This window comes from Aquarana catesbeiana, linkage group LG04 (genome assembly GCF_042186555.1).
Source record: "Aquarana catesbeiana isolate 2022-GZ linkage group LG04, ASM4218655v1, whole genome shotgun sequence".
NCBI classification, from domain to species: Eukaryota; Metazoa; Chordata; class Amphibia; order Anura; family Ranidae; genus Aquarana; species Aquarana catesbeiana.
This window is the reverse complement of record NC_133327.1, coordinates 195,247,011-195,319,099: the sequence shown is the minus strand read 5'-3', so window position 1 is coordinate 195,319,099 and position 72,089 is coordinate 195,247,011. Positions and strand designations below refer to the sequence as shown.

The window sequence follows — 72,089 nt, the reverse complement described above, 5'->3', positions numbered from 1 at the left end:
CCTGACACTGGGGCCACTAATGCAGCAGAGAGGGGTTAATGATCCCTGACACTGGGGCCATTATTGCAGCAGAGAGGGGTTAATGAACCCTGACACTGGGGCCACTAATGCAGCATACAAGGGGTTAATGAACCCTGACACTGGGGCCACTAATGCAGCATACAGGGGTTAATGAACCCTGTCACTGGGGCCACTAATGCAGCACAGAGGGGTTAATGAACCCTGACACTGGGGCCACTAATGCAGCACAGAGGGATTAATGAACCCTGACACTGGGGCCACTAATGCAGCATACAGGGGTTAATGAAACCTGACACTGGGCCACTAATGCAGCATACAGGGGTTAATGAACCCTGACACTGGGGCCACTAATGCAGCATACAGGGGTTAATGAACCCTAACACTGGGGCCACTAATGCAGCATACAGGGGTTAATGAACCCTGACACTGGGGCCACTAATGCAGCACAGAGGGGTTAATGAACCCTGACACTGGGGCCACTAATGCAGCATACAGTGGGTTAATGAACCCTGACACTGGGGCCACTAATGCAGCATACAGGAGTTAATGATCTGACACTGGGGCCACTAATGCAGCACAGAGGGGTTAATGAACCCTGACACTGGGGTCACTAATGCAGCACAGAGTGCTTAATGAACCCTAACACTGGGGCCTCTAATGCAGCATACAGGGGTTAATGAACCCTGACACTGGGGCCACTAATGCAGCACAGAGGGGTTAATTAACCCTAACATTTGAGCCACTAATGCAGCATACAGGGGGTTGATGAACCCTGACACTGGGGCCACTAATGCAGCATACAGGGGGTTAATGAACCCTGACACTGGGGCCACTAATGCAGCATACAGGGGATAATGAACCCTGACACTGGGGCCACTAATGCAGCATAGAGGGGTTAATGAACCCGGACACTGGGGCCACTAATGCAGCATACAGGGGTTAATGAACCCTGACACTGGGGCCACTAATGCAGCATACAGGGGTTAATGAACCTGACACTGGGGCCACTAATGCAGCACAGAGGGGTTAATGAACCTGACACTGTGGCCACTAATGCAGCACAGAGAGGTTAATGAACCCTGACACTGGGGCCACTAATGCAGCAAACAGGGGTTAATGAACCCTGACACTGGGGCCACTAATGCAGCATACAGGGGTTAATGAACCTGACACTGGGGCCACTAATGAAGCACAGAGTGGTTAATGAACCCTGACAGTGGGGCCACTAATGCAGCATACAGGGGTTAATGAACCCTGACACTGGGGCCACTAATGCAGCATACAGGGGTTAATGAACCCTGACACTGGGGGCACTAATGCAGCACAGAGGGGTTAATGAACCCTGACACTGGGGCCTCTAATGCAGCCTAGAGGGGTTAATGAACCCTGACACTGGGGCCACTAATGCAGCATACAGGGGATAATGAACCTGACACTAGGGCCACTAATGCAGCACAGAGACGTTAATGAACCCTGTCACTGGGGCCACTAATGCAGCATAGAGGGGTTAATGAACCCTGACACTGGGGCCACTAATGCAGCATACAGGGGGTTAATGAACCCTGACACTGGGGACAATAATGCAGTATAGAGGGGTTAATGAACCTGGCACTGGGGCCACTAATGCAGCACAGAGGGGTTAATGAACCCTGTCACTGGGGCCACTAATGCAGCACAGAGGGGTTAATGAACCCTGACACTGGGGCCACTAATGCAGCATACAGGGGTTAATGATCCCTGACACTGGGGCCACTAATGCAGCACAGAGGGGTTAATGATCCCTGACACTGGGGCCACTAATGCAGCATGCAGGGGTTAATGAACCCTGACACTGGGGCCTCTAATGCAGCATACAGGGGTTAATGAACCCTGAGAATGGGGCCACTAATGCAGCATACAGGGGTTAATGAACCCTGACACTGGGGCCACTAATGCAGCACAGAGGGGTTAATGAACCCTGTCACTGGGGACACTAATGCAGCATACAGGGGTTAATGAACCCTGACACTGGGGCCACTAATGCAGCATACAGGGGTTAATGAACCCTAACACTGTGGCCTCTAATGCAGCATACAGGGGTTAATGAACCCTGACACTGGGGCCACTAATGCAGCATACAAGGGTTAATGAACCCTGACACTGGGGCCACTAATGCAGCACAGAGGGGTTAATGAACCCTGACACTGGGGCCACTAATGCAGCATACAAGGGTTAATGAACCCTGACACTGGGGCCACTAATGCAGCACAGAGGGATTAATGAACCCTGACACTGGGGCCACTAATGCAGCATACAGGGGTTAATGAACCCTGACACTGGGGCCACTAATGCAGCACAGAGGGTTTAATGATCCCTGACACTGGGGCCACTAATGCAGCATGCAGGGGTTAATGAACCCTGACACTGGGGCCTCTAATGCAGCATACAGGGGTTAATGAACCCTGAGAATGGGGCCACTAATGCAGCATACAGGGGTTAATGAACCCTGACACTGGGGCCACTAATGCAGCACAGAGGGGTTAATGAACCCTGTCACTGGGGACACTAATGCAGCATACAGGGGTTAATGAACCCTGACACTGGGGCCACTAATGCAGCATACAGGGGTTAATGAACCCTAACACTGTGGCCTCTAATGCAGCATACAGGGGTTAATGAACCCTGACACTGGGGCCACTAATGCAGCACAGAGGGGTTAATGAACCCTGACACTGGGGCCACTGATGCAGCATACAGGGGGTTAATGAACCCTGACACTGGGGCCACTAATGCAGCATACAGGGGGTTAATGAACCCTGACACTGGGGCCACTAATGCAGCATACAGGGGTTAATGAACCCTGACACTGGGGCCACTAATGCAGCATACAGGGGTTAATGAACCCTGACACTGGGGCCACTAATGCAGCATACAGGGGTTAATGAACCCTGACACTGGGGCCACTAATGCAGCACAGAGGGGTTAATGAACCCTGACACTGGGGCCACTAATGCAGCATACAGGGGTTAATGAACCCTGACACTGGGGCCACTAATGCAGCATACAGGGGTTATTGATCCCTAACACTGGGGCCACTAATGCAGCATACAGAGGTTAATGAACCCTGACACTGGGGCCACTAATGCAGCACAGAGGGGTTAATGAACCCTGACACTGGGGCCACTAATGCAGCATACAGGGGGTTAATGAACCCTGACACTGGGGCCACTAATGCAGCATACAGGGGGTTAATGAACCCTGACACTGGGGCCACTAATGCAGCATACAGGGGGTTAATGAACCCTGACACTGTGGCCACTAATGCAGCATACAGGGGTTAATGATCTGACACTGGGGCCACTAATGCAGCACAGAGGGGTTAATGAACCTGACACTGGGGCCACTAATGCAGCACAGAGGGGTTAATGAACCCTGACACTGGGGCCACTAATGCAGTATACAGGGGTTAATGAACCCTAACACTGGGGCCTCTAATGCAGCATACAGGGGTTAATGAACCCTGACACTGGGGCCACTAATGCAGCATATAGGGGTTAATGAATCCTGACACTGGGGTCACTAATGCAGCATACAGGGGTTAATGACCTGACACTGGGGCCACTAATGCAGCACAGAGGGCTTAATGAACCCTGACACTGGGGCCACTAATGCAGCACAGAGGGGTTAATGAACCCTGACGCTGGGGCCATTAATGCAGCATACAGGGGTTAATGAACCATGGCACTGGGGCCACTAATGCAGCATACAGGGGTTAATGAACCGTGGCACTGGGGCCACTAATGCAGCATACAGGGGTTAATGAACCCTGACACTGGGCCACTAATGCAGCACAGAGGGGTTAATGAACCCTGACACTGGGGCCACTAATGCTGCATACAGGGGTTAATGAACCCTGACACTAGGGACACTAATGCAGCATACAGGGGTTATTGAACCCTAACACTGGGGCCACTAATGCAGCATACAGAGTTTAATGAACCCTGACACTGGGGCCACTAATGCAGCACAGAGGGGTTAATGAAACCTGACACTGGGGCCACTAATGCAGCATACAGGGGGTTAATGAACCCTGACACTGCGGCCACTAATGCAGCATACAATGGGTTAATGAACACTGACACTGGGGCCACTAATGCAGCATACAGGGGGTTAATGAACCCTGACACTGGGGCCACTAATGCAGCATACAGGGGTTAATGATCTGACACTGGGGCCACTAATGCAGCACAGAGGGGTTAATCAACAATGACACTGGGGCCACTAATGCAGCACAGAGGGCTTAATTAATCCTGACACTGGGGCCACTAATTCAGCACAGAGGGGTTAATGAACCCTGACACTGGGGCCAGTAATGCAGCATACAAGGGGTTAATGAACCCTGACATTGGGGCCACTAATGCAGCATAAAGGGGGTTAATGAAACCTGACACTGGGGCCACTAATGCAGCATACAGGGGTTAATGAACCCTGACACTGGGGCCACTAATGCAGCATATAGGGGTTAATGAACCTGACACTGGGGCCACTAATGCAGCATTCAGGGGTTAATGAACCCTGACACTGGGGCCACTAATGCAGCACAGAGGGGTTAATAAACCCTGACACTGGGACCACTAATGCAGTATGCAGGGGTTAATGAACCCTGACACTGGGCCCTCTAATGCAGCATACAGGGTTTAATGAACCCTGACACTGGGGCCACTAATGCAGCATACAGGGGTTAATGAACCCTGTCAGTGGGGCCACTAATGCAGCACAGAGGGGTTAATGAATCCTGTCACTGAGGCCACTAATGCAGCATACAGGGGTTAATGAACCCTGACACTGGGGCCACTAATGCAGCATACAGGGGTTAATGAACCCTAACACTGGGGCCTCTAATGCAGCATACAGGGGTTAATGAACCCTGACACTGGGGCCACTAATGCAGCAAAAAGGGCTTAATGAACCCTGACACTGGGGCCACTAATGCAGCACAGAGGGGTTAATGAACCCTGACACTGGGGCCACTAATGCAGCATACAGGGGTTTAATGAACCCTGACACTGGGGCCACTAATGTAGCATTTAGGGGTTCATGAACCCTGACACTGGGGCCACTAATGCAGCATACAGGGGTTAATGAACCTGACACTGGGGCCACTAATGCAGCATACAGGGGTTAATGACCTGGCACTGGGGCCACTAATGCAGCACAGAGGGCTTAATGAACCCTGACACTGGGGCCACTAATGCAGCACACAGGGGTTAATGAACCCTGACACTGGGGCCTCTAATGCAGCATACAGGGGGTTAATGAACCCTGACACTGGGGCCACTAATGCAGCATACAGGGGTTAATGAACCCTGACACTGAGGCCACTAATTCAGCATACAGGGGTTTATGAACCCTGACACTGGGGCCACTAATGCAGCACGGAGGGGTTAATGAACCCTGACACTGGGGCCACTAATGCAGCATACAGGGGGTTAATGAACCCTGACACTGGGGCCACTAATGCAGTATATAGGGGTTAATGAACCCTGACACTGGGGCCACCACTGCAGCATAAAGGGGTTAATGAACCTGACACTGGGGCCACTAATGCAGCACAGAGGGGTTAATGAACCCTGACACTGGGGCCACTAATGCAGCATTCAGGGGTGAATGAACCCTGACACTGGGGCCACTAATGCAGCACAGAGGGGTTAATGATCCCTGACACTGGGGCCACTAATGCAGCACAGAGGGGTTAATGATCCCTGACACTGGGGCCACTAATGCAGCACAGAGGGGTTAATAAACCCTGACACTGGGTCCACTAATGCAGCATACAGGGGTTAATGAACCCTGACACTGGGGCCACTAATGCAGCATAAAGTGGTTAATGAACCCTGACACTGGGGCCACTAATGCAGTACAGAGGGGTTAATGAACCCTGACACTGGGGCCACTAATGCAGCATACAGGGGTTAATGAACCCTGACACTGGGGCCACTAATGCAGCATACAGGGGTTAATGAACCCTGACACTGGGGCCACTAATGCAGCATACAGGGGTTAATGAATCCTGACACTGGGGCCACTAATGCAGCACAGAGGGGTTAATGAACCCTGACACTGGGGCCACTAATGCAGCACAGATGGGTTAATGAACCCTGACACTGGGGCCACTAATGCAGCATACAGGGGTTAATGAACCCTGACACTGGGGCCACTAATGCAGCATACAGGGGTTAATGAACCCTAACACTGGGGCCACTAATGCAGCATACAGGGGTTAATGAACCCTGACACTGTGGCCACTAATGCAGCACAGAGGGGTTAATGAACCCTGACACTGGGGCCACTAATGCAGCATACAGGGGGTTAATGAACCCTGACACTGGGGACACTAATGCAGCATACAGGGGGTTAATGAACCCTGACACTGGGGCCACTAATGCAGCATACAGGGGTTAATGATCTGACACTGGGACCACTAATGCAGCACAGAGGGGTTAATGAACCCTGACACTGGGGTCACTAATGCAGCACAGAGGGCTTAATGAACCCTGACACTGGGGCCACTAATGCAGCACAGAGGGGTTAATGAACCCTGACACTGGGGCCACTAATGCAGCATACAGGGGGTTAATGAACCCTGACACTGGGGTCACTAATGCAGCATACAGGGATTAATGAACACTGACACTGGGGCCACTAATGCAGCACAGAGGGGTTAATGAACCCTGACACTGGGGCCACTAATGCAGCATACAGGGGTTAATGAACCCTGACACTGGGGCCACTAATGCAGCATACAGGGGTTAATGAACCCTGACACTGGGGCCACTAATGCAGCATACAGGGGTTAATGAATCCTGACACTGGGGCCACTAATGCAGCACAGAGGGGTTAATGAACCCTGACACTGGGGCCACTAATGCAGCACAGATGGGTTAATGAACCCTGACACTGGGGCCACTAATGCAGCATACAGGGGTTAATGAACCCTGACACTGGGGCCACTAATGCAGCATACAGGGGTTAATGAACCCTAACACTGGGGCCACTAATGCAGCATACAGGGGTTAATGAACCCTGACACTGTGGCCACTAATGCAGCACAGACGGGTTAATGAACCCTGACACTGGGGCCACTAATGCAGCATACAGGGGGTTAATGAACCCTGACACTGGGGACACTAATGCAGCATACAGGGGGTTAATGAACCCTGACACTGGGGCCACTAATGCAGCATACAGGGGTTAATGATCTGACACTGGGACCACTAATGCAGCACAGAGGGGTTAATGAACCCTGACACTGGGGTCACTAATGCAGCACAGAGGGCTTAATGAACCCTGACACTGGGGCCACTAATGCAGCACAGAGGGGTTAATGAACCCTGACACTGGGGCCACTAATGCAGCATACAGGGGGTTAATGAACCCTGACACTGGGGTCACTAATGCAGCATACAGGGGTTAATGAACCCTGACACTGGGGCCACTAATGCAGCATACAGGTGTTAATGAATCTGACACTGGGGCCACTAATGCAGCATACAGGGGTTAATGAACCCTGACAATGGGGCCACTAATGCAGCATACAGGGGTTAATGAACCCTGACACTGGGGCCACTAATGCAGCACAGAGGGGTTAATGAACCCTGACACTGGGGCCACTAATGCAGCATACAGTGATTAATGAACCCTGACACTGGGGCCACTAATGCAGCATACAGGGGTTAATGAACCCTAACACTGGGGCCACTAATGCAGCATACAGGGGGTTAATGAACCCTGACACTGGGGCCACTAATGCAGCATATAGGGGTTAATGAACCTGACACTGGGGTCACTAATGCAGCACAGAGTGGTTAATGAACCCTGACACTGGGGCCACTAATGCAGCACAGAGGGGTTAATGAACCCTGACACTGGGGCCACTAATGCAGCATACAGGGGTGAATGAACTCTGACACTGGGGCCTCTAATGCAGCATACAGGGGTTAATGAACCCTGACACTGGGTCCACTAATGCAGCATACAGGGGTTAATGATCCCTGACACTGGGGCCACTAATGCAGCACAGAGGGGTTAATGAACCCTGACACTGGGGCCACTAATGCAGCATACAGTGATTAATGAACCCTGACACTGGGGCCACTAATGCAGCATACAGGGGTTAATGAACCCTAACACTGGGGCCACTAATGCAGCATACAGGGGGTTAATGAACCCTGACACTGGGGCCACTAATGCAGCATATAGGGGTTAATGAACCCTGATATTGGGGCCACTAATGCAGCATTCAGGGGTTAATGAACCTGACAATGGGGTCACTAATGCAGCACAGAGGGTTTAATGAACCCTGACACTGGGGCCACTAATGCAGCACAGAGGGGTTAATGAACCCTGACACTGGGGCCACTAATGCAGCATACAGGGGTGAATGAACTCTGACACTGGGGCCTCTAATGCAGCATACAGGGGTTAATGAACCCTGACACTGGGTCCACTAATGCAGCATACAGGGGTTAATGATCCCTGACACTGGGGCCACTAATGCAGCACAGAGGGTTTAATGGTCCCTGACACTGGGGCCACTAATGCAGCACAGAGGGGTTAATGATCCCTGAGACTGGGGCCACTAATGCAGCATACAGGGGTTAATGAACCCTGACACTGGGGCCACTAATGCAGCATACAGGGGTTAATGAACCCTGACACTGGGGCCACTAATGCAGCATACAGGGGTTAATGAACCCTGACACTGGGGCCACTAATGCAGCATACAGGGGTTAATGAACCCTAATACTGGGGCCACTAATGCAGCATACAGGGGTTAATGAACCCTGACACTGGGGCCACTAATGCAGTACAGAGGAGTTAATGAACCCTGACACTGGGGCCACTAATGCAGCATACAGGGGTTAATGAACCCTGACACTGGGGCCACTAATGCAGAATACAGGGGTTAATGAACCCTGACACTGGGGCCACTAATGCAGCACAGAGGGGTTAATGAACCCTGACACCGGGGCCACTAATGCAGCATACAGGGGGTTAATGAACCCTGACACTGGCGCCACTAATGCAGCATACAGGGGGTTAATGAACCCTGACACTGTGGCCACTAATGCAGCATACAGGGGTTAATGAACCCTGACACTGGGGCCACTATGCAGCACAGAGGCGTTAATGAACCTGACACTGGGGCCACTAATGCAGCACAGAGGGGTTAATGAACCCTGACACTGGGGCCACTAATGCAGCATACAGGGGTTAATGAACCCTGACACTAGGGCCACTAATGCAGCATACAGGGGTTAATGAACCCTGACACTGGGGCCACTTATGCAGCATACAGGGGTTAATGAATCCTGACACTGGGGCCACTAATGCAGCACAGAGGGGTTAATGAACCCTGACACTGGGGCCACTAATGCAGCACAGAGGGGTTAATGAACCCTGACACTGGGGCCACTAATGCAGCATACAGGGGTTAATGAACCCTGACACTGGGGCCACTAATGCAGCATACAGGGGTTAATGAACCCTAACACTGGGGCCACTAATGCAGCATGCAGGGGTTAATGAACCCTGACACTGGGGCCACTAATGCAGCACAGAGAGTTAATGAACCCTGACACTGGGGCCACTAATGCAGCATACAGGGTGTTAATGAACCCTGACACTGGGGACACTAATGCAGCATAGAGGGGTTAATGAACCCTGACACTGGGGCCACTAATGCAGCACAGAGGGCTTAATGAACCCTGACACTGGGGCCACTAATGCAGCACAGAGGGGTTAATGAACCCTGACACTGGGGCCACTAATGCAGCATACAGGGGGTTAATGAACCCTGACACTGGGGTCACTAATGCAGCATACAGGGGTTAATGAACCCTGACACTGGGGCCACTAATGCAGCATACAGGGGTTAATGAATCTGACACTGGGGCCACTAATGCAGCATACAGGGGTTAATGAACCCTGACACTGGGGCCACTAATGCAGCACAGAGGGGTTAATGAACCCTGACACTGGGGCCACTAATGCAGCATACAGGGGTTAATGAACCCTGACACTGGGGCTACTAATGCAGCATACCGGGGTTAATGAACCCTAACACTGGGGTCACTAATGCAGCATACAGGGGTTAATGAACCCTGACACTGGGGCCACTAATGCAGCACAGAGGGGTTAATGAACCCTGACACTGGGGCCACTAATGCAGCATACAGGGGTTAATGAACCCTGACACTGGGGCCACTAATGCAGCACAGAGGGGTTAATGAACCCTGACACTGGGGCCACTAATGCAGCACAGAGGGCTTAATGAACCCTGACACTGGGGCCACTAATGCAGCACAGAGGGGTTAATGAACCCTGACACTGGGGCCACTAATGCAGCACAGAGGGCTTAATGAACCCTGACACTGGGGCCACTAATGCAGCACAGAGGGGTTAATGAACCCTGACACTGGGGCCACTAATGCAGCATACAGGGGGTTAATGAACCCTGACACTGGGGTCACTAATGCAGCATACAGGGGTTAATGAACCCTGACACTGGGGTCACTAATGCAGCATACAGGGGTTAATGAATCTGACACTGGGGCCACTAATGCAGCATACAGGGGTTAATGAACCCTGACACTGGGGCCACTAATGCAGCATACAGGGGTTAATGAACCCTGACACTGGGGCCACTAATGCAGCACAGAGGGGTTAATGAACCCTGACACTGGGGCCACTAATGCAGCATACAGGGGTTAATGAACCCTGACACTGGGGCCACTAATGCAGCATACAGGGGTTACTGAACCCTGACACTGGGGCCACTAATGCAGCATAAAGGGGTTAATGAACCCTGACACTGGGGCCACTAATGCAGCACAGAGGAGTTAATGAACCCTGACACTGGGGCCACTAATGCAGCATACAGGGGTTAATGAACCCTGACACTGGGGCCACTAATGCAGCATACAGGGGTTAATGAACCCTAATACTGGGGCCACTAATGCAGCATACAGGGGTTAATGAACCCTGACACTGGGGCCACTAATGCAGCACAAAGGGGTTAATGAACCCTGACACTGGGGCCACTAATGCAGCATACAGGGGGTTAATGAACCCTGACACTGGGGCCACTAATGCAGCATACAGGGGGTTAATGAACCCTGACACTGTGGCCACTAATGCAGCATACAGGGGTTAATGATCTGACACTGGGGCCACTAATGCAGCATACAGGGTGTTAATGAACCCTGACACTGGGGACACTAATTCAGCATACAGGGGGTTAATGAACCCTGACACTGGGGCCACTAATGCAGCACAGAGGGATTAATGAACCTGACACTGGGGCCACTAATGCAGCACAGAGGGGTTAATGAACCCTGACACTGGGGCCACTAATGCAGCATACAGGGGTTAATGAACCCTGACACTGGGGCCACTAATGCAGCATACAGGGGTTAATGAATCCTGACACTGGGGCCACTAATGCAGCACAGAGGGGTTAATGAACCCTGACACTGGGGCCACTAATGCAGCACAGAGGGGTTAATGAACTCTGACACTGGGGCCACTAATGCAGCATACAGGGGTTAATGAACCCTGACACTGGGGCCACTAATGCAGCATACAGGGGTTAATGAACCCTGACACTGGGGCCACTAATGCAGCATACAGGGTGTTAATGAACCCTGACACTGGGGACACTAATTCAGCATACAGGGGGTTAATGAACCCTGACACTGGGGCCACTAATGCAGCATACAGGGGTTAATGATCTGACACTGGGACCACTAATGCAGTACAGAGGGGTTAATGAACCCTGACACTGGGACCACTAATGCAGCACAGAGGGCTTAATGAACCCTGACACTGGGGCCACTAATGCAGCACAGAGGGGTTAATGAACCCTGACACTGGGGCCACTAATGCAGCACAGAGGGGTTAATGAACCCTGACACTGGGTTCACTAATGCAGCATACAGGGTTTAATGAACCCTGACACTGGGGCCACTAATGCAGCATACATGGGTTAATGAATCTGACACTGGGGCCACTAATGCAGCATACAGGGGTTAATGAACCCTCACACTGGGGCCACTAATGCAGCACAGAGGGGTTAATGAACCCTGACACTGGGGCCATTAATGCAGCATACAGGGGTTAATGATCCCTGTCACTGGGGCCACTAATGCAGCACAGAGGGTTTAATGATCCCTGACACTGGGGCCACTAATGCAGCACAGAGGGGTTAATGAACCCTGACACTGGGGCCACTAATGCAGCATACAGGGGTTAATGAACCCTGACACTGGGGCCACTAATGCAGCATACAGGGGTTAATGAACCCTGACACTGGGGCCACTAATGCAGCATACAGGGGTTAATGAACCCTGACACTGGGGCCACTAATGCAGCACAGAGGGGTTAATGAACCCTGACACTGTTGCCACTAATGCGGCATACAGGGGTTAATGAACCCTGACACTGGGGCCACTAATGCAGCATACAGGGGTTAATGAACCCTGACACTGGGGCCACTAATGCAGCATACAGGGGTTAATGAACCCTGACACTGGGGCCACTAATGCAGCACAGAGGAGTTAATGAACCCTGACACTGGGGCCACTAATGCAGCATACAGGGGTTAATGAACCCTAATACTGGGGCCACTAGTGCAGCATACAGGGGTTAATGAACCCTGACACTGGGGCCACTAATGCAGCACAGAGGGGTTAATGAACCCTGACACTGGGGCCACTAATGAAGCCTACAGGGGTTAATGAACCCTGACACTGGGGCCACTAATGCAGCACAGAGGGGTTAATGAACCCTGACACTGGGGCCACTAATGCAGCATACAGGGGTTAATGATCCCTGACACTGGGGCCACTAATGCAGCACAGAGGGTTTAATGATCCCTGACACTGGGGCCACTAATGCAGCACAGAGGGTTTAATGATCCCTGACACTGTGGCCACTAATGCAGCATACAGGGGTTAATGATCTGACACTGGGGCCACTAATGCAGCACAGAGGGGTTAATGAACCCTGACACTGGGGCCACTAATGAAGCCTACAGGGGTTAATGAACCCTGACACTGGGGCCACTAATGCAGCACAGAGGGGTTAATGAACCCTGACACTGGGGCCACTAATGCAGCATACAGGGGTTAATGATCCCTGACACTGGGGCCACTAATGCAGCACAGAGGGTTTAATGATCCCTGACACTGGGGTCACTAATGCAGCACAGAGGGGTTAATGATCCCTGACACTGGGGCCACTAATGCAGCATAGAGGGGTTAATGAACCCTGACACTGGGGCCACTAATGCAGCATACAGGGGTTAATGAACCCTGACACTGGGGCCACTAATGCAGCATACAGGGGTTAATGAACCCTGACACTGGGGCCACTAATGCAGCATACAGGGGTTAATGAACCCTGACACTGGGGCCACTAATGCAGCACAGAGGGGTTAATGAACCCTGACACTGGGGCCACTAATGCGGCATACAGGGGTTAATGAACCCTGACACTGGGGCCACTAATGCAGCATACAGGGTTTAATGAACCCTGACACTGGGGCCACTAATGCAGCATACAGGGGTTAATGAACCCTGACACTGGGGCCACTAATGCAGCACAGAGGAGTTAATGAACCCTGACACTGGGGCCACTAATGCAGCATACAGGGGTTAATGAACCCTAATACTGGGGCCACTAATGCAGCATACAGGGGTTAATGAACCCTGACACTGGGGCCACTAATGCAGCACAGAGGGGTTAATGAACCCTGACACGGTGGCCACTAATGCAGCATACAGGGGTTAATGATCTGACACTGGGGCCACTAATGCAGCACAGAGGGGTTAATGAACCCTGACACTGGGGCCACTAATGAAGCACAGGGGTTAATGAACCCTGACACTGGGGCCACTAATGCAGCACAGAGGGGTTAATGAACCCTGACACTCGGGCCACTAATGCAGCATACAGGGGTTAATGAACCCCCCCACTCCTGTGTTTGTCATCTCTGACCCCCCCCCACTTCTGTGTGTGTCATCTCTGACCCCCCCCCACTTCTGTGTGTGTCATCTCTGACCCCCCCCACTTCTGTGTGTGTCATCTCTGTCCCCCCCACTCGTGTGTGTGTGTGTGTCTCATCTCTGTCCCCCCCACTCGTCTGTGTGTGTCTCATCTCTGTTCCCCCTCCTCCTGTGTGTTTGTCATCTCTGTCCCCTCCCTCCTGTGTGTGTCTCATCTCTGTTCCCCCTCCTCCTGTGTGTTTGTCATCTCTGTCCACTCCCTCCTGTGTGTGTCTCAGCTCTGTCCCCCCTCCTGTGTGTGTCTCATCTCTGCCCACCCCACAGTGCTATGGCTTCATCAGGAAATGTACAGACTTCACTTATTTTATATAAAAACAAAATGAATTAGAATGCCCAGACAGAGTGCCTATGTACAATTCCTTGCACTCTCATGCTTGGCGTATAAGAAATGTTGAAGCCCCCCAGGGGTCTGCTCAGACTGGATAGAGGGATAGACTCTATCCAGTCTGAGCAGCCCCCTGGGGGGCTTCAACATTTCTTATACGCCAAGCATGAGAGTGCAAGCAATTTTCATCTGAAACTGCTTTCCAGTAGCCCACTTCCATCACGGGGTCTGGATCAAGTGTGCCCCCGGCGTTCTCCTTGGAATACATCTTTGAGGTCTATTGGCAGATATCCAGTTGGCGGTCCTTCCTGATGTTTCTCCATCCCACCAGAGAGATCGAGAAGTGAGACAGAGGTTCCATCGTTCTGGATATCGCTTTTCAGCCTAAGTTTGGCTCCATGAACCATTGACTCCATGTCATACAACAGTGGAGTCCACGTCATCTGGTAAGAGTGTCCACCCTACCTTACTTCCTGATGTTTCCACTTTGATGTCCCATATCGTGATGTTGGTTTACAGCTACGGAAGTTCTGTACTCTGTTGTTGATCCACATTCACAGATCCATATCGTGCACTATTGACTTTAATTTTTCAAGTTTCACATTACTTTTATTGGTTTATACTAGTTCCTCTTATTAATTTGAGTTTGGAATTGTCTATTCACTATATGTGGACACTTTATATATATTTGTTTATTTTATTCTACTTATGTTTTTTTCGAATATATGCTTTACTGTTTAGTACAGCATCTCCCACTTAATTGCTTCACTACATTTCAATGTTTTATTATTTTTTAGTGCTGCATTTTTTCTCTCATTTACCAGTTATTGTTTGTCACAATGTATGCAGCTGCTGGCTCACGTATATTTTATTTCCTATATTAGAGTGCAGTGTTTTTGTAATTTCCCTATTTTGTAGACGCTATAACTTTTGTGCGAACCAATCAGTATACGCTTATTGCGATTTTTTTTTTTTCCCAAAAACATGTAGAAGAATACATATTGGCCTAAACTGAGAAAAAATTAGCTTTTTAAAATAAAAATAGGGATATTTATTACAGCAAAAAGTACAAAATATTGTGGGTTTTTTTTTTTTTTTGCACAATTGTCGCTCTTTTTTTTGTTGTTTATAGCGCAAAAAATAAAAACCGCCGAGGCGATCAAATACCACCAAAAGAAAGCTCTATTTGTGGGAAAGCAAGGACATCAATTTTGTCTGGGTACAACGTCGCACGACCGCGCAATTGTCAGTTAACGTGACGCAGTGCCGAATCGCAAAAAGTGCTCTGGTCAGAAGGGGGTAAATTCTTCCGGGGCTGAAATGGTTAATGATGTACACTTGTAAACATTTGTACTTACATTTACATGCATACAGTAGTGAGTGTAAATATACGCTATCAGCCCTGAATGCACTTGCAAGTGGCCTGAATGAAAGTCTAGCTTGTATAAATGCTGTGCGGCGGGGGCTACTTGTGTCCTAACAGTCAAGGAGGTTAGGTGGCTTCCTAGCAAATCGGGTACATTTGCACTTCATGTAACATTACAGATGTTGCATAGGGTATTACTGCCAGCAAGATCACACACACACACACACCCTATAAGCATGAGCCCAGAGTTAGACTTGCTAAGCATTTCCTTGTTCCCATATGCTTGTTATGCCATTCTGGTTTGTGAGGTGTAATGAGGAGTCCTAGCAGTACTGAGAACCTACACCCAGGGGGGAATGTATTCCTTACCTCTTGCTGCTCATCTTATACACAAGATTTAGTACTTGTGGTGTGGAAGAGGAAGGGGCATCCATGAGATATCTGGGACACTCTTTCCCAAAGGAAACCGTGAACCTGAATCTGCCTGCAGCACCACCTTCAAGAGAATGGAGTGAAGTATATTCTTGTGCTGTGTACTTGTGTGTGGAACTTTTTGGCTCTATACACTGTTTCACCCCTGGTATTTGTTGGGTGACCGGGTCAGTGGGACTTCAGCTTTACCTCCTGAATGCATTCTTGAAGCAATAATTGTGCTCTACTGCTTTGTTTCACAATGCAAGTATGGGAGTATGTGGGTAATAATTTATCTCAGAAGTTAAGGCAAAGTAATATCACAGAGCCACTGAGGGCTCCCCCTAGTGTCTAAACTGCAAAAGGCACTAAGATGTGTTGGGCCCCTTCCACATGGAGCGGCTCCATTGGAGTCTGTCTGCACAGCAGGGAATCTGTCAGCTAATCACCACTGATCAGGCAGGCTGAGATTTCCCCCTCAGAAGGATGAGAAATGCTGTTTCTGCTAATGGAGAGAGTCTCCATCTCTTCTCTACCCCTCTAATGCCCTCTCACTAAGACAGGAAGGGAAGTTCTAATCTTTTCTCACAATGTCAGAGGCTAAAAAAAAAAAAAAAAAAAGTCTGAACTTGGGCTTTAAAAGCTGTAGTTTAATCTGCTTGTATTTTACCTTCCCCGATTCCTCCTTTCCGCCTTCCTCAACACGCTAAGGAAATGTATAAAGAAAACCTTTCTATTTTCATGACATACGTCATTTTAGACTGTGACATCATCACTAGGTCTCTGTGCTTCTCTATGGCAGATCACAGCTGGTGGGAGGGGCTGGCAGGAGGCTGTCCATAGAATCTTGAATACAATGACCACAAGTAATGCTGAACCTCTTTTATTGAAAGAACTGAAACCAATGGATGAAAGGGGCGAGCCAGAGACAGACGTGGGGGAGAAGAAGAATTACACAATGGATGTCCTCCAGCCAGGAAATCGGACTGCTCTGTGTGACTTGCTGCAGCTTCTGATGTGAACTGTAAGAAGCTCACAGTGTGCAATGAAATCAGAATAAGCAATTTCAATAGGGGAGAGAAGCTTTTCTTTCACTATCCAGTCACAGGTATGACTGGGGTCAGGACAATTTGGTTGTACGATGCTGGAAATCATTTAATCGAGCAAAACTAACATCGCTCCGGATTACAGAAGCTGATATATATATTTTATTTTTTTATGTATCTTTTAATAATGAAATATTTTTTTTTGACTGGTGTTCTGCCTTAAAGTGATTGCAAAGTTATAATTTATTTATTTTTTTTTCAATTAGAAAAACAAACATGTTATACTTACCTGCTCTGTGCAAGTATTACACAGAGTGGTCCCGTACCTACCTCTTCTGGAGTTCCTTGCACTTTTGGCTCCTCCTGATCTCTGAGGACACTCGTGCGGGGTTGATCCGGAGCCAGGCTGTGTGCATCCATTGACGTGCACGGCTCCGCCCCACCCCCTACTTCATTCAATTTGACTCTCAGCAGCGGGAACCAATAGCTTCCACTGCTCTCAGCCAGGCCCATGAATGCAGGAAGAGAGAGCAGAGTCAGGCTGCAGGTGGGGACAGCGCTGGATGGAGAGCGGTGTCAGGTAAGTGTTTAGGGTGGGATGGAAAGGCACACACAGTGAAAGGTTTTTTTACATTTAATGCAGAGAATATATTCCGGTAGAAAACCTGCCTTTAGAACCACTTCAAGTAGTCCACACTCCTCTGATCTAGTTTATTAATCTGTAGAAATGATATTTTATTCTTGTATAATGTCACTTGGTTTAATACAACACAACTCAGTACAGGGAGATTGTATACTGTACATTCCCAGGCAGAAGGCAGGCTCGGCAGCAGTCATTTGCATGTGATCTGGCCTTGGGAGTGAATCCATTAGGATGTGCTTGTCTTTGGTTGTACTCAGCATTTTCCTTGTTGCAGCACAGCAAACTAGACAATGCAAACCTTGCTGAGGGAGCCACAGAAGCTTTTAAGGGATGTACAGTAAAATGAATTCATAATTAACCTAAGATAAGGAAGAAGAGTAAAGAAGTCAGACATCAGACTTGCATGGTGGAACATATGCTGGAGGAAGGAGTATGTTAGTCTCTGTGGCAGCCAGGCAGATTCTTGCATTTTTCAAACTTTACAGAGAACAGGCTGCTGTGGTTGTCAAATGTTTGTCATCGGTACATTTGGGTTTAGTGTGGTTTTAGAAAAGGAATTCTATTGACATATTTATTATTATTACATTTATTGATTTATTGTGCATTTCTGCAGCCTACTCACTTCGAATGGGCCCCAGCATAAAAATATTCTCTTTATTCCTTGATCACACATCTTCATCACAGCCAAAGTGGAGGATGAGAGTTCAGATTGGCTTATCCTTCATTTTAGCAGATGCCGGTGATGGTCCTTTAGGCCCTTTTCACACTGGGGCAGTGGGGGCGTCGGCAGTAAATATAGCGGCGCTTTACCGTCATTTTAGCAGCGCTATTTGGCCGCTAGTGGGGTGGATTTAACCCCCGCTAGCGGCCGACAAAGGGTTAAAACCACCCGCAAATCGCTGCTGCAGCAGTGCTATGCCGGCGGTATAACCGCGCTGCCCTATTGATTTCGATACAAATCATACACCGCTCCTTTACCGCTCCAAAGATGCTGCTAGCAGGACTTTTTTCCTGCTGCTTTTTTCAGCGTCCTGCCAGCGCACCGCTCCAGTGTGAAAGCCATCGGGGCTTTCACATTGGAGATATTGCAGCGGCTGTTTCAGTGTGCTATGCAGGCGCTATTTTTAGCGATGTAGCGCCTGCAAAGCGCCCCAGTGTGAAAGGGGTCTTAGAGAAACGTATAGTGAAATGTGAGGTCTCCCGTTGCCTATCTTTTTTCCTTTTTTAATCCCTTCTTTTTCATGGACCTGGAAAAATCCTGCAGAAAAGCATCATCATAACCCTTATGCCCCGTACACACGGTCGGATTTTCCGATGGACAATGTCCGATCGGAGCGTGTTGTCGGAAATTCCGACCGTGTGTGGGCGCCATCGGACATTTTCCATCGGATTTTCCGACACACAAAGTTGGACAGCAGGAGATAAAATTTTCCAACAACAAAATCCGATCGCATCAATTCCGACCGTGTGTGGCCTGTTCCGACGCACAAAGTGCCACGCATGCTCAGAAGAAATTCCAACACGGGACAGCTCGTTCTGGTAAACTTAGCGTTCGCAATGGATACAGCACTTTCGTCACGCTGCAATGTTAAAAATGGTTTAATACAGCGCACTCTCTTCTTCTTTATAATGTGACAAGAATTAAGTAGTTTTGCTGCTCGTATTCACACACACTTCTCACAAACTTTTATTTGTGTTTTTTTAGTGGGATTCCCTGAATATATTGTTATTAGTTGTCACATCTGACAGTTTGATATTTTTTAATTTTTTTTTTATTTTGGATTTTAAGCCTTTTTTTTTCTTTAATGTTTGGATTTTTTCCAAGGCTGATCTTTGTTCAATGTTATTTTTATTTTTACTCCAGAATATTTTTGGGTGTGTTTTGTGTGTCAAGTTACCCCAACACCATTGATATCTTTTATTATTTAATCTCAAGGAGATTGTTTGTTGTTGGTGTCCCTTGTTCATTTCACATTGTATATTTGAAATGTACCTGAATCCTCACAAACAAACTGTCCTTTTTGAAGTAAAACACATAGGAGAGTATAATTCAAAACAAAAATCCTTTATTAAGGGATCAGAACCAAACAAAGAGGAAGGCAACACTGGATCAACAAGAGAAATTAGCGAAGCCTGGGACCCCCACAGCAGACATCAATTCTTCAACATCAAAATTGGTGGCCTGAGGAGTCCATATGTAAGGGAGGGCAGTCTGGTCCGGGATTCACAGAGACTTGGATAGCAGCAGATGACACGTGTGTCCGCAGGCTGTGGTACCACAAGAGGCTGCATTTTTTTGCCCAACAGACTGGATTCAGGATCCTCACTGTCTGGTCTTCCTTTCATGCTTCATTCCCGGCTGTGGCTGTGCAGTTGGAGATGTGGCAGGAGGAGGAGTAGGACCTGGAGGAGGAGTAGGACCTGCAGGAGGAGGAGGAGGACCATCCCAAAGCTGTGTGTGAGGTGTAATTTGGCCCCTCATACCTTTCTCCAGAGCCTCCGATATGAGGGCCTCACACATGGCTTTTTGGCCCTCCTCCATCCTCTGCATTTTATAGGCTATGAATGCAGCAATGTTCTCCTGCCTGGTGTGTGGTGCTCCCAGGACCTCTGTAGCCCTCCAAAAGAATGCTATAGCAGCCTCCACTAGAGCACTCCTCCTACTGCCACTTTCTGTTTTCAGGGGGGGTGGAGGGACCTTGATATCAGCCAGCCAGCTCGGCCCGGCCACCTCCTGGCTGCGACTTCCCTGTGTATGAAAAAGGGACATAGTTTTAGTTTTTGCATCATCAATCACAATCCTTAATTAGTACTCCCAACTAACATATAGTTCACATCACTGATTGGACAAGCAGAAATATTTAGAGGAATGCTATACCTGGCTCAATCTGGGCTCCTCCACATGTGGCCTGGAAGGCCCAGGTTGGGCATCAGAAGCCTCAGCTGGGGGAGAAGGAAGCGTGGAAGGAAGACTGGAGAGGGATGGCCTGGGTTCAGTCTGGCCTGCCAGAAAGTGCAGCCTGTCGTAGTACAACATCCTGGGGACATAGATGTCACCTGCTGCTCCGGATCTCTGCGAATCAAGGACTTTATTGCGCTCCCTCAGATATGTGCTCCTCAGGCCACCAATGAAAATCTTTAAATAAGTGATGTCTGCCGTGGGGATGACCTGCTTCACAATTTCACACAATTGCTCCAGTGCTGCCTTCCTCTTTGCTTGGTTCTTATAATGGGGGTGTTTAATCTCCCACAGACAGGGCAGCTCCCTTAGCATCTCTATGAATACTGAAATGAAGTCATTATCTTTCATTAAGATATCCATGTTCACTGCAAGACACAACACAAGACAAAGCCTAATGTCACACAAAACTCTCCTAATCTTGTTACAATATAGGCCTCAATCTAGAAGCGGTATAGGCACAAGTTTGTCTCTTACCTTCGTTCTTACGATCGGCGCGTCCAATGCTCCTTCCTCCGCTCACAGATCAAACATAATACGCACGCGTGTTACGCTTTATACACACTGCGCATGCGTGTAACTCCGCCCGCCCCTGACGTTCTTTCTAGTGTATTCCCCGCCCCTTTTCGTTCGGCGCAGTGGGGGAAGAGCATGATGGCGGACATACAGCAGGTGCGGGCTAATTGTAGCAACGAGGAGGAGGAGGAAAGGGCGGATCCAGGCACGTCCCGATCCAGAAGGAGACGTTTTAAGGCCACAAATATGTCGTTTGGGGAGATGTTGGAGATGGTCGACATCATGAGGAAGTCCGACTATGACGGAAAATATGGGCCTTACCCCAACCCGAACATCCGAAAGGCCAAGATCATGGCGAAAGTGGTCAGGAGTCTAGAGCGGAATTTCGGGGTACGAAGGTCTAAAGATCAGCTCAGGAAGCGGTGGTCGGACCTGAAGTTGAGAGAGCCAGAGCAGTACCGAAAGATCCGGAGAGTGCTGCAAAAAAGTAAGTAGTTGTGCTGTGTTCCTATTCTTTCTGTCTTTATTACGTTCGTTCTGCTCCATATGCTTTTATTAGTTGTAACGTTTAAAAAGGTCAACTTTAATGTTCATTGGCACATTATTCGTTCGTATCAAACATTTTTCTTTCGGCCTCTAGAACACCATTGTTTAGGCTATATGCATTTTCACACATTTTTGGGGGCCTACTTGGATGCCAAATATTTGTTTGTGTAGATGGGTTTGTTACTAGAATGAAATGCAAACTAGATTGTGTGTAAGGAGAGGACACTGAGCAGCTGTTTTCACATCTGGACACTGGAGCACTAGTGTGGGACACAAGAACACCATTTTTATTAGGGGGGCCACACAGGTGCTCCAGTGTATACTATAGGGGGGTCTCCATCTGTGAAGCTTGTACCAAACAGGTAAAGTATTGCAGCTTGACAAAGGGCAATAAAAAATATACATCTTGGAACTCTGCTAAAATAGACAATTGTACCCCACTTCCGAGCAATGTTTCCTATTTCTAGTTCTGCCATCAAATATCTGTGTGCTAATTATACCATTTTTGTTTTACATAGGGGAGAAAAGACTCGGACACCCCTCATCCCAGGAGACCAGAGACCCCCCCCCCCTCTGGAAGAAGGGGAAATACCAACACAAGAAGAAGAGCAGGAGGAAGAAGAAGACGTGGTGGAGATTGGCACCACAACAGGTGAGTGTCTGCGACCACAGGCTCAGGTAAAAGAGATGGATGGTGGCAGATTTTTGAGACCTTTTTTTTTGTTCTTTATCTCTTTTTAGTTGATCGTGATCCAGAACGCTTTACATCTGAAAGTGCCCAGATACTGATCGGGGAGATCATGGGGTGTAATCTCCAATTGCAAAACATCCAGCAACAAATCAGTGATGTTATTAAAAAAAATAATAACATCATTGATGTTTTGGGGCGAATTTAAACCCCACAAAATCACCTGTTTTATCGTACCAAAATTTTTTCAATGTTTAGAAAAGCCAAATTTGGAGGATGCACACAGTGTGCCAACATGTGCTATCTGCCATCACGGGAGATCAATGGACGCGTTTTGGGGGTGCAACCCCTTCCTCAATTATAAAGTAGCGTTGAGGAAGGGCTTGCTCCCCCAAAACACGTCCCTTGATCCCCCCTGATGGCAGATAGCACATGTTGACATTCGTAAATTGGTGTGCATCTTCCAAATTTGGCTTTTCCAGGGGTGATTTCCCCCCATCTGAACGCTATATCAAACACAGTTCATAAATACTCATGTCTGATATAGCCTTCAGGTTTTACCATATGTGAACTTTGTAAGTTCAAGTTTTTTGGCTTTCTTGTTGGTTTTACACAGGCCTGTTTTATCTGAAATGGATATTTCGATTTTTTAATATGCTACTGCAAACATTGTTATACAACAAACATGTTGGTTTGTTTTAAAAACCTTTGGGAAATGCACATGTGATTGTGCAGGTATAAAAAAGTGCCTTACTCAAGAATGTGTGGATTATTGTCTCAACACTACAACACTTTTGGGGTGATGTAATTGCTGTTTTATGCAAAAATGGGGGTTATTTCCTAAGGGCAAATCCTCTTTGCACTACAAGTGCAGGTTCAGTGCAGTTGCAAGTGCACTTGTAGTGAAATGTGTTTTTGCATTTAGGAAGTACCAGCCAACACTGTTTTTTATAAGGTTACCCAATCACGACATTTTCTGCACTCAACACATTTCTGTCAGGGTCAGCTAAAACAAACACAAGCAGTAAATGTCCACAAAGAATTTCTTTTGGTTGTTTTTTATTTGAAAAAAATGTCACAGATTGTCTGGCATATTGATAGCCCCCCTACCCACAAAGAACTCCAGGTAGCGTAACCGGACATCACGGGCATTCAGGGAGGGCAAGCCAGGACGGCCACTTTCAAGCGCCGTCAGTGTTGATGGATTAGGGATTCCGGCCTCAGGCCCAACTGAGCCAGCATAGTTGGCTGAATGTTTTCTTAAAAAATTATGGAGAACACAGCAGGCAAGTATTATATGGTTCAGTTTATACTCCGCCATATGGATGGGTGTCAGAAATAATCGGAACCGGCTGGCCAGGATTCCAAATGTGTTCTCCACCACTCTTCGGGCTCTGGCCAGCCGGTAATTAAAAACCCTCTGTTCCGGGGTGAGGGTCCTCATCGGGAATGGCCGCATCAGGTGGTCCCCCAGCGCAAATGCTTCATCAGCAACAAACACAAATGGGAGACCTTCAACATTGTCCTCTGGAGGTGGCAAGTCCAAGCTGCCATTCTGGAGACGCCTGTAGAACTCCGTCTGGGCGATCACTCCACCATCGGACATCCGGCCATTCTTCCCCACGTCCACATACAAGAAGTCGTAATTAGCCGACACCACCGCCAACATCACTATACTATTAAACCCCTTGTAATTATAATAGTACGACCCTGAGTTGGGTGGTGGGACGATGTGGACGTGTTTCCCATCAATTGCCCCTCCGCAGTTAGGAAAGTCCCACCGCTGGGCAAAGTGGGAGGCCACAGTCTGCCATTCCTGTGGCGTTGAAGGAAACTGTTGAGGAAAAAAAAATAAACATTACTATTTTTTCACAGAAACATGGCAAGCAGATTAGACACAAACATTATGGGGCAACCTCCAGATAGCATTTACTAAGGGGAATTTAACAACAACAAAGTATAAGGTACACCTATCATATTCCCCCTCCCCCCCTCTCATGGGCCATTTCTAACATTATAGGGGGGGGGAACTCTTGGACAGGTAACCCTCTTCACTTCATTGAGAGATGAATGCCTAAATACAGGGTATTACTTGGAACAGCCCCTCCTTAGTTACACTATTGGCAGACCACTGGACAGGTAAGAAGTGTCATAATACAAAGATATAAATACACACTGTACACATTTGAGGACATTTGAACATTCTGCTATTACCTATCAAGATAATAATAGGAAACAAAAACTTTAAACAGTACCATTGGAAAGTATACAGGCAGGCCCTTGCACTACATGCTTTGGGGAATTCATCCATAAATCTGAGCACTAAAGAGGTGGGTATAGTGTGTATGGGTTTGGCAAAGTCAGCAGATAGATGATTGAGGATAGAGAATTGGGATCAGCTGACTTAGCAGTTGGGGGGGGGAGGGTTAAAAAAAATTTGGGGACACCACAAAAAAAAGCCTCTGGCACTCTGCCTGAATTTAAATCAAAAATAACATTTCCAAACATTTTAGGGGGTGTTTGGGGTAAAGCACTACTATGGAGCTGATAAAATACATTGTTAAGTGACTACATGAGGTGAATATAGGGCCAGGAAAGACCATGCTGGGGAGGTTAGTGAAGGGCAAATATGTATGAAGGACATAAAATAATAATTACCTAAAAATCCAGCATGCATGAGAACAAAGGGGACATTCACAGCATATTACAATCATGGTAATTAGGGAATGAGGGAAGAAATACAATATATTATCAAACATTCAATACAATAAAATGTGATATAAAAGGATAAAAATCTTACCTTCATATACTCCTTCTGCAGGACCTGGATGATGGCAGAACAGGTCTCTGGGATAATGATCCCCAGAGCCTGGGGGGAGATGCCTGTCGAGAACTTCAAGTCCTGCAGACTTCTCCCTGTGGCCAAATACCGCAAGGTAGCGACCAACCTCTGCTCCGGAGTGATGGCTTGCCTCATGCAGGTATCCTGCCTGCTAATATAGGGGGTCAGCGAAGCCAACAAACGGTGAAACACGGGGTCCGTCATCCTGAGAAAGTTCCTGAAATCATCAGGATTATTCTCACGGATCTCACGGAGCAAAGGCATATGAGAGAACTGGTCACGCTGAAGCAACCAATTCTTGGTCCATGAACTCCTCCCCACCCTGTTCATGGACTGGACTTGTGTCAAGGTCAGGACCCCAACACCAAGCCCCCGCACAGCACGAACTCTACGAGGAGTACACATACGAAACATGGCTAGAAAACGGTCGGCTGCTCAGAACGAGGTAACAGAACGCACTGAAGAACAGCAAGGCCTGTGAAGAGCAACCTGAAAAACAGCAACGAGCGGGCAAGATCGCACAGAAAACTCCGATACGAACTGACTGCACGCACTGAAGAGCAGATACAAACCCACAAGCACAAACTGAACGGCAGAAAACGATCTGGAAGCCACGAGTCTGAAAAAGCGCGAATCGTCTCTCACCAAACTTTTACTAACACGAGATTAGCAAAAGGAGCCCAAAGGGTGCCACGCTTGGTTCTGAACCGGCCTTTTCTAGTCTCGTCGTACGTGGTGTACATCACCGCGTTCTTGGCGATCGGAAATTCCGACAACTTTGTGCGACCGTGTGTACGCAAAACAAGTTTGAGCCAACATCCGTCGGAAAAAATCCTAGGATTTTGTTGTCGGAATGTCCCAACAAAGTCCGACCGTGTGTACGGGGCATAAGTGTGCATATTTGTTTTGTGTCAGTAACTTTTGAAAGTTGTGATGCCAGAGGCTTGGCATTATAGCTGGGAAATGAATGCACTGGGAACCGTGAAGGAACGATTGACAGTGGCGGCCGCTATATTCGCGCCATAAATCCTGAATTTGTTTGTTTCAAGTCAAAGCACCAACAGCCCTCACATCTTACACAGTACAGTTCAGATTTACTGTGATAAGGCGTAACTCTCTCCAAATCGATGACTAAACAGACTCCGCTTCTCTTAAAAGGTACAAGAGAACTCTCCTGGACACAGAGCTGGGCTTGAACCTTTCTTTGACTTCATTATTTCAATAAATAGACTGGTAAGTTGAACGTGTTCTAGTCTGTATTCTATGTTTACATTATGTGTGTCTTACAACTTCACACACAAACATAAACATTTTTTAAAAAACCTCCTTCGCTGCTATGTCCTTCTTTAGTGCTTGTTTAAAGTGGTTGTAAACCCTGGGAAAAAAACCCTGCAAGACAAAGGTATAATGAGCTAGTATGCATAGCATACTAGCTCATTATGAATTACTTGCCCGAGAATGAAGCCCCCCCGCAGCCGTCCTCGGCTCTCCCTCCGGCCGGCGACAGCTCTCCCGGGGGTTACTTCCAGGTATCGCGGCTCCAGCGCTGTGATTGGCCGGAGCCGCGATGACGTCACTCCCACGCATGCGCGCGGAATCCGCCAGTAATGGCACACAGACTGAAGCAACGGCACATATGTCATCGGCACATACAGGGGATACCTGCTAAACTGTGCAGGTTTAGGAGATATCCTGGGTAGCTACAGGTAAGCCTTATAATAGGCTTGCCTGTAGCATAAAGTTGTTGTAAAGGGTTTACAACCACTTTAAAACGGAGTAGCGGCTCATACGTTATTCCATTCAGCATAGTTCTGTTTAGACCAACACAAACTTCAGGAAAGACAAGGAAAATCCTTTCACTTATGGGCTAATACAAACTGGCTGGGTGGCATGACTGGAAAGACCTGTTGATCTTGTAGTGTCAGAGGCAGAACAAAATAGCGTTGTGTGGAGCCTCCGCTCTGTCTTAGAAATCCGTTACCTTTAGATTTTTCTGAGCCGAAGCCGTGCCTTGGAAAAAAACTCAGAAGTCTCTGACCTGGATGGGGGTCCAAACTGAGAGACCCACATGAGACCTCAAGTGGAGGGGTTTCCACTTATTTCTTGAATGTGAAGAATACAATTCATATTTTTGGAGGGGCCTTTGTTTTAGAATTTATACTAAAGAGCTTTCCTGTTCTCATCTGAGCAGTCTTTGTCAGGTTAGAAAACAACAAAAATACCAAGCACACTTACCAGCTAGCCTGAAAAAAACCCAACAGTGTATGTAAGTGACAAAGGGTTTAGTTGCACACATTTGCAAATCTATGTGAAAGCCACAGTGCCTCGCCAAGGCTCCTCTGTATACTGTGTTCCTAACTATAGTTTTCATTCTCCCAAGTTGAAGCACATATAGCAGGGGATAAATTAAGGGCAGGTTTGCTTGGAGGGGGCTCGCCCGTCCCTAAAGATTCAGGGACACATTGGACGCCCAGCAAAAGCACAATGGCAACTGAAAGCATCTAATGTGTCCCCACGCACAATGCTGTTGAAAAGCTGTGCAGATAAGCAACAACCACCCCAATCTATAACTAGCCTTTACAGTAAGGTGCACATGGAAGGGACTTGGTGTATTACAAAATAACAAAAATATACCCAGCACATTACCAGCTATCCTAGATTGGGGTACTTGACACTTATCTGCACAGCTTGTCCTTGTCAGGGTTCCCTATTTGCTGTGTGTACAGTTCCCCACAGGTACAGATCTGTAGTGAATATTACTTTCGGTACTCAAGTTTTGTGACAGTTTCATGCACTTCAGATATTGCTAAAAGGGTCCAAGGCATATCAGTAATGTAATTATATTTACATGTTACAATAGAGGGACTGTTTGCATCTTCTAGGCAAAGTGTTGTATGCTGTGCCTCAAAGATGCCAAGTACTATGACCAATGAGAATGCCCCTTACCTTGTGATGGATGGGCATACACTACATACCATCCATGCTCATTATGCTGCTACACATTTTGATGTTGTAATAATCGCATGATGGTGTATGTTGGTGTGTAAAGATCAACTCAGCTTTTTAATAACCCTTCCTTGCTATACTAAAATAGTTTGGTTTGAGTGGGGCTTTAAATGGTGAATACGTGTAACACCAGGAGTAGTGTAATCATTGCTTTTATCTTTAAAAGTCTGATAACTAGTTTGATTATATGCCTATGATATGAATTGGTGATGTCTCTCCCATAGAATAAGGACATAGAATAGAATAAGAAGCCTGACAGCAACAAGAACTTGGAACTGAGGGAGACGACGGTGACGCCCAGCAATATGTGGGGAGGACAAGACTTGCTGGGAGTTGGCATACGATTCTGCAGCTTCGAAGGGGCTAATGAGAACATATGGAACGTGCTGGTGAGTTATTTTAAGGACAATCTGCACTAAGAAAATAGATGTTGACTGTCTGTCATGCTGATCCAAAGACTTCCGTATTTATAGGTGTATAACACGCACTTTATCCCCTGAAAACAGAGGACAAGCTGCCTGCGTATTATACGCCGATATTCCTTTTTTTTTTGGATTTGGGCAGCGGTGTCATGCTGGCGGCCCCACCTCTCCTGGGCCGGCCTGCCGGTGTACTCTAAAAATGGAAGAGGGTCACTGCCAGTCCCTTTTACATGTGTCCTTTGTAGGCTGTGTAAAAGTGTCATGGTGAACCGGAGTCCACAGATGCCTCATTCTCCCTGTTCTTTCCGGCCGCTCTCCTCCTCCCCCTCCGAGTGTAGCTTTAGATTGGAGGAGGAGAGCGGTCACGTGAAACATCAGAGGAGAGTGATCATGTGACTAGCTGGAGGGAATGGGGCTAGTGAGGTGTTTGTAATGACGGCACAGTGTGGGAAGGGTCTGTGAGAAGAGACTGGCACTGATTTATTTTTTTAACTTTGGAGTATGCTGGCAGTGCTGTCCCAGGAGACCCAGTCTCCTGGGAGTGCAAGGGGGCTGTGCAATGTAAAATAGCTGTGTACTGTGCAGGGGGAGGAGGCTGTGCAATGTATAGGTTTACAACGTAGTGTGTGTGTGTGTGTGTGTGTGTGTGGTGGGGGGGGGGGGGTGTCTTCATAGTGTAATTGCAGGGGTCTATGTAATGTGCAGGGGGGGCTTTGGAATGTAAAAGGGGCTGTGGAAAGTTTATTTTTTTTTATTTTTATTTTTTCTTCCTAAAACTTCCCTCTTAACCACTTCCCATCCCACCCATAGGCATAGTCATATGACGTCCGCAAGGTGGCTCTCCTATCCCAGGCAGGCATCATATGACATCCTTGCCTCCCCCCCGGAATAGGGGGGCGCGCGCCCGCCGCTTTACCAAGGAGCTGATGTGCGTGCCCGTTGGCCATGATGTCCGCCGGACACCTGCGATCGCTTGTGACAGAGCAGGAACGTGGATCTGTGTGTGTAAACAGTTAGAACACACCTAGGGAACAAAGTAAACCCCTTGATCGCCCCCTAGTGTTAACCCCTTCCCTGCCAGTGACATTCACACAGTAATCAGTGGATATTTATAGCACTTATCGCTGTATAAATGTCAATGGTTTCAAAAAAGTGTCCGATCTGTCCGCCGCAATGTCGCAGTCACGATAAAAATCACGATAAAAATCACAGATCACCGCCATTACTAGTAAAAAAAATAAAATAATAAAAATGCCATAAATCAATGACCATTTTTCAGGCGCTATAACTTTTTTGCGCAAACCAATCAATATACACGTATTGCGATATTTTTGGTTAAAAAAAAAATGAATGAAGAATACAGATTGGCCTAAACTGAGGAAAAAACGTATTTTCCTGACAGACTCCATGGCAGCCTACGTGTGGGTTAACCCCGCCTCCTCTCCAATGCTATATGACCCATTCCCATAAATGAGTACTCACCACTAGCTACTGTGTTCCTTTTTTGTCCTCCTCCAATGGACCTACACAAAATGTTCGCGTCTGGTCGGACGGATCCAGGATCATGGCATACCTCTTGCGGTGCAGCTCAGGGCCCAGCCACGGGCGGGCGAGTAGCAGGTAGAGGCTGATGTTTACCCCTTTGGTGGAGGGATGGTCGCCTCTGTATGCCGATCGTCCAGGGACATCAATGGCTGGCAAGGTCGGAAGTTTAAAGTTTATCTCCATGGCAGTTTTTCTGTGTATTGTCTGTTTTTTTCCCCCTAGGTCTCCAGGCTTTGGCTATGACCGCTGCGGTCTCTGTTGGGACCGTTTTTCCCCCTCATGGCGGCTGGAGCGCTTGTGTGTTCCAGCTCGCCTCAGCACTTCCGGGTTTGGCCGTCCGCGCCGTTCGCACATGCGTGGTAGCCTCCTCGGGACCGAGGCTTGGCTCGCGCGTGCGTAGAGCGGCGGAACGCTCGGCAATCCGCACATGCGCAGTACGGTCACCGTCCGACGGCGCGAGGTCGGGTGGTGACGTCATGGGCGGGGGGTTTAAATTCTGCTCCCAAACTCCTTCACAGTGGGAATGCCCTCACAGTGAGTTGGAGTGGAGCGTTTTTTTCCCCATATCCAGCCCTGGTCTGTTATAGGTGAGTGCCTGATTAACTTTCCTGCATACTGAATTTGAAAAAAAAAAAAAAAAAAAATGTTTTCTTTTGAAAAGGGGTGATCGAGTATATTTTCTTCTTACGTCCAGAGATAAGAAGGTTTTTTTTATCTGGACATACGTTGCAAGTGCACTTTTTATGTATTTATGGGGCAGAATGACCCTTTTTTCTTACTGGTATCTTGGCCCGTTCAGGCCACCTTTTTTTCTGCAGACCAACTGTACTGTGTCGCTCTTCATATGAAAGTTATGGACAATTCACCGCCTTTAAGTGGCCAGCCCTCACGCACAAGGTATGTGCTTATGAGGGGAGGGGTTGACAGTCAGTCGCATTGTGAATTGCGTTATCTGATGTTGGTCTCGCCTTTTTTTCCCCCTCCCTACTGTGTTTTCTCTCCCAGCTCTTCTAGATCGGACCCTCAGATCGTGGTCCAGAATGACAGAGACCTTGCCAGGCCACAACACCAGTCACCTTCAAGATCCAGACGAGACTCTACGTCTGGAAACCACCACCAGGGGAGACGTTCTCATTCCTCCTCCAGACACCGCTCCCACCGCCACGACAGCCGCTCTGATCGAAGAGCCTGCTGGGGATGTGGAACACTAGTTCCGGAGGGCAAGTCACTGTGTGACCGTTGCTATGCCTGGGCGACCAGGGAAAAAGAATCGGAGAACCAGCGTCTGGAAACTCTCGTTAAACGTGTGGTACAACAGTCCCTGAAAGAGCTGGATTCTCCCCACATGCTGAGCCAGTCTACTACACTGTCTGGCCCCCCGGCCGATGAAGCCCGTGAAGAACCGGGCACTTCTCAGCCGTATGTGGCCTCTCTTGAATCCTCGGATGATGATCCTCAGGAAGAAGAGGAAGTAGGAGGTTTTGACTTCAGTATGGTGTCACCTTTAATTAAGGCAATCAAGGAGGCTCTTAAGTGGGAGGATCCCTCTACTCCCCCGGCCAAACAAAAGAAATTCTTCAAGCATTTGGGGAAAGAACGCGCAAGTTTCCCGCTCCTTTCTGAGCTGAAAGAGATCATAGATGAGGAATGGAGTAAGACGGACAGGAAGTCCTCTATGACAAATAAGACCTCCAGATTATATCCCTTCAAATCAGAAGAGGTGAAATATCTGGAGAATGCTCCCCTCATAGACGCAGCCCTAATGCGTCTAGCTAAGCATATTACACTCCCCTTGGAAGATGCAGTGTCCTTCAAGGATGGTCTTGAAAGAAGGATCTACCAAGACTTGAAGAGGATTTACGGGTTGGCCGGAACGGCCTGTAAACCCGCTTTGGCTCTGGCAGCCATGTCAAAAGCCGTGGAAGCCTGGACGGAGAATGTGGATTCCTTCCTTAAAGGGGTGTCAGAGGAGCTAGCGGGAAGTTCTGCAGCTGCAGAATTAAAGCTAGCGGCGGTGTTCTTGGGGGAGGCGTCCATTGATTTGATACGCCTATTGGCGCGAATTATGCTGTCGTCGGTCACGGCCAAACGGGCTTTATGGTTACGTTCTTGGCTTGCTGACCCCGTTTCCAAACAGGCCTGGTGTAAGATTCCCTTTGAGGGGTCTTCACTGTTTGGCAATAAGCTAGACGATGCCATAACACGAGCCACGGGTGGCAAGTCGGGGTTTCTCCCCCAGGACAGGCGCCTTCTTGGTCGGAAGAAACCGCAGTTCAGAAGACGCTCTCTGGAGCGTTCTAGAGAAGCTCGCTCGTACAAGCCCGGTAGGGACTTCAGGAAAAATTGGAGCAGGGGCCAGACATCCTTTCGCAAGTCCGCTAAAGGCCAGACATCCAGCGGCCGGGAGCAAGCAAAGTCTTTTTGAGATTGCGCCCGCCCAGGCGGGTCGGGTAGGGGCACGGCTGCGCCTCTTCCGGCACGTCTGGGTGGCCTCGATCTCGGACTTTTGGGTAATAAAGACGGTCTCGACAGGTCGCAGATGGACTTTCTCCAGTACTCCGCCCCCCAGATTTGTTCCCACTCTTCTGCCCCGGTCGGAAGATCAAAAACAAGTGCTACTGTCCTATGTGGATCTCCTGAAATCTCAAGGAGCGGTGGTGTACGTCCCGAGGGACGAATGGTTTCAGGGAATATACTCCCCTCTCTTCCTGGTTCAAAAAAAGAGTGGCTCTTGGCGCCCGGTCATAGACCTGACCTACCTCAACGAGTTTATAGAGCCAGGGAGATTCAAGATGGAAACCCTGTCGACTATTCAGCAAGCTATTCAGCCAGGCGATTGGATGATTTCCATCGACTTGAAGGACGCTTATTTCCACGTTCCGATAGAAGAAGGGTTTCACAAATATCTCTGCTTCCAGGTAGGGCAAGATCATCTACAGTTTATCTGCCTCCCCTTCGGATTGACAACGTCCCCCCGAGTCTTTTCAAAAATCCTCTTGGCCACGGTGGCTCACATAAGACTGAAGGGGGTACGTCTTTATCACTACCTCGACGACCTCCTGATATTATCGCAAACCAGGGAGCAGCTGCTGGCCCACCGAGATCAGGTGGTCTCCACCCTATCCAGTTTCGGGTGGCTCCTGAACTTAGCAAAAAGTCATCTAAAACCAGCGCAACGCCTAATATATCTAGGAGCTCAGTTCGACACTGTAAGAGGCACCATTTCCCTTCCACTACAGAAAATTATGGTGGTGCGGGAAAGAATTTCTCAGGCGTTATAAAGCCTCTCAGTGCCTGGAAATCATCGGCACGATGGTCTCTACAACACCCATGGTCAAGTGGGCCTTGTGGAGATTACGTCCATTCCAGTCAGGGTTCCTGCAGCAGTGGAGAACAGGGGACAAGAATCAAGTCATCCGGGTGACTTCGTCAATGAGGAACAGCCTCTTTTGGTGGCTTCAACGCAAGAATCTCCTGGCATGTCATTCCATCGCCCCCATCTCCTGGATCACGGTTACGACCGATGCCAGCGGGACGGGTTGGGGGGCCCTCTGCGGCTCGAACCTCGCCCAGGGCAAATGGGATTCCTGCCTTCCAGTCCCAGGGTCGAACGTCCTGGAACTCAGGGTGGCCTGGTGTGCTCTACAGGCCTTCTCTCACCTACTGAAGGGGAAGTCAATACTGTTAAGAATGGACAACACAACGGCCGTCGCCTACGTGAAGAGGCAAGGGGGTACCCGGAGTCCCACTCTCCTTCGAGAAGTCGAGCCCATCCTTTCGTGGTGTTATGGAAATGATTAAGAGCTCCAATCGAGCCCAAGGTTATCTGCTGCTGTCTCTAATTGGAAAGTGTGGATATGCATGTATATAAAAGTAAACACTCTGAGACACGCTCAGCACCGTTACTTCTTACACTTCTAATTTATTCAAGGCGGTGCTAATGTTTTATACACAAAAATACGTCATTGCTATGTTAGTCTAATAGGTACATCTCATTGGTTAAGATAGAAAAGAAGATGGAGAATCTTCATAACGAGGTTTGGCTGTCCTTGGTTTTATCTTCAGTTCCGCGTTCTTCTGATGTGTGGGATGTAGGGGGTACCCGCCATCTTGAGAAAATATAGGAACAGAGCTAATCTGTATACTTATATAATGAGTAAGGAGAAAAATATGTATACACATAAGAAAATAGACATTTTCAGATTATTATTATTATTATCTACATCACATTCCTTCACAATCCCCCCTAAAATGACTATTTTCTCTTTTCTGTCCCTAATACTAAAGGTCCTACTTTGGCCTGGCCCTTCTCCTCAGCAACTCTTTTAGGCTGTATATAGAATTGGGCAGCAACTGTTCACTTCCCTCCTCGATACAGCTGGAGAGGTGCAGTCAGGCGCTATCTATCCCTAAAACCCTATAGGACTGTGAGATTATGGACAGGGAGTGACTGTAGAGGAGTGAAGGGTTTGTCATCTTCCATCATAAGGGGGACCTCTTCTTCTTGGTGGAGAAATGTAGGTGTGCTATTGTCTACAGCCTTGCTCATTAACTTTTTTACGAAAGGTAGAATACAGCATACAGTCAGGGCTAAAAGAACCAGGATTATTAATACCGTTACCCCTATCTGGACGAGCACCTTCTGCCACCCACTCATCCAGCTAAAGTATTGATCCCATGGGTCTGTGATACCTGAGTTCTTCTTCAACTCCAATGACAGATCTTCTAATTTCTTTATAGCTAGAGTAACCTTACCATTTGGGCCAGTATTATCAGGAATGTATGTACAACAGGTTCCCGTTTTTTTCCTATGATTTTACAAAACACCTCCTTTCCCAGCTAGCACCATGTCTAAGGCCATCCGGTCCTGGAATGTCATGTAGGAAGTGGGGGCTAACTGGTCAGCAATTCCCTGGAGGGCATCTTTAGTGTAATTTACAAATCTCTGTTGGTTATAATATGTGTAGTGTCAGGTCACCTAGAGGCTGGGTGACAGATGCACACCGTTGGGATCAGAAGTGCACCGCAAGGTAGTGGACCCTACGGCTGACTGCTGCGGATTGAACCCTGGGAGGTTCAGGAAGCAGGTCTACTGGATCACTGACACAGATCCCACTGGGAGCTAGAGCATAGATTCCCCAGGGCGCGGAGTCTAAGAGCCAGCAGGTGTTCACCAGAGCCTTTAATGGTAAGGATGGACTGCGCTGCAGTCTGGCTCCAGGTCGCGGCCCCCAGGGTCTCACAGCTCACGCTCACGGTAGACTACAGGAGAAGAGAAAGGAGGCAGCAGGCTAGAACAACAAGGAAAGTAAGGGACAAGCCAAGGTTCAGGGTCACAGGCAAACAGGGATGGTCGGGAACAGGCCAAAGTCGGTAACAGGAATCAGATGTAGGAAACACAGCAAGTACACATAGAGGCTAACACACAATGGTTGATCATCACTGCTGGCTTGCGGTGCACAGGTTAATATAGGGTTCCCTGATAGGGCCTGGGGTGGGGCCATGCTTAGAGGAGAGGTTATAAAAGCAGTCAGGTGAGGGTCAGCTGGTCTCTAGAGATGAACACATGGAGACAGGTATGCTGATCGACAAACTCTATTGCATAACCATGACATGTAGTTAATCCAATCTACATTCTTGCTGACAGTTGTTATGGGGATCAAAGACTCAAAACCAGCTTTTACCTGATCCCTGGCTTTAAACTCATCAGGGACCCCCCTTGTAACCCCTATGACATCTATGTATACATGAGGGTCAAAGCTTCCGGAGAGAGCTGCTCGCTTCCTCCTCTGACTGTGTGCTGGGTCAGTGTATGTATCAGGGGTATCTTCGGTTAGGATATGGGGGGGCATAATGACCTTTGCAAAGGCACATTCACTGGTCCAGATTCCCTCTAGATCAAACTGAAAAAGGATATGCAGCACCCGAAAACACGCTCTCCTGCAGTGATAAGCGTGCATTCAGGTGTTCTTCCTGGCCAACTTGACTGAGGTGGCTGTGGTCAGCAAAACTTGGAATGGACCATCATATCTTGGCTCAAGGATCTCCAGACAGTAGTTGGTGTGTTCCTGTATCTAATTCAGGATCTGGAATGGAAGAAAACATCTGGACATGCATTCAGGTTAATTCTCGTGATAAAGTGGTTACATAATTAGTCAACACATCAGACTGTAACTGTTGTGGAAAGTAACAACCAAGTCTGGGAGCTGAACCAAACAAAATTTCATAAGGGGATAGGGCATGTTTCCCCTGGGGGTGTGTCTGACACTGAACAGGGCAATGGGCTAACTGTCTGGCCAACTCATGTTAGTCTCTTGGGCCATCTTTAACATCCTGTTTTTAGTGTCCCATTCATCCTTTCTACCTTCCCGCTACTTTGAGGGTGGTATGGGATGTGTAGTGCCAACTGAACCCCCAGTGCTGCCCAAATCTCTTTAGTAAGGGTTGCTGTTAAGGCTGGGCCCTGATCTCTCAATATCACCTCTGGGACCCCAAATCTACATACTATCTCACGCAGTAGTTTCTTAGCTGTGGTCCTGGCAGTCATGACCACTTCCACTAGGGCGTTTTCGAATCTGCCACTTCTTGGCACTTTAGAATGATCAATTTGCATCCTCTGGAATGGGGTATAGGGCTTTTGCCAGGTGCTTCTTCTGTGTTTTTTTTCTGTGCGTCCTACATTTGGTGCAGATAATGCATTATCTGCAGAAGTTGTCGGTCAGTGGAGTAACTCTTGGTGCAACACTTGTTGATAAGAGAGTTCATAAAAGTCTTTGTCAAGTGGGCAGCTCCATGTGCCCATTGCACCACGGCTGGGTACATACTCCTGGGTAGACAAGGCTTCTTGTTGCACTCGAATAGTCCATTTCTGAGAGTTGCTCCTCTCCGTTTCCAGCTTTCCTTCTTATCCGGATTTGTTGTTTCCTGTAGTTCTTTTAGATAAACTCTGTCCACTGGGAAAGTCTGTAAGGTAAGCACAGGGTGGTCTTCTTCTACCACCCTGCTGTCCACTTCCCGTGGACCACCAGCTGTCTGTTTGGCAGCTGAATTGGCTAGATGATTGCCTTAAGCTTCCTTTGAGTTCATTTTGTTGTGTGCTTTACTCAGAATAGTCACTTGGGTTAGGAGAAGCAAGGCATCAATTTTTCACAGGTGTTCCTGCAGCCGTCAGGAATCCTCTGTCCTAGATAACACCATAATCATGGGCAATGCTGAAAGCATATCTTGAGTCAATATGAATGTTGGCTCTTTTTCCCTCTGCCCATTTACGTGCTGTAGTAAGTGCTTACAGCTCTGCCTCCTGTGCAGACATCACCGGTGGTAAGGCTTCAGCTTGTAGAACAGTGTTTTCAGTGGTGACCGCGTGTCCTGTGTGGTCATGGGGTGACAAGTCAAGACTCTACTCCTCCTCCTCCTTTCCCCCCTCGAGAAGTGGAAGAAGGGTGGTAGGGTTCAGTGTTTGACAACTTAATAGAGTAATGCTGTCCAGTAGGAGGGAACACAGGAGTCTCAAGTGTCTGGTAGTGGACAAGTGTTTCGGCTGGATCTTGGTTGAATATGGCAACAACGTCATGGGGAGTAAGCAGAACGAGGCAGTGTCCGAGGACCAAGTTCAAAGTTTTGTCAAGCAAGGTTTGTGTAGCAAAGTCAGCTCGCAGACACAATAGGCCTCCTCTTGCTACCGCATCCAGCCGACAGGAATAATATCCTATGGGGCGTAGGCTGATGCTGTGTGATTGGGTGAGTACACCTGCAGCATGTCCCAGACATTTGGATACAAAGAGCTTGAGCGTTTTGTCGTAGGCTGGGAGCCCTAGCGCGGGGGGTGGCGCACTTAAGGGCCTCAAACTTAGATATTTCTTCAGGAGACATCTGGAAGGGTCTGATTGCAGAGCATCAGTAGGAAGGCTTCTGGAATCCATGCTCTGCACTAGAAAATTAGTCCAAGGAAAATGACAGGTGTTGAGCACCACTGCAATTTGGGCTTTGAGGCTCTGCAGCCCTGGTTGGCAAGATAGCACAACAGGCTTTCTGAGGTGACTTCAACAGGGGGTAAGTCAGCTGCACAAAGGAGAAGGTCATCAACATGTTGGAAGAGAATCACTTCCGGGTGTTCCTCTTGTCATGTGTCAAGGATGATAGCCATAGCTTTTGCAAACTGGCTTGGAAAGTTCTGTGCCGCTTGTGGCACAACTGTTTAGGTATGTTGCCGTTTCTTTCCGTGGATGAATGCGAAAAGGTACCAGCAGGAGGGATGAGGGTGGACACTGAAGAAAACGTTTGTAAGGTCCACCTCTGTGAGGTATTTTGCAGTCAAAGGCATCCACAGCAGGTACCTGGTTCTTCTTTAGGGGTTCTCTTCTTGGGGTTATTGTGGTTTCCGGGGCAATGAAGCGCCCTCTTTTAGCTTGACTGAAACTGGTGGCACCTTTAAGTGACCGTTGTCTTCCGGTCCTGTGGACCATAGGCACGCAGGGATTCTGTCAAGTACTTCCTGCAGTATTGAACTTGAAGTTTTCGCTTCATTAAGTGTCATCAGGAGAGGCAGAGAACACAAAGCAGATTAGTCTTCTAAAGATAGGGGAGTATGTAACTTCATCCCCCCTTCAGGCGTGTCCTGATTGAGGCCTGTAGTCTGGACAACACATCAGCTCCTAGTAGATTCAAGGGACATGTAGAGGACACCACAAATCTGGCAACCAAATCAGGAAGTGGACTGGAGCGGGGCACCCCATCCATTCCCACGCAGGAAACGTGTGTGTCTCTTTTCATAGTGGGAGAAACTCAGATCATCAAAAGCCTGTACGAGTGTAGCATGATACTTCTTCACAGACTCCCCTTTATCTTGGGTAATATCTTGGATTGTGGTGGTCTGATCCGTCAACTTCTCCTTTGCCCAGTCCTGGAGTTGTGCACAGAACTCCACGCCTGAGGTGTAGGAAGTGGCACTTGTCAGGCAGGCATCATTGAAGGCTGTCTGCATAACTGGACAAAAGACATATCCTGCTTTGATTTGGCATAGGCTGATCAAGTCTCTCCAGACAGCTGAGTAAGTTTCTTGTATCTGCACTATCCTGTGGTAGAAGGGAATTGGCTGCTTCTCTGGGTCAGGCAGACTTGTCACTAAGGCCGCTGCTTGTGATGGAGTAAAAGCGACATACATCACTGGTGCCCCTTCTGGTAACCGAGACTGTTGTTGGGGCGGGGGCTGGCAAGGGGCACTGTTCTTTACGGTTGCCAGCATGTGTTTGAGATCCTCTCGGAACTGTGAGTCTGGAGCCGGCTTGGGGGTTAAATCAGTGGGTGGCCTTGCTGCCTGCTGTTGGGCTTCCCACTCAGACGCTTCTTCATCATTAACATATCCGGCCTGGGAATGTGATGCTTCCGTATTGGGGAAGACAGGTGTGTGGTATGAACCATCCTGGTTTAAAACAGGGAGGGCTGGGTACAGGCTGTTTAAGCTCACTGGGTGTACCAAGATGGCCGCCGGCAGGAAGTGCACTGGGCTGGGTAGAAAGTGAAGGCATGGGTGCACTAAGATGGCCGCCGGGCTGAGTTGTCACAGTGGGTTGTGCTTGGGTGGTGAGAAAGGAGTGGTTGTTAGACGGAGGGCAGTGCTGTCCCTCCCCTCCTTTTGTTTCAAGTTCCAACATAGCGTGGTAATTTCACATACTGTATCCTCAACTCTGTGATACACATACATAATACAATCGCCATCTTTCTTAACTTCCTTTATCCAATTTTCTTTATCACACAGGATTTTTCTCCCTGTTTCTTTAGCAATATAACTTTCGCCACTTCTTTCAACTTTGTTAACTATTTCAACATCTTATCTCCTCTTCACTATCACATTCTTTTCTCTCTCTGTTTCTCGGCTAACGGCTTGAGAGGAGAATACGTACAACCAAGGGGTTAATATTCTTTCTCAGTGTTCTTATCAAATTCCTTGGGTGGGGGCACATAAGACTGCGCTTCTAGTTGCTACTGTCTGCTATAACCCTGTAATGTACGGTTAATCTCAGAACAAGAACAAACACGTCAGGGGTAGTGGGGAGCAACGGCCCGCGACCCAACAGATCCCCCGGGCAGCCCCCCCTCCGACCTTAACCATTCCCCAACCCCTCTCGTGTATAGCAAACAGTAAACCACAAATACACTCACGACAGGACATTACACCTGCCACTCTTCGAACTGCAAAATTTCAGCAGGCTAAGATAACCTCAGGGGCAGACAACTCCCCTTAAACCCAGTTAAAGGCCGTCATTACAGTTACTCCCAGAGGCCGACAGCTCATCTGGGGGTGAGGGCACACATGTAGCACTTTTAGACTGCTGAGTTTCGTAGCCCAAAGAATGGCAGACAGTGAACAAATACAGACAGCAGAAACCCATTGGCAGGTTCGTTAAAACAACCTCAGACGAGGAAATACCTGCCTCTAAGACAGTCTCAGCATACCGACAGAATCCAGCCGTCAACCGAAAGATAAGAAAGTCGTACAGTGGTAAGAATATAAAGAAGACTTACTGGTACTGTTAGGGCTGCGCAAACCCCCTCTCATCTTTCAATTAACGCTCGAATGCTTATCGCGGTATGGCTTCGACTGTAGCCTGAGGTCCCAGGTTTCGGCACCATCTGTTATGGAAATGATTAAGAGCTCCAATCGAGCCCAAGGTTATCTGCTGCTGTCTCTAATTGGAAAGTGTGGATATGCATGCATATAAAAGTAAACACTCTGAGACACGCTCAGCACCGTTACTTCTTACACTTCTAATTTATTCAAGACGGTGCTAATGTTTTATACACAAAAATACGTCATTGCTATGTTAGTCTAATAGGTACATCTCATTGGTTAAGATAGAAAAGAAGATGGAGAATCTTCATAACGAGGTTTGGCTGTCCTTGGTTTTATCTTTAGTTTCGCGTTCTTCTGATGTGTGGGATGTAGGGGGTACCCGCCATCTTGAGAAAATATAGGAACAGAGCTAATCTGTATATAATGAGTAAGGAGAATGATGGCTTATATAATGAGTAAGGAGAAAAATATGTATACACATAAGAAAATAGACATTTTCAGATTATTATTATTATTATCTACATCACATTCCTTCACAGTGGGCGCAGAAAAACCTTTGCAATATCTCGGCAGTGTTCATCCCAGGAGTCCAGAATTCTCAAGCGGACTTCCTTTCACGCACCGAACTGGACAACAATGAGTGGTCCCTTCATATGGAAACGTTCAGATGGGTCTCCTCTCTAGGGATCAACCCCGAGGTAGATCTGTTCGCCTCTCGCCACAACTTCAAGCTGGAGAAATTTTACACTAGAGGCCGTTGCAGTCAGGCTCTCGGGTCAGATGCACTGACGGATCTTTGGAAGTTCAGCAAGGCATACGCCTTCCCGCCGCTTCCAGTCATCTTGAGATTCCTGCAGAGACTCTGTTCAGAAACGGACAAAGTGTTGATGATAGCTCCATACTGGCCGAACAGGCCCTGGTTCCCTCTCCTTGTCCAACTCAGCTTCAGGGACCCGGTGCCTCTCCCTCTCAGGCCGGACCTTCTTTCTCAGGGGTCAGTCCTGCACCCGTGTCCAGCAGTGCTGAGACTGATGGTCTGGTTCTTGAGAGGGAGAGGCTAATCTCCCTTGGCTGCGCTCCTACAGTAATATCAACCCTCATGAGTTCAAGAAGATCCAGCACAAATAAAGTTTACAGTAGGATCTGGTCCAAATTTGTGGATTTTTGCTCTTCTAGCGGCAGGTCTTTTAGACACCCGGGGGTGCAAGATATACTCAGCTTCCTTCAAACGGGCTTAGATCTACCATTATCCATCAGCTCGCTTAGGGTTCAGGTCTCTGCACTGTCGGCCTTCTCTGGGTCCTCCTGGGCAACTAATCCGGCAATTTTTTCATGGCGCTTCAAGGCTCAAGCCCCAAAGGAAATCCAGATTCCCCAAATGGGACTTGCCACTTGTCCTGGACTCAATCTCCGGACTCAGTACTACCGGGCCTTCCCCGCTCTCTATCAAGGACTTCTCAGCTAAAGTAGTCTTTCTAGTAGCCATCACATCGGCAAAAAGAGTTTCTGAGATTGGCTCTCTGGGTTGTAAAGAACCCTTCTTAACGTTCTTCCGGATCGAGTAGTCCTTATCCCTATGCTGGGTGCTAACCCAAAAGTGTCCTCGGTGTTCCATGTTAATCAAGAGATAGTCCTTCCTACGTTTAGGTCTCTGGAGTCCTCCGAGGTTCATCCTCTGGATGTAGGAGAAACAATTAAAGAATATCTGAGAGTGACTTCTCCCTTCAGACGTTCTGACCATCTATTCATCTTACACTCAGGAAGTAACAAAGGAAAGAAAGCCTCAGTTAGGACACTCGCTACTTGGATTGTTCAAACTATTCAACAAGCATACAAGGCGAAGGGCTTTGCTCCTCCACAGGCGGTGACAGCTCACTCCACCAGGGGAATGGCAGCTTCATGGGCGGCAGCTCGACATGTGGCCCCAGACACCATCTGCAAGGCAGCCTCATGGGCCTCTATCAACACTTTCATGTCTCATTACTGTATTGAGCCTGCTTCATTATCCTCTGTTGACTTTGGTTTGAGAATCCTATCGGTCGATAGGACAAATTAAAATTTTGTTTGATTCAGCATACCCATCCGTGTGGTCGGCTAGTTATTTCCCACACGTAGGCTGCCATGGAGTCTGTCAGGAAAAAGGAAAATTTCTTATCAAATACTTACCGTAATTTTCCTTTCCTGATGGACTCCATGGCAGACGGAGTTCCCACCCATTGGTCAAAGAGTAGGCTAGTTACGGAACACAGTAGCTAGTGGTGAGTACTCATTTATGGGAATGGGGTCCTATAGCATTGGAGAGGAGGCGGGGTTAACCCACACGTAGGCTGCCATGGAGTCCATCAGGAAAGGAAAATTACGGTAAGTATTTGATAATAAATTTTCCTTTTTTTTTAAATTCTTTAAAAAAAAAAAAAATTATTGCAAAAAGTACAAAATATTTTTTGTTTATTTATAGCGCAAAAAATAAAAAAACGCAGAGGTGATAAAATACCACCAAAAGAGAGCTCTCTTTTTGTGGAAAAAAATTATCAAAATTATTTGGGTACAGTGTTGCATGACCGCACAATTGTCATTCAAAGTGCGACAGCGCTGAAAGCTGAAAATTGGCCTGGGCAGGAAGGGGGGTAAAGTGCCCTGTACTGAAGTGGTTAAAATTGGGGTGCGTGTTATGCGGTAATTTACTAAAAAGCTTATTTGAACAGGCTGAAGTTAGATGCACAGCTGTACCAGAGTTTGCACACTCCAGTTTTAGTAAATCCCACTGTTACTTTCCTGGAACAAGTATGCAGATCAGAAAGCTTCATTTCACTAGCTGCATGCAAGTACTGTATGCTGTCCAGAGACAAGAAGGCAACCCAATCAGAAATGACGGCCTTCATATTTCTCTCAGTGCAGCTTTTCAACAAGCTCTTGTGTATAACTAATGAAGAAAATTGATATGTTGTTGGATATAGCAAATTAATTTTTTGTTGTTTTAACTGGTTCACGCATGGCGCTGGCGAGAACCTCTCGTCGATCCAGGTGGACGTCGTATGACGCCCTCCCAGATCCCGGCGCAATCTGTCACCGGCTACATCCACCAGACACAGCCGATGACTGATCACTGTACTGGCTTGCTGCCGGTACCATGTGACTGCTGTAACCAAATACAACAGGTCACATGACAGTTGTACATAGTGGAAGGCTTCCTTTCAAGCCATCCATTGTATACAATTGTGCTGCTAGCTGCGATCACATGGTTCAGACTGGGCCAATCACAGCTCATCTGTACCTTTTTGATGAGAGAGAGATAGAGATAGAGATAGAGAGAGAGATAGACTGTGTAGCATACGGAATAGGAAAGCCTGTTGTCCTGTGTCCGAAAACCGGAAGTGATGCAATGATGCTGTTAGCCCCGCTACACAGTGGATACCCAGTGCTACACAGTGGCTCATACTGTGAAAGTGAAATACCTCCTTGTGGGGTGAATAATAGCGGTGAGTGCATTTCCTATGGGGCGCCTTTTTAAAGAAGCACCGAATAACAATCTGAAGGAGCATTTTGTCACTTTATTTTGGATTTTGTAGTATACCAGTATCTAGGGACTTTATATGTATGTTGAGTTCAGCACTATAGCAGTATTATACACTGATTACATTTGTGGATTTTGCATAGGAATATAAGATAGATAGATAGATAGATAGATAGATAGATCTTTTTTGGTTTTGTTTTTTGTTTTTTCCACTAGTATTCATTTTAGATGGTGGTCCTCTGATTAGGAGGCTCACACTATATAGTAGCCTATAACAGTGTGGACACTAGGTAGTGTTTTTTTTTTGTATTTCTTGCTTTTTTTTTTTTTTTTTTGTGTTTTTGCACGTTTTTTTGTCATATAATTACTCAGATATCAGTACTGCTAACTCTTTTTGCACATTTGCACTTCCTATGCACTTTAGCACATACTAGCACAAGGCATCCCTCACGCATTAGAGGGTCTGGAACATCTTAAAGTAAGAACAGCGCCATTTCTATCCCTTTCTTCCTATGTTTTTCTATTTTCACCTTAGGGTGGATTTATTGATAAAGGCTGCAGTTCTTTATATACGTTTTGTATTTTCTTACCGTAAGCGCGGGAGTTTATACTATTCTTAGTGTTACATGACATCGCAATTGTAATTCAAAGTGTGACAGCGCTGGAAGCTGAAAAGTGGCCTGGACAGGAAGGAGGTGAAAGTGCCCGGCAGTGGCATCGCTAGGGGGTGGCTTTTGGGGCTATAGCCCCGAATCTGGGGCCCATAGCCCCGAGTCTCTGCAGGTGTCCCCAAGAGGAAGGGGGCTCTCTGGGGACCCTGATGTAAGTGGAGGGTTTCTCTGGGGACCCTGATGCAAGGGAGAGGCTCTCTGGGGACCCTGATTTTAACAGGGAGGCTCTCTGGGGACCCTAATGTAAGGAGGGGCTCTCTGGGGACCCTGATGCAAGGGGGAAGCTCTCTGGGGAATCTGATGTAAGGGGGGGCTCTCTGGGGATATATACACACACACACACGTATATTACTGTATATACATGTGTATGCCCGCCCAAGCGTAAAGTATGACTTTATGAAGCTGCTATGGGCTCTAGCCCCAGATCTTTTGTAGACCTAGCAACGCCCCTGGTGCCCGGTATTGAAGTAATTAAAGCCCAGTTGAACTTTCAGCTAACACTAGATAAATACAGTACATAAAATCAAAATGTGTTCCTTGCCTTACAGTAGATTTTCTGTACAATGCTTGTCTGGCATGTTGAGGAGAGCGACCCATCCCCTGCTGAGCTAGAGCTGTCCAATCAGCAAGGGGCATATGTTTTACTGATTAGAGAGCTATAGCTCTGACCCAGTAGTGGAAGTGCTAGTCTGCAGCTGCTGCCTTTTATACTCAAATGGCTTCTTTAGAAAGAAAAAACTGTAAGATGCCGCACACCCTTTTATTTAGGTGCACATGAAATGTATTTAGCTGATTTAAACTGAGGGTTCAGTGGGGCTTTGATTTTATTTTTTTATTTTTTTTAATGTGAGAACCTTTTTAACCTTTTATTTTTATGCTTTCTCAAGTAAGTGGAACCAAACTCTCCTGCAGCATTAGCTGGTTTGAGGCCCCATACAGACTACATCATAGGAGCAGATACAGTCATGAATGAGGTAATATGCTCTTTCTATCTATCCTTTTTTTTTTTTTTCTTTTTTGTCTACACTGCCACAGTTTGGTATATTTCTTAACTACTTCCAGCCCATGGCCGTCATATGGCGTCCTGGACTTTTAGTGGAGATATCTGAATGAAGCCTGCAGCTACAGGAATCCATCAGATATTATTTTTTTTTTTTTTTCTGCCAGCTATTCCCTGCACCTGTTCAGCCGCTTGACGTTCCTCCTGTCGCCAGCCTCCGCTGCTTCTACTGGCTCGCCTGTGCAATTGGCGAGCCAGCGAATGGAATCTGCTGGCGGCTGAACTTCCCAATAGAGAATACCATGTGCCACATGGTCCCCGGCAGTCTGTTTGACCTTCAGAGATAATATATATCTATATATTACATGTATATATCAGCCTTTTCAGCTGCGTGGAGAGTCTTATAGACGCCACACCTCTCCATCAAGAGGACCTGTCATGCCCTATTCCTATTACAATGTGATCAAAAAAAAAAAAATTCAAAGGGAAAGTGTAAAAAAAAAAAAAAAAAATTTAATAAAAATAAAATAACTAAACAAAAAAAAAACAGTAAAGCGCCCTCATCCCCACGTGCTCGAAAGCAGAAGTGAACGCATACGTACATCGTGCCCACATATACATATAAACTGTGTTCAAACCACACATGAGGTATCGCCGCGATCGTTAGAGCAAGAGCAACAATTCTAGCCAAAGACCTCTTCTGTGTAATGCTAAACTGGTAACCTGTAAAAAAAAAAAAAAAAATTAAAGCGGCGTCGCCTATGGAGATTTTTAATTACCTAAATTTGGCACCATTCCACTAGTGTGCGCAATTCTAAAGTGTGACATGTTGGGTATCAATTTACTCGGCGTAACATCATCTTTTACATTCTAGAAAAATTAAACTAAAACTAAAAAAAACAAAACTTTTATTCTTTTTTATTCATAGGACAGGTTTTTTTTTTTTTTCAAAAAAACACGTTTGAAAAATTTGCTGCGCAAATACCGTGTAAAATAAAAAAAGTTCCAACGCCATTTTATTCCTTGGGGTCTCTGCTAAAAATTTGTGTGTGTGTGTGTGTATATATATGTGTGTGTGTGTATGTATATATATATATATATATATATATATATATATATATATATATATATATATATATATGTATGTATGTGTGTGTGTATATATATATATATATATATATATATATATATATGTATGTATGTATGTATGTATGTATATGTGTATATATATATATGTATATATATATATAAAATTCTATAATCTGGGTAATTTTCTAGCAAAAAAATGATGATTTTACATGCAGGAGAGGAGTGCCAGAATAGGCGTGGTATGGAAGTGGTTAAAATAGAACTATGGTCAACCTATAAAATCTTATAATATATGTAGGATCTGAATCTTTTGTGTGTTTTTTGTTATTTTTTATTTTTTTTTTTCTGTAAATACGCGTTGGTCCTGCCAGTAGATCCATTGGATAGACACTTCTTTTAATGGGTGACATTGCTATTAAAACACAATCACTGTGTTGTCACCCTTACTCGTGCTGTAGCTGCTTAAGTGCTGGTATGTTTTTTTGATATGCCTAGCTCTGCCCACAGCCCTTTAGATCAATTGACTGCACATTTACTTTATTTTCCTAACCTCCTAATGGTAAGGTAAAAGCCCTGCTCAGTTCCTCCCATCCCCTCCTCCACTTGTAGGGTGCAGGAGAATTACAGCTGGGAAGCTAGATTTCTCCTGCACCTTGCTAGTAAGTTACGACTTATAAAGAGGTAACTCACATTTTTTAATACATTTTAAATGTTGACTTTCTTTTAAAAATGCCTGTTTATTACTCTGAGAGGAAGAAAAATTATAGGCTTTAGATGGATTTAACCACTTCTGGACCGCCCTCTGCACATATACGGCAGCAGGGCGGCCCAGCTGTGCGAAACAATGTACCTGTACAGGGTTTGGTGCATGAGATGCTGTGGGCGTGGAGGTGTGTTCGTGGGTCCGGCAGACTATAGGTCTGCTGGCCAGCCACGATCGCGGTACAGCAAGGCAGAACGGGGATCAGCCTATGTAAACAAGGCAGATACCCGTTCTGACGGGACACCATGGAGATCTGCTGTTCCCAGTGAACAGGAACAGCAATCTCTGTATTGTCCCAGTTAGCTAACCCCACCACCACCACCACCACCACACACACACACACACACACACACACACACACCCACACACACACACACACCCACACACACACACACACCCACACACACACACACACACCCACACCCAGGGAACACTGTTAACCCTTTGATCGCCGTTAGTGTTAACCCCTTCCCTGCCAGTGTAATTTATACATTGATCAGTGCATTTTTTGTTTTTTAGCACCAATCACTGTATGGGTGTCACTTAGGGTCAGATTTGTCCACCGCAATGTCGCAGTCCCACTAAAAATCACTGATCGCTGCCATTACCAGTAAAAACAATAAGAAAAAAAATGAAGTCCCTAAATCTATCCCCTATTTTGTAAACGCTATAACTTTTGCGCAAACCAATCAATGTTCACTTATTGGAATTTTTTTTTTTACCAAAAAATATATAGAAGATTTTTTTTCGATATATATTATAGCAGAAAGTAAAAAAAAATGTTTTTTTCAAAATGTGACCTGAAAAGGTGTGTGTGTGTTTTTTTGTTTTGTTTTTTTGCTGGTGAACTGTGATTACGGGCAGCTACTGTAGTGAGGTTCTGGGTATTCCTCTCTCTTCTTTAAATTAATCTTTGTCGCTTTGACGTGGATACTATTTTCATTTTAATCATTTAAACCGCAACAACAAATGAACTGTAACAATGCTTTCATTACTTTTCAGTCAGAAGATCTGTTTTCCCTTATTGAGACTCATGAAGGAAAGCCTTTAAAGCTGTATGTGTACAACACAGACACAGACAACTGCAGGGAGGTAGTCATCACTCCAAACTCTGCATGGGGTGGAGAAGGCAGGTGAGTGCTCATAGACAGCTGCTGTATGGATGGGATCTTTTATGAAGAGATATCTGATTCTCAGTATTCAGTACTGCTGAGCACCTATGCTACCACTATATACCAAGGGGAATATAAACATTTTTGGGTTAAAGCGGTAGTAAACCCTCCTAAAGAAAAATGATTTTAACAATATTACAAAATAACTATTAATTTAGATTCAAATGGGCACTAGTAATAAGCATAAAAATAGTTCTTACTGTAGTTATTATTTATATTCAAAATGCTGCTGCTTCATAATAGCCGGCACCAACTCAACTGTGGTCCTCCCTGTCTGAATAACTATTTTTCTTTCTCGAACATCACGGGACACAGAGCCTCAGTAATTACTGATGGGTTATATAGGTATCACTAGGTGACTGGACACTGGTCACACCCTAAACAGGAAGTTCAACCCCCTATATAATCCCTCCCCTTGCAGGGATGCCTCAGTTTTTACACCAGTGTCTTAGGTGATGGACGTGTAAAGATGTCCTGTGCTGAGCTCCAAAGGGAATATCCGATATCCTATACTGGGGCAAGCCAGGCGAACCGGATCCATCTCAAAGTGTCCTTTTCTAGGCCGAATTGGATGGTACCCGGGCCTCGTGTGCGAAGAAACGAGGTTTTACCTGTAACGCTTCTCTTTTTAGAGAGCTGGACCCTGGACCCCGCATATCAGAAAATGGTTTTCTATCCTTATTTCTGGCCGGGTGCTTTACAGGCCAGAACTGTGGATCCCCCTATTCGTAGGGGTCCCCGGTCTCTGAAGGTTTTTTCAAACGGAGCCCACCGTGAGAGGCGAAGATTGGGTCTGTGCAACAGAACCCTGCGGCTGGATAAGGTAAGGGAGATTCCACAGAATTTTTTAATTCTAGTAGGTTTCTCCTTTAACCACTTCAGCCCCGGAAGGATTTACCCCCTTCCTGACCAGAGCGCTTTTTACAATTTGGCACTGCGTCGCTTTAACTGCTAATTGCGCGGTCATGCAATGCTGTACCCAAACGAAATTTGCGTCCTTTTCTTCCCACAAATAGAGCTTTCTTTTGATGGTATTTGATCACCTCTGCGGTTTTTATTTTTTGCGCTATAAACGGAAAGAGACCGAAAATTTTGAAAAAAAATGATATTTTCTACTTTTTGTTATAAAAAAAATCCAATAAACTCAATTTTAGTCATACATTTAGGCCAAAATGTATTCGGCCACATGTCTTTGGTAAAAAAAATGTCACTAAGCGTATATTTATTGGTTTGCGCAAAAATTATAGCGTCTACAAACTAGGGTACATTTTCTGGAATTTACACAGCTTTTAGTTTATGACTGCCTATGTCATTTCTTGAGGTGCTAAAATGGCAGGGCAGTACAACCCCCCCCCCCCCCCCAAATGACCCCATTTTGGAAAGTAGACACCCCAAGGAAATTGCTGAGAGGCATGTTGAGCCCATTGAATATTAATTTTTTTTGTCCCAAGTGATTGAATAATGACAAAAAAAAAAATTACAAAAAGTTGTCACTAAATGATATATTGCTCACACAGGCCATGGGCATATGTGGAATTGCACCCCAAAAGTAGACACCCCAAGCTATTTGCTGAGAGGCATGGTGAGTATTTTGCAGCTCTCATTTGTTTTTGAAAATGAAGAAAGACAAGAAAAAAAAATATTTTTTTTTCTTTTTTCAATTTTCAAAACTTTGTGACAAAAAGTGAGGTCTGAAAAATACTCACTATACCTCTCAGCAAATAGCTTGGGGTGTCTACTTTCCAAAATGGGGTCATTTGGGGGGGTTTTGTGCCACCTGGGCATTCCATGGCCTCCGAAACTGTGATAGGCAGTGAAGAGTGAAATCAAAAATTTACGCCCTTAGAAAGCCTGAAGGCGGTGCTTGGTTTTCGGGGTCCCATACGCGGCTAGGCTCCCAAAAAGTCTCACACAGGTATCCCCGTACTCAGGAGAAGCAACAGAATGTATTTTGGGGTGTAATTTTACATATTCCCATGGCATGTTTGAGCAATATATCATTTAGTGACAACTTTGTGCAAAAAAAAAAAAATTTGTCTCTTTCCCGCAACTTGTGTCACAATATAAAATATTCCATGGACTCGACATGCCTCTCAACAAATAGCTTGGGGTGTCTACTTTCCAAAATGGGGTCATTTGGGGGGGGGGGTTTGAACTGTCCTGGCATTTTATGCACAACATTTAGAAGCTTATGTCACACATCACCCATTCTTCTAACCACTTGAAGACAAAGCCCTTTCTGACACTTTTTGTTTACATGAAAAAAATATTTTTGGGGGAAAAAACACACTTTTTAAAATTTGAAGCACTAAAACACACTATATTGCCCAAATGTTTGATGAAATAAAAAAGATGATCTTAGGCCGAGTACATGGATACCAAACATGACATGCTTTAAAATTGCGCACAAACGTGCAGTGGCAACAAAATAAATACATTTTTAAAAGCCTTTACAGGTTACCACTTTATAGTTACAGAAGAGGTCTACTGCTAAAATTACTGCCCTCGATCTGACCTTCGCGGTGATATCTCACATGCATGGTGCAATTGCTGTTTACATTTGACGCCAGACCGATGCTTGCGTTCGCCTTTGCGCGAGAGCAGGGGGGGACAAGGGTGCTTTTTTTTTTTTTTTTTTTTCTTTATTATCTTATTTTTAAACTGTTCCTTTCATTTTTTTTTTTTTTTATTAAATAAATCATTTTTATTGTTATCTCAGGGAATGTAAATATCCCCTATGATAGCAATAGGTAGTGACAGGTACTCTTTTTTGAAAAAATTGGGGTCTATTAGACCCTAGATCTCTCCTCTGCCCTCAAAGCATCTGACCACACCAAGATCGGTGTGATAAAATGCTTTCCCAATTTCCCAATGGCGCTGTTTACATCCGGCAAAATCTAAGTCATAAAATGCTCATAGCTTCCGGTTTCTTAGGCCATAGAGATGTTTGGAGCCACTCTGGTCTCTGATCAGCTCTATGGTCAGCTGGTTGGATCACCGGCTGCATTCTCGGGTTCCCTGTTGAGACAGGAGAGCCAGAGAAAAACACGGAAGACGGTGGGGGGGCATTCCCTCCCACTGCTTGTAAAAGCAGTCTAGAGGCTAATTAGCCACTAGGATTGCTTTTACATGAAAGCCAACCGCTGGCTGAAAAGAATGATACCAAGATGATACCTAAACCTGCAGGCATCATTCTGGTATAACCACTCAAAGTCGTGAATGGCGTACCTGAAGACAAAAAAATAGTTAATAATAAAGCACAGTAAACAGTAAAGTATAAAAAATTGCGTACCTGAAAAGCAAACATGATAAAACATAATAACAATAAAACATTGCAGAATAGAATACAGTAAAAAAGAGCAGAACAGTAGAGAGAGAATAGAGAGACAGAACAATAAAACAACAACTATTTTTTTTTATTATATATATTTTTTTGTGTTTTTTTTTTTTACACTTTTTTTGTAACTGTAACTTTTATACCTATAACCGGTTCCAGGTTCGGGTCTCTCAAAATGCGATGGCATCTTGGGAGACCCTGTGAAAGTGTGCCTAGTCTGTGCAGTGCTGTACCCTACGCTAATACTCAACTAGTGAATGGTAGCGTTCAAAATATTCACCAATGCAAAGACCAGGATTGTCAGCACAGGAGGGACAATAATAGCGGGTGTCATGCCTATATCCGCGCTTGCTGCAGACACAACATCTTTTTTTGGGGGGGTTCGTTGGGTAGGGGTACTCGGGAGGACATAAAAATGCCTCTCATGCAGCCGACTGCATTTGGTTGGGGATGTGAAAGGGGGAAGTACGGGCGCTGCAGAAGTGGTGGGTTCCCAATTGGGATTGGCGATTGCAGCAGGAAGGGCATTATGTGCACGACGGGCCTGTGTTTGTCTTCTACTTAGTGGCAGCGGGATACTACTTGTGCTTGCCACCTCACCAGCTTGAACTGCACATATGGGACTCGCCACGTCACCAAGTGTTACAGCAATGCTGGTTTGACTACGACCAGGGTGTACTAGGCCGCTGGTGCTTGCCAGTTCACCAAAACGCTACCAAAAAAAACTGTTAGCGATCGCAGGGAACGCTGCAGTTATGCGTTTAGTGTTTTGTAAGTGACAGTGATCGATACTGCACTTGGGTGGGCTGGGCTGGGCCGGGCGGAGGGGCAAAACGCAGGTGCTAGCAGGTATCTGGGCTGATCCCGCTAACGCTGCGTTTTTGGGAACCCCTAAACTGCTGGGGACGCTAGTACAGATCTGATCGGATCAGATATTGATCCGTTCAGATACTATACCACTAAGGGAGGTGTATGGTGCGTGCGTGGGTGTTAGCGGTACTGGCGCTAATCTGACGCTGCCTGGGGCAACGCATATCACCGCCGGGCGATCAGGGGGCTAAACCTTTATTCGGTAATAAACGGCAGGTGCCCTGACACTATAAACAATAAACGAACTAACCAGCGTCACCCGTAACAGTTATACGGTGATCACTGGTGAAAGGGTTAACTAGGGGGCAATCAAGGGGTTAAAACATTTATTAGGTAGTATATGGGGGTCCCTGACACTATAAAACGCTGACGGCGAACCTAAATATTTACCTCCCTAACTAGCGTCACCAGCGATCAGAAAAATGATTGCTTAGCGACACTGGCGACGGGGGGTGATCAAGGGGTTAAAACTTTATTAGGGGGGTTAGGGGGGTACCCTAGACCTAAAGGGGGCTAACACTAACTGCCCTACCACACTAACTGTCACAAACTGAAAAAAAAAAACTGCTTGGTGTCAATGTGACGGGGGGGGAGGGGTGATTAGGGGGTGATCGGGGGGGGGATCAGGGGGTAAAGGGGGGTGTAAAGTATGCCTGGCATGTTCTACTGTGTGTGTGTGTGTGTGTGTGTGTGTGTTGGTGCACTCACATTGCAGTCTTCTCTCCTCGGCACCGGAACGGAAAATACGAGCCGAGGAGAGATGACATAATTTCCTCTGCCTCTGTGTACTATACAGAGGCAGGGGAATGATCTCATTGGCTGGGAGCGATCGCGAGGGGGGGGGCACGAATGGATGGCCTCCCCCTCATCTCTGAACGCTCCCAGACCAAAGCCGACTGCCTCGGGCACCGGGGGGGGGGTGTCCGATCGGACCCCCCGCCCGCGGGAAGGCAATCACGTACCAGGTACGTGATTTTGCCTGCCCGTGCCATTCTGCCGCAGTACATCTGCGTTAGGCGGTCGGCAACTGGTTAAGGTAAATGCATGCTATGCCTATTGTCGCCACTGGGGGCTGCCAAGAGCACATACCTTCTCATGCTGATGTCTGTCTCAAGTGTTCACGCTGCACAAGCTCCTCTGGCCGGCTCAGGTAGGATGGGATGGGGGGCTCTCCTTAGGGATATCTCCCCCCAGACTAGGGGGAGGCCGCAGGTGGGTTGCAAGGCAGTTAAACACCTCAATTTCGCCGCCATTTTGCCACGTGCATGGCCCCATCTCTACCGGCCTCTCTCCTTCCTCCCCCTCCCCCAGCCTTCCCTCCATGCTGATTCCGGAGGGTCGGCTCGCACTGGAAGTGTGCGGTTTTTGAAAAACGAGGGGGGGGGGCGGGACGTCAGCACAGTGTGCTCAGACGCCCAAGGGTCGGCTGCAGGCTATTAAAGACACTGATTACAGGTGCACTAAGCCTTTTGGAGGGACACAGAGCTGACGGTCGCATGTAAGGTGGGACACAGGCATTCTCCTAGGCAGCATTTACTAAGGTAACACCAGACTGGGCATTTGGTAGCAAGGCTTTTAGCCAGACTACATCGCCCAGCAGTCATTTTGTGATACCTCCACCTTGTTGCTTTGCACTATGGGTAGAAGAGGTTCAAACACCCCAAGAACCAGAGACTCTAGGGGATCTCGTTCAGGTTCTGAGGACCCCCTGTCTGCAGCATCCCCCCCCCTCCCGAGGGGCCAGGGACGGCTAGCCAGGGAGAGCCGTTTGGGTCAGGGGCTACACCTGCTTCTGGCACTTCAGCTCCTGTATATATTACACAGGAGGTTTTTTCCTCAACCATTAATGGTATAGAGGAAAGATTAATGGCCGTAGTTGCATCTTCACTCAGTGGAAGAAAACGCACTAGGTCTTCCTCTATTTCCCAGGACCCTCAGGAGAGGAGCTCTGGGATAGGGGAGAAAAATCCCTTTCAGAGGATGGGGATGGGACGGATGATTCCTTCTCTGAGGAATCAAGTGGAGAAGGGCCCTCTTCGCTTCTCAGGATGAGAAAGGTCTTAATACAGATCCTTGCTGGATGGGTCCGCTCCACATTTAAAGTACCCGTATCTGAATCAGTTAAAGAACCCTCTATTTCTTTAGGGTCACTGAAGCCTCCTCAAACAACACATGCTTTTCCTGTTCATAGTGTACTTGCAAAAGCTCGTTGGTTCTGAGTGGGATCACCCAGAGAAACGTTTTTTCCGCCTGGATAAGTTTTCAACACTTTATCCTATGGAAGAAATGTTTATAAAGATGTGGGGGATACCGGCCGTTGATGCCGCCATTTCCTCTGTAGTCTGACTTGTCCGGTAGACAATGCTCAGAGGCTTAGGGATCCTGTGGATTAAAGGATGGAATCCCTATTGAAGGATGTTTTCTCCTTAGCAGGTTTAGTAGCTCAACCTGCAGTGGCAGCGTTTGGGGTCTGTCAACACTTAAGAGACCATGTTAAGCAGGTCATCAAAGTGTTACTGGAACAGCAGGCCCAGGGGGTGGCTAACCTTCCAGTGGCCTTATGTTTTGCTGTTTACGCCATTAGAAATTCTATCATGCAAACCCCTCGTTTTTCACTTGGGTTGGTGCGTATGCGTAGAATCTTATGGTTGAAAAATTGGTCAGCTGAAGCACCATGTAAGAAACTTCTGGCTGCATTTCCATTTCAGGGTGCAAGGCTGTTTGGAGAAGACTTGGATAATTATATTCAAAGGTTCTCTAGTGGGAGAGCACTCTATTACCTGGTAAGAAGAGGAGTAAGCGTCCCTCTTTCAAACGGACTCTTTTCCCCAGTGCCAGGGGCATCAGCCTCTAGGCAGTCGCGACGGCCTTCTCCGTCTGGGTCAAGAAACAAGAGTCAAACCCCAGAGACAAAGAAGTCCTGGGGGAAGAAGCCTGCTAGACAGGACTCTAAGGCCTCTTTATGAAGGGGCGCCCCCGCTCGCTTGAGTGGGGGGAAGACTGCTACAGTTCTCAAAAGCTCTGGCAGGAGGATTTCAGGACAGGTGGGTAATCTCCACGGTAACCTTAGGTTACAAACTGGAGTTCCAGGAGTTTCCCTTTCCTCATTTCCTCAGATCAAGTGTTCCCATCGATCCAGAGAAGAAGCAGTCGCTCCTTCTAGCGTTACAGCGACTTTTGTCGCAAGAGGTCATTATGGTGGTTCCCGCAAAGGATCAAGGATTGGGTTTTTATTCCAACCTTTTTACGGTCCAAAAGCCAAATGGGGTTGTCAGACCCATTCTGGAGCTAAGGGATCTGAATCGATTCCTAAGGATTCGGTCCTTCCGCATGGAATCAATTCGGACAGTAGTCTCCATCCTGCAGGGAGGAGAATTTGCTGGCATCGATAGACATCAGAGATGCATATCTGCATGTGCCCATTTTTCCTGCTCATCAGAAGTTTCTGCACTTCGAGACAGGAGGGCGTCATTTCCAGTTTGTGGCTCTGCTTTTCGGGATAGCCACTGCACCTCGAGTGTTCACAAAGATCTCCTCCTCTGGCCAGATTAAGGGTTCAGGGTATAACTGTCATAGCATACCTAGACGACCTTCTCATGATAGACCGGTCGGTAGCCTTGTTGAACGTGAACTTGAGGACCACAGTCAAGTATCTGGAACACCTAGGTTGGATCCTCAACCTAGAAAGATCTTTCCTAAAACCAGTAAGAAAACTGGAGTATTTGGGTCTGGACATAGATACAAGCCAGGAAGAAGGTATTTTTTCCTCAGGCAAAGATCACTGCCTTAAGGGAGCTGATTCCGGTAGTCAGTACCGGGAAGGGTCCTTCTGTCTGCCTTTAGTATAAGGCTGCTGGGAAAGAGGGTAGCTTCGTCGAAGCAGTTCCCTATGCTCAGTTTCAGTCAGGACTGTTGCAACACAGTATCCTGTTGGCCTGGAACAAGAGGGTTCAGGCATTAGATTTTTCGATGCACTTGTCTCAGGCAGTGCGTCAGAGCCTCAATTGGTGGTTTAATACCCGAAAGCTTGCAGAAATGGAATTCCTTCCTACCGGTCACTTGGACGGTGGTAACAACAGATGCCAGTCTTTCGGGTTGGGGAGCAGTTCTGGAACAGTCTGCGGTCCAAGGGGTATGGTCCAAGACCGAGAGGTCTCTACCCATCAACGTTCTGGAGATCCATGTGTCATAGCTGCCCTAAAGGCTTGGACTCTCAGGCTACAGACTTGCCCAGTCAGGATTCAGTCCGACAATGCCACAGCAGTGGCTTATATCAAATTTGTGGCAGGGACAAAAGATCCTCTTGCAGATGGGACGGATGCGGTGGTGATTCCGTGGCATCGGTTCTCACTGGTTTATACATTCCCGCATATTCTGCTACTGCCACGATTCCTTCGCAGGATCAGGCAGGAAGGTCGGTACTTCTGGTAGCCCCAACTTGGCCCACTTGGTTCCCCGTGGACCCTACCGTCACGCCCAGACCTGTTATCTCAGGGTCCAGCGTTCCATCCTGCCTTGCAAACGTTAAAATTGACGGTTTGGCTATTGAGACCCAGGTTTTGAAGAGCCATGGGGTTTCAGGTCCTGTGATATCTACCTTGATCAATGCAAGGAAGCCAGCTTCCAAAGTGATTTATCATAGAGTCTGGAAAGCTTATGTATCCTGGTGTGAATCCAGGGGTTGGCATCTCAGAAAATATGTGATTAGTAGAATTCTTGATTTTCTACTATTGGGATTAGAGATGAAGCTGGCCTTGAGTACCATAAGGTCTCCGCCTTATCAGTATTATTTCAACGGCCACTTGCTTCGCATTCTTGGGTCCGAAACTTTATGCAGGGGGTGACGTGTCTTAATCTCCGGTTAAGGCGCCTCTAAACCCCTGGGACTTGAACTTGGTTCTGTCTGTTTTACAGAAACAGCCCTTTGAACCAATATGTCAGATTCCTTTGGTGTTGCTGACAAGGAAGTAAATTTTTCTGGTAGCCATCTCTTCTGCTAGAAGAGTATCAGAATTAGCAGTTCTTTCCTGTAAAGAGCCTTATTTGATTGTACACAAGGATAGAGTGGTGTTGCACCCTCATCCTAGTTTTTTTTACCGAAGGTGGTTTCAGATTTTCATCTAAACCAAGACATTGTTCTGCCTTCCTTTTTTCCAGATCCCTGTTCTTCGGAAGAAAGGTCACTACATTCTTTGGATGTAGTAAGAGCAGTCAAGACCTATCTGGAAGCAACTGCTCAAATTCGCAAAACTGAGGTTTTGTTCGTGCTGCCAGAGGGTCCCAATAAAGGACAGGCAGCATCAAGATCTACCATTCCTAAATGGATTCGACAATTGATTATTCAGACTTACGGTTTGAAACAAAAGATTACTCCATTTCAGATCAAAGCACATTCCACAGGGGCTATTGGTGCTTCTTGGACAGTGTGTCACTGGGCCTCTATGGCTCAAATCTACAAGACCGCAACCTGGTCTTCAGTTCATACATTCACCAGATTTTATCAGGTGGATGTGAGAAGGCATGAGGATATCGCCTTTGGGCGTAGTGTGCTGCAGGCAGCGGTACAGGGTCCTCAGGTCTGATTGCATCCTACTTGGTTGTGGTTCCCCTCCCCTCAGGTAGCATTGCTCTGGGACATCCCATCAGTTATTACTGAGGCTCTGTGTCCCGTGATGTTCGAGGAAGAAAATAGGATTTTTTTATAACAGCTTACCTGTAAAATCCTTTTCTTTCAATGGACATCACGGGACACAGAGGTCCCGCCCCTCTTCTAATACACTTATATTGCTTGGCTACAAAACTGAGGTATCCCTGCAAGGGGAGGGATTATATAGGGGGTTGAACTTCCTGTTTAGGGTGTGACCAGTGTCCAATCACCTAGTGATACCTATATAACCCATCAGTAATTACCGAGGCTCTGTGTCCCGTGATGTCCATCGAAAGAAAAGGATTTTACAGGTAAGCTGTTATAAAAAATCCTATTATTTCCACCCGCAGTACATTTTCATCTCTGTAATCTCGCGCATGCGCAGTAAAAGCATTATCCAAGCCTCTTCTTCGTTTCCTGTTACTACGGAAACTAAGCATAGCGAATCAGTGCTTGCTTACTCCAGAAACAAAGCAGAAGCAGCGTGGGATGTTGGGGCTGACGTCAACAACAGGAAATTACGCAGCCCGACAGACACAGCATTTTTCTGTCAGGGTCTTGGCTTGCGGGAAAGATAGAATATACGGCGTATGCGCGGGCGATGTCATCCCTAACTAAAATATCAAAAACTCGCAAGGCGTGCAGGTAAATAAAAAATGACTTGGCAAATTATTTTAAACACTGCAATTGCTAATATAATGGAAAGTCATGAGAATGGGTATATAACCGCTTGAAAGTGGATGTAAACCCAAATTTTTTTCCTTAAGGCTTGCACCATGTATAGGATTTCATGTCATCTGTGCCCAGTCTTGCCACAAAGAGTTAATCCAGCTCTGAGCACTCCGCTTATCTTTTTTTAGTGAGATAAAAATGGTCAAACAGAGAAATAGAGGTCTTTTCTCCCCCTTACTGTGAGTGACAGGTGATTTACATTTCTCATGCACTAGTGTGAGGCATTCTGTGTACTTCACACCCCCCCCCCCTCCTTTCTTCTCCAGCTCTCCCAGGATTGGCTGCTCCACACCTCTGCATGATTGGGCATGCTGAAGCCATGTGACTTTCCTGGGTTTTGACTGGATGTTCGTGATCATGGGGCATAATCCACAAAACCAGCAGAAGTTTGGTGTAAGACATATCGATACCTGGCCAAGGTGAGTGTAGAGGTGGGTGGGGAGTCTACTGACATCTCAACGCCACCCACCGAGCTCTAGACAACAGACCTGCCCACAGAATCTGCCGTTTTCGGGTCTCATAACAGAGGGGAGACATTTGACAGGTAAGGATACATGCAGGAGGCATGTATTTCCTTATAGATAACCACTATGGCAGTAGTTTAGAAAGAATGAGAGTGGGTTTACATCCACTTTAAAGTCATAACAGTAGCACCCCTCCCACTTTTTGCCCAGCATCCTGCATTTAACAGATCAGCAAGTATATTCCTGTACATGTGATTTTTAAAGGGAGTTACACATATATTCTGTAGGGGTCCCAGTCCTTTTCAGTGTTATACTCTCTTGTCCCTAAACCAGCAGGATATGTGCTGTGCAACTCAGCGTTGCAAAGCCACTTGTCAAAATCCTGCTGGTTGGGCCACATATATACTGTATGCTCTCCATTGAATCGTATGGAGAGTTTGTATTCTGCCAAAGCATGAAAAGTAACTCTCCATCGGAATCCATGTAGAACATACATGCGGGCCTGGCCAGCAGGATTTTGACAAAGTGCTGAAGAGCTGCACAGCTGATCTTGCTGTTCTGGAGATGGGCAAGTATAAGAATATGTAATTCCCTTTTTTTTTTAAATGCTGCAAGTACAGAAAGTAAGCTGGTCTTTCAGAAATCCTGTGTGCTCCTTCTTTTATTTTATTAAATTATTTATTATTTGTACCCATTTGACTAGAAGACTCCACATACCTTACACCCCTCTCTGTGTCACTACACATGCGTAGACTGACTCCCCCCCCCCCCCCCCATTTTTTTTTGAGTCCCAAGAACATGCTCACACACTGTGTTCAGGAAAAGGGCTCTTGAGGGATGTATTTCTGGGGGTATGCCTACTTTAGATGCCCCTGAAAGATTTTAAAAGCCCGGTAAAGCTGTCATGGGGAGTAATAAAGTTTTGTTTTTGTTTTTCTCACTAGATGGATAAGATGAAATCATTAAAAAAAAAATTGCTAGGACATGATCTGGAAATAAGGAGGGGGAGGTATGGGGGTAATGTGAGTAATGCCTGGATATACAATGTAAGGCTGATACCTTTTGGCTTTCTGCTACCTAAAAGAGTCAATTATCTGGCTGTTTTTTTACTTTTTGCTATAATAAATATCCCCTAAAAATATATAAAACTATATTTTTTTCCTCAGTTTTGGCCGATATGTATTCTTCTACATATTTTTGGTGAAAAAAATCTCAATAACCGTATATTGATTGGTTTGCGCAAAAGTTATAGCGTTTACAAAATAGGGGATAGTTTTATGGCATTTTTTTATTAATCTATTTTTTTTTACTAGTAATGGCGGCGATCTGCAATTTTTATCGGGACTGCGACATTATGGTGGACACATCGGACAATTTTGACACATTTTTGGGACCGTTGCCATTTTTACAATGTAAATCAATACATTTCAGTGCTATAAAAATGCATTGATTACTGTAAAAAATGTCACTGGCAGTGAAGGGGTTAACCACTAGGGGGCGATCAAGGGGTTAATGTGTTCCTTATTGTGTGTTCTAACTAAATGGGGGGGTGGACTGTGTAGGGGAGATGACAGATCGCTGTTCATACTCTCGCAGATCCCGGTTCTCCGTGTGCCCTGAGCGATCGCGGGAGCCCGGCGGTGATCGCGACCACCGGGCATTTGCATAGGCTCCGTGGGCTAACAAACCTAGTGGCCAAATCTAGAAGCGACGTAACATGATGGCGTTTTGCGCAGCTGAGCCATGTTGCCGCAGTACAACTGCGGCGGCTGGTCGGCAAGCGGTTAAATTAGAACTTCAGCCAAAATCATTCATCTTCACACAGCTCTGGCACTCTGCATCGCCAGACAGATGAAACAACTATTATTGGAGTTCTGTTGCTTCCTTTGTCACTTTTCTGCTCACAGGACTGTGAATCGGCATTATTATTATTTCTTTCTCGAACAACACGGGACACAGAGCCACAGTAATTACTGATGGGTTATATAGGGTATCACTGGTGATTGGACACTGCCACACCCATCAGAAAGTTCAACCCCCTATATAATCCCTCCCCTTGCAGGGATACCTCAGTTTTTATGCCAGTGTCTTAGGTGATGGATGTGTAAAGATGTCCTGTGCTGAGCTCCAAAGATGAATATCCTATATCCTATACTGGGGCAAGCCAGGCAGACCGGATCCATTCAAAGTGTCCTTTCGTGGCCGAATTGGATGGTACCCGGGCCTCGTGTCCGAAGAAACAAAGTTTTACCTGTAATGCTTCTCTTTTAGAGAGCTGGACCCTGCATACTAGAAAATGGTTTTCTAGCCTAATTTCTAGCCGGGTGCTTTACAGGTCCAGAACTGCAGGATTCCCCTATTCGTAGGGGGCCCCAGTCTCTGACGTTTTTTTCAAACGGAGCCCACCGTGAGAGGTGAAGATTGGGTCTGTGTAAACTGAACCCTGCGGCTGGATAAGGTAAGAGGAGATTCCACAGAATTTTTTAATTCTAGTAGGTTTTCTCCTTTAAGGTAAATGCATGTTATGCCTATTGTGACCACCGGGGGCTGCCAAGAGCACAAACCTTGTCATGCTGATGTCTGTCTCAGTGTTCATGCTTCACAGCGTCTCCGGGCCTCAAGGTAGGATGGATGGGGGGGGATTTCTCATGTTTGATGTTCCCCCCAGGCTAGGGGGACGCCACAGGGGTGTAGAAAGCGGTTATACTGCTCGGGCACCGCCGCCTCCGCCGCTATTGCCGCTTTCAGGCTTTCACTACCAGCCTCTCTCCCTCCTCCCCCTCCCCCAGCCTTCCTCCATGCTATTTCTGGAGGGTCGGCCAGCGCGGGAAGCGCTCATTTTTTCGAAATTCGAGGGGGGGGGGGGGGCGGGACGTCAGCACAGGTGCTTAGACTCCCACTCAGGCCAGCTGCAGGCTATTAAAGCACTCTGTACAGGTGCACACAGCCTTTGGATGGACACAGAGCTGACGGTCGCATGTAAGGTGGGACACAGGCATTCTCCTAGGCAGCATTTACTAAGGTAACACCAGACTGAGCAGTGGGTAGCAAGGCTTTTAGCTGGACTACATCGCTCAGCAGTCAGTGTTCATTTTGTGATACCTCCACCTTGTTGCTTTGCACTATGGGTAGAAGAGGTTCAAACACCCCCAGAACCAGAGACACTAGGGGATCTCGTTCAGGTTCTGAGGGCCCCCTGTCTGCAGCATTCCCCCCCCCCTGAGGGGCCAGGGACAGCTAGCCAGGGAGAGCCATTGGGGTCAGGGGCTACACCTGCCTCCGGCACTTCAGCCCTGTATACATTACACAGGAGGTTTTTTCCTCAACCATTAATGGTTTAGAGGAAAGATTATTGGCCGTGATTACAGCTTCACTCAGTGGAAGAAAACGCACCAGGCCTTCCTCTGTTCCCCAAGACCCTCAGGAAGAGGAACTCTGGGATAAAGGAAAGGAATCCCTTTCAGAGGATCGGGATGGGATGGATGATTCCTCTTTGGAGGAATCAGGTGGAGAGGGACCCTCTGCGACTTCCCAAGAGGAGAAAGTCTTAGTGCAGATCCTTACTGGATTGGTCCGCTCCACATTTAAGTTGCCCGTACCTGAATCAGTTAAAGAACCCTCTTCTGCTTTGGGGTCACTGAAACCTTCCCAAGCAGCACAGGCTTTTCCTGTTCATAATTGACTTGAAAAGCTCATTTATTCTGAGTGGGATCACCCAGACAAATGTTTTTTTTCCGGCGAGAACGTTTTCAACACTTTATCCGTTGGAAGAAAAGTTTGTTAAAATGTGGGGAATACCAGCCATTGATGCTGCCGTTTCCTCCGTAAATAATAATCTGACTTGTCCGGTAGAGCTCAGGGAGCCCGTGGATTAAAAGATGGAATCCCTATTAAAGGATGTTTTCTCCTTAGCAGGTTCATTGGCTCAACCTGCAGTAGCAGCGATTGGAGTCTGTCAATACTTAAGAGACCATGTTAAACAGGTCATCAAAGTATTACGTGAAAAACAGGCCCAGGGGTTTGCTAACCTTCCTGCGGCCTTATGTTATGTGGTTGACGCCATCAGAGATTCTATCGTGCAAAACTTCTCGTCTTTCACTGGGGTTGGTGCATATACGTAGAATCCTATGGTTGAAAAATTGGTCAGCCGAAGCACCATGTAAGAAGCTGCTGGCTGGGTTTCCGTTTCGTGGTGCAAGGTTGTTTGGAGATGACTTGGATGACTATATCAAGAAAATCTCTGGTGGGAAAAGTACTCTCTTACCTGTCAAGAAGAAGAGTAAGCGTCCCTCCTTCAAATGGACTCTTTCCCCAGCACCAGGGGCTTCAGCCTCCAGGCAGTCTCGACGGCCTCCTCCGTCTGGGTTCAGAAGCAAGAGTCAACCCCAGGAACAAAAGAAATCCTGGGGGAAGAAGCCTACTAGGCAAAACACTAAGACACTTCATGAAGGGGCGCCCCCCCTCTCGATCAAGTGGGGGGAAGACTGCGACAGTTCTTAGAGCTCTGGCAGGAGGACTTCCAGGACAGATGGGTAATCTCCACGGTAACCTTAGGGTACAAGCTGGAGTTTCAGGAATTTCCCTCTCCTCGGTTCCTCACATCAAGTGTCCCCAGAGAAGAAGCAGCCGCTCCTTCTAGCGTTAGTGCGACTTTTGTCGCAGGAGGTCATATGATGGTTCCCACAAAGGACCAGGGATTGGGCTTCTATTCCAACCTTTTTACGGTCCAAAAACCAAATGGGGATGTCAGACCCATTCTGGATTTAAGGGATCTGAACCGATTCCTAAGGATTCAGTCCTTCTGCATTGAATCAATCTGGACAGTAGTCTCTACCCTGCAGGGAGGAGAATTTCTGGCATCGATAGACATCAGAGATGCATATCTGCATGTGCTCATTTTTTCCTGCTTATCAGAAGTTTCTGTGCTTCGAGGTAGGAGGGCGCCATTTCCAGTTTGTGGCTCTGCCTTTTGGGATAGCCACTGCACCTCAGGTGTTCACAAAGGTCTTGGCCCCTCCTCTGGCCAGACTAAGGGCTCAGGGTATAGCTGTCATAGCATACCTAGACGACCTGCTATTGATAGACCAGTCGGTAGCCTCCTTGAATGGGAACTTGAGATCCATGGTCAAGTATCTGGAACACCTAGGTTGGATCCTCAACCTAGAATAATCTTTCCTAAAACCAGTAAGAAGACTGGAGTATTTAGGTCTGATCATAGATACAAGCCAGGAGAAAGTATTTCTACCTCAGGCAAAGATCACGGCTTTAAGGGAGCTGATTCTGGCAGTCAGGACCAAGAAGGGTCCTTCTGTCCGCCTTTGTATGAGGCTGCTAGGGAAGATGGTGTCTTCATTCGAAGCAGTTCCCTGTGCTCAGTTTCATTCAAGAATGCTGCAACACAGTATTCTGTCGACCTGGAACAAGAAGGTTCAGGCATTAGACTTTCCGATGCACCTGTCTCATGTGGTGCGTCAGAGCCTCAATTGGTGGCTCATTCCCGAAAACCTGCAGAAGGGGAGATCCTTTCTACCGGTTACCTGGACGGTAGTAACAACAGATGCCAGTCTGTCAGGTTGGGGAGCAGTTCTGGAACAGTCTGCGGTTCAGGGGATATGGTCCAAGACAGAGAGGACCTTACCCATCAACATTCTGGAGATCCGGGCGGTATATCTAGCCCTAAAAGCATGGACTCTCAGGTTACAGGGCTGCCCGGTCAGGATCCAGTCCAACAATGCCACAGCAGTGGCTTATGTCAATCATCAGGGAGGCACCCGGAGCCGAGCTGCTCAAAAGGAGGTGAACCAGATCTTAGTCTGGGCAGAGATGCATGTGCCATGCATATCGGCAGTCTTCATTCCAGGGATAGGGAACTGGCAGGTGGACTATCTAAGTCGCCAGCAGTTACTCCCAGGGGAATGGTCTCTACACCCCGATGTCTTTTGGGCCATATGCCAAAAATGGGGGGTCCCAGATGTAGATCTCTTTGCATCCCGATTCAACAAAAAGTTAGATTTGTGGCAAGGACGAGGGATCCTCTTGCATGTCGGATGGATACGTTGGTTCTCACTGATTTACGCATTCCCGCCTATTCTGCTACTGCCACGACTCCTTCGCAGGATCAGGCAGGAAAGGAAGTCAGTACTTTTGGTGGCCCCCGCTTGGCCCAGAAGGACTTGGTATGCAGAAATAGTAAGGATGATGGTGGGTTCCCCGTGGACCCTACCAGTATGCCCAGACCTGTTATCTCAAGGTCCAGTGTTCCATCCTGCCTTACAAATGCTAAATTTGACGGTTTGGCTATTGAGACCCACAATTCTGAAGAGTCGTGGGCTTTCAGGTCCTGTCATATCTACCTTGATTAATGCAAGGAAGCCAGCTTCCAGGATGATTTATCATAGAGTCTGGAAAGCTTATGTATCCTGGTGTGAATCCAGAGGTTGGCATCCCAGGAAATAGGTCATAGGTAGAATTCTTGATTTTCTACAATTAGGATTAGAGATGAAGCTGGCCTTGAGTACCATCAGGGGCCAGGTCTCGGCTTTATCGGTATTATTTCAACGGCCACTTGCTTCGCATTCTTTGATCCAAAACTTTATGCAGGAGGTGATGGATCCTAATCCTCCGGTTAAGGCGCCCCTAAACCCCTGGGACTTGAACTTGGTCCTGGCTGTGTTACAGAAACAGCCTTTTGAACCAATAAGTCAGATTCCTTTGGTCTTGTTGACAAGGAAGTTAATTTTTCTGGTGGCCATCTCTTCTGCTAGAAGAGTTTCAGAATTAGCAGTCCTTTCCTGTAAGGAGCCTTATTTGATTATACACAAGGATAGAGTAGTACTGCGCCCTCATCCTAGTTTTTTACCGAAGGTGGTTTCTGATTTTCATTTAAACCAAGACATTGTTCTGCCTTCCTTTTTTCCAGATCCCTGTTCTCTGGAAGAGAGATCACTACATTCATTGGATGTAGTAAAAGCAGTCAAGGCCTATCTCGAGGCAACTGCTCAGATTCGCAAAACGGATGTTTTGTTCGTGCTGCCAGAGGGTCCCAATAGAGGACAGGCAGCGTCAAAAGCTACCATTTCTAAATGGATTTGACAATTGATTATTCAGGCTTACGGTTTGAAACAGAAGATTCCTCCGTTTCAGATCAAGGCACATTCCACAAGGGCTATTGGTGCTTCTTGGGCAGTGCATCACCAGGCCTCGATGGCTCAGATCTGCAAGGCCGCAACCTGGTCTTCAGTTCATACATTCACCAGATTCTATCAGGTGGATGTGAGAAGGCATGAGGATATTGCCTTTGGGCGTAGTGTGCTGCAGGCAGCGGTACAGGGTCCTTAGGGCTGATTGCACCCTACTTGGTTGTGGTTCCCCCCTCAGGTAGCATTGCTCTGGGACATCCCATCAGTAATTACTGTGGCTCTGTGTCCCGTGATGTTCGAGAAAGAAAATAGGATTTTTTAAAAACAGCTTACCTGTAAAATCCTTTTCTTTCGAAGGACATCACAGGACACAGAGGTCCCGCCCCTCTTCTAATACACTGTATTGCTTGGCTACAAAACTGAGGTATCCCTGCAAGGGGAGGGATTATATAGGGGGTTGAACTTTCTGATAGGGTGTGCCAGTGTCCAATCACCAGTGATACCCTATATAACCCATCAGTAATTACTGTGGCCCTGTGTCCCATGATGTCCTTCGAAAGAAAAGGATTTTACAGGTAAGCTGTTTTTAAAAAATCCTATTTTTTATACAGGATTTGTATAGTGCCGATAGTTTATGCAACGCTTTACAACATGAGGGCAGACAGTACAATTACAACACAATGCAGTACAGTAGGAATCAGAGGGCCCTGCTCATTAGAGCTTACCATCTAGGGGGAACACTACTGACTTATTGTACAGTAAGCAGAGAGGTTACACTGTACACTGCAAAACTTAGTGGAAAATGAAGGTTTTGCTCGCCTGCCTATGCAGTGTGGAAAGCAAGACTGAGAAGAGAATTACAAATCCTTTTAGTGGGCTTAAATGTACAAATATTTGTATTTCAGTTGTGTATCAAGTTGTTATAATGTAATACTGGGGAGCACAGTAATGACTGTCCTAAGTTGTCTATACACTATATACAATCTGTACGATCCCTTTTTACATCTACCATCAACTATGTAGTGCAAGTTCCTGCCTGATTTGCTACAAATCAAATAGATTATTTAGGTTTGTTTTTCATATTACAGTTTTGGTAAGTCTACAATCAGGTTCTATAGTGTATAGCCAGATTTAGATAGTGGAGACCCATGTCTACTATTCATACTGATAGTTTTCTACTCCTTGCAGTGTTTTTTCTTGTCTGGAAGTTGAATCTCTGATATTTTCTGGTGTTGGAAGAAAGGTGGAACAAATCTCCTGTCTTGTCCGTTTCCTCTCAGTGTTTAAGGCATATTATGTATTTGTTATAGAAATATTGCAAAGGAGAGTAGGGGAAGCCCAGAACAATTCCAAGGATTCCTAATTTCAAAATAATAATAAAGTGCCTCAAGTATTGCTTCTACTTCAGATATTCTGTGAGAGCTATTTCTGTGCCGGGGTATCAAATATGTTCTTCCCACTTTCCTCTGAAAATCCTCTCTTCCTACTCCCTTCATTAACTTCATACAGGCATGTTATGAGATATTCACATATAGTTCCACAGTATTCCTTTTACTTATCTGGAGGAGGAGAGGGGACTCGTCCCTGTCCCACAGAATCTCGCCGGCGGGCTCTCTCCGATCAGCTGAGCCTCCCTCTGCTCTGCTTGGCTCCACTCGGCTCTTCTTAGAAATCCACGGCCCGTTGTTCGCTCTTACTAAGCCACCCCCAACCTCCTCCGAGTGGCCGAACTCCAACCGCTGATGGCCAAGCGTCTCCTCCTCCTTACCTGTCTTCGGATCCTGCCGGATGCTGCATGTTCTCCGGACCAGCCGGGAGGTAAGAGGAGGGGAGTGGAGGTATCTACTCCTGTATTCCCCGTCCGTCTTCCGTCCTCCCGCAGCAACCACCCGTATCTTCTGATAAGAAGCGGGGGGTGGAGAGGCAAAGAGATAACCCCTTGACAGCGGCACATAGTGCCGCCTTATCAGTGCCCGTCATTGAAGAAAAAAAAAAACATACTTTTTTACAAAAAATTTTAACAGAAACAAAGAAAACCTTCCTTATATTTTCGGTCTTATTTTATTTGTTGCGCAAAAAATAAAAATCACAGAGGTGATCAAATACCACCAAAAGAAAGCTCTATTTGTGGGAATAAAATGATAAAAAAAATTTGTTTGGGTACAGTGTAGCATGACCGCGCAGTTGTCATTCAATTTGCGACAGCGCCGAAAGCTGAAAATTGGTTTGGGCAGGAAGGTGTATAAGTGCCTGGTATTGAAGTGGCTAATTGATAATTGCCCGGTAATGTGACGCTCGTTGCTTTTCACCTCTATTGGATTCTTCAAAGAGTGCAGGGGATATACAGGTAAAAGCCAGTAAATTAGAATATTTTGAAAAACTTGATTTATTTCAGTAATTGCATTCAAAAGGTGTAACTTGTACATTATATTTATTCATTGCACACAGACTGATGCATTCAAATGTTTATTTCATTTAATTTTGATGATTTGAAGTGGCAACAAATGAAAATCCAAAATTCCGTGTGTCACAAAATTAGAATATTACTTAAGGCTAATACAAAAAAGGGATTTTTTAGAAATGTTGGCCAACTGAAAAGTATGAAAATGAAAAATATGAGCATGTACAATACTCAATACTTGGTTGGAGCTCCTTTTGCCTCAATTACTGCATTAATGCGGCGTGGCATGGAGTCGATGAGTTTCTGGCACTGCTCAGGTGTTATGAGAGCCCAGGTTGCTCTGATAGTGGCCTTCAACTCTTCTGCGTTGTTGGGTCTGGCATTCTGCATCTTCCTTTTCACAATACCCCACAGATTTTCTATGGGGCTAAGGTCAGGGGAGTTGGCTGGCCAATTTAGAACAGAAATACCATGGTCCGTAAACCAGGCACGGGTAGATTTTGCGCTGTGTGCAGGCGCCAAGTCCTGTTGGAACCTGAAATCTCCATCTCCATAGAGCAGGTCAGCAGCAGGAAGCATGAAGTGCTCTAAAACTTGCTGGTAGACGGCTGCGTTGACCCTGGATCTCAGGAAACAGAGTGGACCGACACCAGCAGATGACATGGCACCCCAAACCATCACTGATGGTGGAAACTTTACACTAGACTTCAGGCAACGTGGATCCTGTGCCTCTCCTGTCTTCCTCCAGACTCTGGGACCTCGATTTCCAAAGGAAATGCAAAATTTGCTTTCGTCAGAAAACATGACTTTGGACCACTCAGCAGCAGTCCAGCTCTTTTTTTCCTTAGCCCAGGTGAGACGGTTTTCGCGCTGTTTCTTGGTCAACAGTGGCTTGACACGAGGTATGCGGCAGTTGAAACCCATGTCTTTCAAGCGTCTCTTGGTGGTGGATCTTGAAGCACTGACTCCAGCAGCTGTCCACTCCTTGTGAATCTCCCCCACATTTTTGAATGGGTTTTTTTTCACAATCTTGACTAGGGCGCGGTGATCCCTATCGCTTGTACACTTTTTCTGACCACAGTTTTTCCTTCCCTTTGCCTCTCTATTAATGTGTTTGGACACAGAGCTCTGAGAACAGCCAGCCTCTTCAGCAATAACCTTTTGTGTCTTTCCCTTCTTGTGCAATGTGTCGATGGTCGCCTTTTGGACAGCTGTCAAATCTGAAGTCTTCCCCATGTTTGTGTAGGCTTCAGAACTGGACTGAGAGACCATTTAAAGCCCTTTGCAGGTGTTTTGAGTTAATCAGCTGATTAGTTTGTGGCACCAGGTGTCTTCAAAATTTAACCCTTACACAATATTCTAATTTTGTGACACACGGAATTTTGGATTTTCATTTGTTGCCACTTCAAATCATCAAAATTAAATGAAATAAACATTTGAATGCATCAGTCTGTGTGCAATGAATAAATATAATGTACAAGTTACACCTTTTGAATGCAATTACTGAAATAAATCAAGTTTTTCAAAATATTCTAATTTACTGGCTTTTACGTGTATGTGGTTGTGAACAAAATTGATAAAGGAACAGAACATTTAGCGATGTCAGGAGAGATGCTTATATTCCTCACTCCACTGAGATGCTGAAAAATTCACATAAACAGACACGTGGACAAGGTCGAAACCAGCCCTACTTCCAGGCTGCAGACACCAACCCCAGAGATCAGGGAACAGATGCCAAGAAGCGTAGACTTGTATGGTCAAGAAGCCCAAAATTGGTGATATCTCCTAAATGTGCGTGCAAAGAATGGATGCAACACCTCAGATAACAAATCCCCCTTAGGGTATGTCAGTAGCCCAGAGGATCCAGGGAAACACTACAACAAAGGGCAACAGGTGCCAAGGTGTTGCCCCACTGACCTGAAGAAACATGCATACAGATCGCCTTTATTGATGCATTTCTTCAAAGGGTTCAGGGGATATGTGTGGTTTGGCACAACTAAAAAACAAAAATATATACATAATACACAATCCATAAACAATAAGAATTTATTATTTACTTTGTCCTCCAACTTATAACTGATATAAGAACAGAACATTTAGCGCAATGTCAGAAGAGATGGATATAACCCTCACTCCGATGCTGGTTGGAGATGTTGGAAAATGCGCAGAAACTGACACGTGGGTGAGGTTGAAACCAGCCCTACCTCCAGGCCGCAGATACCAACCCCAGAAATTCGCTCAACAGTCAGTGTTGATGGGGGAATCCCCCCCTGTGG

General features: G+C 46.8%; 1 long non-coding RNA gene across 1 annotated transcript; it reads left to right on the top strand.

Moving 5' to 3' along the window:
* Positions 1-26,625: 26,625 nt before the first annotated feature.
* On the top strand, positions 26,626-49,184 carry LOC141139697 (uncharacterized). Its single transcript, XR_012243789.1, has 4 exons — positions 26,626-26,701; positions 28,699-28,863; positions 46,087-46,173; positions 49,054-49,184. It is a non-coding gene; the product is annotated as an uncharacterized lncRNA (long non-coding RNA).
* Positions 49,185-72,089: the final 22,905 nt, after the last annotated feature.